Here is a 62,115-nt window from a genome sequence, read left to right as displayed (position 1 = left end):
CCCTGGTGCCGAGGGCAGAGCTAGACCACCAGATCCCACCTCCTGGGCTAGTGGTCGGAGCCAGGCTGGGGAAAGAGGCAGGCAGAGGAGGTCAGAGTGGGGCAGGGCACGGCCAGTCCCCCTTGCTGCCTGGGAGGGGACCCTTTCCCTGCCCCGCAGCTCTGCTTGCCTCAGCTTCTCCGGCTCCCCTCGCAGCTCCTCCTTGTCTCTTGTGCAAAGGGAGAGCAGGGCAGGATCCAGGAGCGCTGCCAGGCGGCTGGTCCTCCTGATGCGACCTCCCAGCTGTGGCCCATCCCTGGAATGATCCTTGGTCCGGAAGGCAGCTGCAGGGAGCAGCTCCACTCCCACGTCCCCGCCGCACACATGCCCCTGCCCTGGCTCTCACGGGAGAGCTCAGCTCTACCCCAAATGCCATCGCCAGCCTCTGGCCCAGCTCTGCAAAGCCCCACTGCAGCCACGCGCTCTGTGCTGTGCTTCAGGGCAGGACCAGCTTGCCATTGCACCCAGGCTCCTGCGGTGCCTCCATCAGGGAGCCTCACCCCACCGAGATGCCCCAGCTTCACACGTGCTTTGCCGTGCTCTGCGAGACAGGAGGGGGAGCACAGCCTGCCACCCTGGCCCCCCTCCCTGCACCATACACACCCCACAGCCCCGTAATCTGCTCCTCGCCACTTGCACACATGTGCCTCACCATTTGCATATGCACTTACGCACTCCTGTGCGGAGGCAGCAGTAATAATTTTTAGCTAGTGGAAATCTCAACAGAATATTCTGTAGTGGGCTGCTTGTGTGTCTGTTTGTGTGCACCTCCAGAACAATATAGTGGTTTAAGTGAACAATGCAGTACAAAACACAAACAGTACAGATATGCATTATTCATATCATAATACTAACAATATTAAGAATACTTAGGTGTTATATGAATATTTAGGTGTTACATGCTGTACAACAGGAAAAAAAATGTTATTATCTGAAAAAAGGACCTTGTAATATTCTCCTTTGTGCCCTTTTTTGCCCTCAGCCCCTTTTGCCACATACCTTGCAAGTTTGCCATAGTCAGCAAAATCTCCACAGAGGGCTACTGTGCAGATGCAAAATGGACAAGAACTTTGTAAGGCATTTAAGTGCTAGTATAAAAAGAAATTATGGAAACTTGTTATGTGTGGTCTCCATTACCCACATGTCACTACTGAGACAGAATGACAACAAAAGTTTTTAGTGAAGTTTATAAAGTTCTAGGGGGGAAAGACCCTCCCATGCCCCAGGTAGGAGCCATCCCTGCCCCCACACCATTCCCAGGCAAGTCAAGCCCCAAGCCCCATTGCCTGCAAGCAAGCAATGCACACACCACGCACTGCGCCTCAGACACAGTCCCGCACTCCCAAGGTCTCTAGCTCACACTCACACTCTCAGAGCATGGGGTCTTATGCAACATCCTTATGCGAGGGCCACAGCAAGCACTGCTCAGCCAGCCCAGCAGACACTGACCAAGAGCAATTGCACATCCTGGGCAAAGGCACCCTCCGGGAGACCTAGAACAAGAGAAGACCAGAGCCCTACAGAGGTCAGTGCCCAAGTCCTCAGCTCCTCTCCTCACAACCCAAGACTCTGGCACAAACACACAACAGCTAAAAGAATGCCTTGTATGCCTACACAGCAAGACATTTTCCCACTATGCCTTGGTATAGGTACAGTTGCAAAGCTAGCCTCATGTTTGACTATGTTTCTCACAGATGCCTCACAGATGTAACCCTTACATCACTGAAGGCTTTGAGGATCCCTGTCCATAGGCATCAAGGCAAGGAACAGCAGGTTCAGTTCCTGTTTAAATCCTATTTGCTTAAATCCATTGCTCCCATCCTGATTTACAGAAGCATCCACAGGCACTCATGGATACCAACCAGTACCTGTGCAGTCAAACCCAGCTCTGGAGTTTTCTGCTTCCTTGACCCAGTTTTGGAAGAGTAGGAGAGTGGCAGACTCTCACGTTTCCAGCAGTTCCCCAAGACATCAGGGACAGGCAAAATTGCAAGCTGAGGCCCAGACACAAGAACACAACCACATAAATCCCATACACAGGACTGTCCAGCACACCCTGAGCCAGAGAACAGCTCATTATCCATGACAGCCTGGAGTAGAGATGACTTACTACACAAATTGTGCTTACATACAGACAACAGAGCACATAGAAAAATGGTGCGCTGAGCATCATGCATAGGTATGTGCAAAGCCCCGAGGGTAGATACACCCAATTATGCACAGATACACAAGGACCACAAACAGATAAGTTACAAAAGCAATGGCACATGCTATAAAAGCAATGCCATGCCTTCACCAGAAGTCCCCCTGCCTGCCTAAATGCTTCTGGACCATACCACAGGTGTCATGGTCCCCATCTTCTGATGCATGCTCTGCCTGCGTGCATGCTACCAAAAAGCAGAGCTCCTGTTCCCCAGCACGTACCCCCAACCACAAACCATGGCCCCTACTTCCCAGCATGTATGTGTTGCTGCAAACCACGGCATCTATCCCCAAGCACATTCAACTCACTGCAAATCTCAGCCCTTATCCCCCAAAACAGACTCCCACTACAGCCACAGCCCCTACTCTCCAGTCCACATGCCCCAAAGCACATCACAGCCCTTACTCCCCAGCACAGGCACCCCACTTCTGACCATAGCTCCTGTCCTGAAGTACCAACATCCCAATGCAAGCCATGGCCCCTCTCCCCCAAGACATCCCACTACAAACCACAGCTACGGCCACCCCACATATACTTCCCCATGCAAGCCACAGCCCTGTTCCCCAAAACACATATCCAGCTGCTCACCACAGCCCCTGACTCCCAGGATGGGCACCCAACCACAAACCACAGCCCAAATTCCCCGGCACAAACGCACCGGACTGCACACCACGGCCCTATGCCCAGCACATACCCCCCACTGCAAACCACAGCCCCTGCCCGGTAGCACCCCAATGCAAACCACAGCCCCTGCTCCCCTGCACACCCCACGGCACCGCGCCCCACGCCCCCACGGCCCAGCGCAGCTACCCCCCGCACCCCACGGCCCCCACCCAGCCGGGCATCCCCTGCGCGGCAGCGCGCAGCCCCCGGCCCCAGCCGGCGCACTGGCCAGCACGCGGGGCTGCTGCAGCCGCCTCTCCCCCGCGCCGTGGCACCAGCCCCCGGCAGCCCCGAGTCCAGCCCGCCGGCGGGCAGAGCCCTCCCGCCTGCGCCCCGGCGAGCCGCCGTCCCTCCGCCCGAGCGCGCACCTGCGCGCCCGGAGCCGGACCCGGAGCCCGACCCCCCGCGGGCGCCCGGGGCGCGATCCCCGGGGCAGCGCAGCCGCCCGCTCCCCCGCGCAGGGCTGACCCCGCCGCCGCGGGCGCCCGGCTCCGCTCCGCGCACCACGCACCGCGCTCCCCGCCCCGGCCCCGCCGCCGTCCCCGCCGCGCGGGGCAGCCCGGCGCCGGCCCTGCCCCGGGGCCGCTCGTTACCTGCGGGGCGGCAGGCGGCAGGGCCCGAGCCACCATAGCCGCGGCGCGGCCGGGGGCAGCGGCAGCCGCCGGCAGCGGGAGAGGCGCGGAGCGGGGCGGCGGGCGGGGGCGGCGGGGCCGGGGCGGGGAGCGGCGCGCGCGGCGGATCCTCCGCGAACTCGGCCCCCGCCGCCGGCAGCGGGTGTTAGTTTAAGGAGTTGTCATGGCAACGGGGAGCCGGTGCGCGCGGGAAGGGGCGGGCGGAGGGAAACTTCAGAGGCGGCTGCTCCGGCTCCGGCCCCGGCACCCGCACCGGCCGCCGCCGCCGGGGGGGTCTCTGCCCCGCGCCCGCAGCCGCCACCGGCACCCCGGGCTCTCCGCTCCCCCGCTGCCCAGCGCCCCTGCGCGCCCCGCGCCCCCGCTGCTCCCCGACTCCCCGGCGCTTCGGCCTCCCGGGCCTCCCCCGCTCCCCGGTGCCCTGCAGCACCGTCCGCCCGCCGCGCCCGCCCCGGCCCGCGGGACGCGCTCGGCCCCGGCTCGGCCCTCCCCCGCCGGCGGCCCCGCCAGCGGCTGCCCCGAGAAGAGCCGCCGGGCGGCGGCCTGCGGGCGGGGGCAGGGGGCAGTGCTGGCCCCCAGCGCACCCCGGCGTGGGGCACCCCACGGCCGCGCAGGCGAGCCCTGCGCTCCCCCGGCCGGGCCGCGCCGGCGGGACGCCCCGAGAGCAGGGCAGGGCTCCTCAGCCTGGGGTCCCGGCACTGCCATGGTCCACGGCCCAGCCGCACGGCCCAACCCCACGGCCCTGCCTCTTGCTGCCCCACGGCCCGGCCCCATGACCCAGCCCCATGCTGCCCCATGGCATAGCCTGAGCTGTCCCACAGCCACAGCAAAGACCCGTGGCCCAGCCCTGTGCTGGCAGTCCAGCCCCACTGAGCCCACAGCAAAGCACTGGGGCCAGCCCACCCCGCTGACCCCAGGGCGAGCTACCGGACCTGCCCCAGCCCTGCTGGCCCCGCCGGCGGTACCGGGCTGCCCTTCCCAGGGCTGTCCCAGCTGCACGGCCCCGGCAGGGAGCAGAGGAGCCCCAGCCCCATGCTGCTCGGGGGCAGCCGGGCTCCCACGGCCCAGCCGCGGTGCTGTTACCTGGCACAGGCCCGCGTGCTCCTGCTGCTCTGGCTCCTGGCGCCCGCAGAGCTGGAGCCTACAGGAAACCCGCGGCGGCCAGCTCAGCCCCTTTCCTGCCAGGAAGGGGACACCCCTGGCCCCCGCCAGGCTACCGCCCCCTCTGCGCCCTGCGTCCTGCCGCAGCCAGGCTGAGGCAGCGGCCCGGGATGCACAGATGTCCTGGGTCAGGGCCTGGCCGCGGCGTCCCGCGTCCACGCACGTGGCTGCATGTGCATGTGTTTGGGGTGCTGCGGGGTGCTGTGCATCATAGCGGGTCTGTGGCATGCACAGCTCTGGGGTCTGTGTGCATCCACAGGGGTCAGGATGTGCCTCCGCACCCTATCTGGGGAGCCAGGAAACACCTTGCCAGAGTAGAGATTCTCCCTTCCTGTGGGAGCATCGCAGGCCGGGAGGAAACCCTGCTGCAAGGCCGAGAGCGGAGCGCCGGCAGCACTGTCCGCAGCAGTGCCGGATGGGCAGACGGACAGACGGACAGACAGACGACGCCCTGGCTTGGGGCGCTTGCTGAGGCACACAGAATCACAGAATCACAGAATCGTATAGGTTGGAAAAGACCTTTAAGATCATAGAGTCCAACCGTAAACCTAACACTACCAAGACCACCACTACACCATGTCCCTAAGCACCTCATCCAAACAGCTTTTAAATACCTCCAGGGATGGGGACTCCACCACTTCCCTGGGCAGCCTGTTCCAATGCTGGACAACCCTTTCAGTGAAGTAAAATTTCCTAATATCCAGTCTAAACCTCCCCTGGCGCAACTTGAGGCCATTTCCTCTCGTTCTATCACTCGTTACCTGGGAGAAGAGACCAACCCCCACCTCTCTACAACCTCCTTTCAGGCAGTTGTAGAGAGCAATAAGGTCTCCCCTGAGCCTCCTTTTCTCCAGGCTGAACAACCTCAGTTCCCTCAGCCGCTCCCCATCAGCCTTGTGCTCCAGACCCTTCCCCAGCTCCGTTGCCCTTCTCTGGACACACTCCAGCCCCTCAATGTCTCTCTTGGAGTGAGGGGCCCAACACTGAACACAGCATTCGAGGTGCGGCCTCACCAGTGCTGAGTACAGGGGCACAATCACCTCCCTAGTCCTGCTGGCCCGGGCTATTTCTGATACAAGCCAAGATGCTATTGGCCTTCTTGGCCACCTGGGCACACTGCTGGCTCATATTCAGCCAGCTGTCAACCAGCACCCCCAGGTCCTTTTCCGCTGGGCAGCTTTCCAGCCACTCTTCCCCAAGCCTGTAGCGTTGCGTGGGGTTGTTGTGACCCAACTGCAGGACCCGGCATGGAGCCTTGTTGAACCTCATACAATTGGCCTCAGACCATTGATCCAGCCTGTCCAGATCCCTCTGTAGAGACTTCCTCCCCTCAAGCAGATCAACACTCCCGCACAACTTGGTGTCGTCTGCAGACTTACTGAGGGTGCATTTGATCCTCTCATCCAGATCATTGATAAAGATATTTAACAGAACTGGCCCCAATACTGAGCCCTGGGGAACACCACTTGTGACAGGGCACCACTGGATTTAACTCCATTCACCACAACTCTTTGGGCCCGGCCATCCAGCCAGTTTTTTACCCAGCGAAGCGTGTGCCCGTCCAAGCCATGAGCAGCCAGTTTCTCCAGGAGAATACTGTGGGAAACGGTGTCAAAGGCTTTACTGAAGTCTAGGTAGACAACATCCACAGCGTTTCCCTCATCCACTAGGTGGGTCACCTTGTCGTAGAAGGAGATCAGGTTGGTTAAGCAGGACCTGCCTTTCCTAAACCCATGCTGGCTGGGCTTGATCACTTGGTTATCCTCTACATGCCATGTGATGGCACTCAGAATGATCTGCTCCATCAGCTTCCCCGGTACCGAGGTCAGGCTGACAGGCCTGTAGTTCCCCGGGTCCTCCTTCTGGCCCTTCTTGTAGATGGGTGTCACATTCGCTAATCTCCAGTCAACTGGGACCTCCCCAGTTAGCCAGGACTGCTGGTAAATGATGGAAAGCAGCTTGGTGAGCACATCTGGCAGTTCCTTCAGTACTCTTGGGTGGATCTCATCAGGATCTCATCAAGTCCCCATAGACTTGTGAATGTCTAAGTGGTGTAGCAGGTCACTAACCATTTCACTGCCCATACAGTCTGCCCTGGCCAGGTGTGTGTAGGATGAGCTTGGGCAGGGCGAGAGCAGCCAAGGCAGGGTGCAGGACTGAGCCAGTGAGCATGGGCCCAGGTCACAGCAGTGCATTACTCCACAGCAGCACCCTTGGCATGGCTGTGGCGGGAAGGAGGGACCCTGCCCTGCCCATCTGCATCTGTGCACCCAGCGGGGACACTCCCTCCCACACCGCTGCCTTCCCTGGCGTACCCCCATAACCCCTCCGCCTGCCCAGCCTGGTGTGCCCCCATACCCGCTCCACCTGTCCTCCCTGGCGTGCCCCCATATCTCCTCTGGCTGCCCAGTCTGGCATGCCCCTGGCCCCCACTCCACTCAGCGGTCTCCATGCGCGCAGCAGGAGCATGCAGCTGTGGTGCAGCATGGGGACGTGTGTGACGTGAGCGGGCTCAGCTGGAAAGAGGTCAGGCGTGCCTTCAACGGCCTGACTGAGCTGCACAGGGACCCACGCCTGGCAGCTGCAGGGCCCCATGTGCCAGCTCTCTTGAATGCCATGTCCCCCTCCAGGAACAGGCTGCTGCCTCATCCCAGGCAGCAGCTCTGTCCCTGCCTGACAATTGTCCCACCTTTGGACAGTGGTAGTCACCCTGCAGCAGTCACACCCAGCTTGGGGGAGCGGCAGGAGGGATAGACCCGTCCAGCCAGCTGCAGGACCTCATGAGGCTCTTCTCCCCATCCATGGGACAGCTTTCCAGCATCCCCTGGGACCTGCGCTGGCCATAGCTCCTACGCATCCCTCCTCCACTCTCCGAGGGGAGCTGCAGCCACCAAGGGAAGTCTTTCTGCTGCTTACCAGGTCAGTGTTGCCACCTCAGAGGCTTGGAAATAGCATCCAGGTTCTGTCTGTGTCTTTGGCCTGGTTTTGATCATGGGATGTTTAGTTGCAATTCTTTAGGTATTTTTTAGCTCATGGAGGCAAACTTCCCGGATTTCCTTCACAAGCTTGGAGAGAACGCACTGTTCTCATAAAGCTGACACGTTACCCCAGTCCCATGACTCCAAGCGTTTTCTGAGTACTGCAGTGCTCACACCAGCAGTTCAGAGCTGGTGCTGTGATAATGTCTGCAGCCCCATGGTGTTAGGAACAAGTTCCAGCTGCACAAGAGGGAAACAGGTCCTGGGGTCATAGGAATGGGACCAGATCCTAGACACAGGGCAGTGGGATGGGTACTGGGCTCACAGCCCTAAGAACCCCTCCTAGGTAAAAACGACATGTGAACAAGCCCTGGTGGAGGTCAAGCAAGAAGATCCTGGCTGCATGGCACAGGGAGCAACTAAACTGCGAGGGATGGGCCTCAGTGGGGTGGGGTGGGGCAGAACCTCTTCCTTTTGGCCAGCAGCCCCCAGGGAGGGCAGAGTGGGGGACCCTTTCCCAGGTCTCCCTGAGCTGTGGTGGGGCAGCCCACTCCTGAGCTCCTTCACATCACAGCCCAGGCACAGGGCAGCTCGATTACGAGCAGCATCTGACATATTGAATGTGGCAGCTCCCCTTGAGACCAACCAAGTGTGAAATAGAGCTGGTATGAGGTGGGAGAAGAGACATCACTCAGGGGAGAACAGCCAAAAGTGTGCTCAGCTTAGGGGATTTCTGCAGCAGTCAGCACGTGTAGTTCGGATAATGAGGAACCCCATGCCAACGTCTGTACATGTAACTGACCCACAACATGCACACAGCCGAAGGAGTTGAGCACCTCCGAGCCAGGACAAGCCCAAGGAATGGGAAGCCATCCCTCCTTCTGCCCCTTAGGGAAGTCCCAGCACAGTCCTGTGGAGTGGACCCATGTTTGTGTCTATGCAGAGATGAGAAGCTTATGAACACAACCCTGAACGACCACGGGTCGTGCTGGTCCTAGCTGAGCATCAGCCTCCGAAGAGATACATAGGTATGACACCATGTGTGCAAGCATGTAAGGCAGGTCAGTCTGTTGGTGTGCAGTCCAGGAGGTTGAACCAGCACACAGACAGGCTCTGGCTCGGTGAAGTGGGAGTCCCAAACGGGGGGCTCTGCAATGGGGCAGGTCAATGGTGGTGCACACACTCCTGGGGGATATGAGCACACCAGCCCCAGGGAACAGGCAGTGGGCTCAACAGGGCTGTGGGGGGTCCCCACCTGGGGCTAGCACAGGGCAGGGACTGCAGACAAGTGCTATGCCTCAGAGCACAGGGCCTCAGTGTGCAGAACGGAGCTCACCGCCTGCGTTGCTTTCTCCAAAGGTCAGAGAACAAGTGCAATGCAAATGTTGGCGAGTGGGAAGCAGCAGGAAGCCGTGTCTCCCAGACAGGAGTGAGGAGCCAGGCGGAGGCAGGGCCCATCTGGTCCCTCCAGTCTGGCAGCCAGGAGGATAGTAGAGACCACGCAGGGGACCCAGGGGAGGCAGGGGAAGGGGGCAGACGTGGAGGGCAGCCGGAGCTGCCCAGCTCCGGCATAGTTTGCTCCCTGGCATGTCAGGGCACCCTACAGTGCAGGGCTGGGAAACCAAGTCCAGCAAAGGAGCCAAGGAGACTCTGCAGGCACTCATCCTCTGGGTGGTGACAACACACCCCACGAGCAAGGAGCTCAGATGATGACCAGGGAAAGGCCAGAGGACCAGAGAGCCAGGCGGAGCTCGGGGGCTGCTGCAGCCAGGATCCAGGTGGCTCAGCTTCCTGCCCACTGGTGAGCAGACACGGCTGCTGTGGCTTCACGTGGGGATGCTACACAATGCCCAAGGTTCAGGTCTCACTGCAGGGAAGCAGAGGCAGGTGGTACCTCTGAATCTCACACTCGGTGCATGAGCTGTGCTGCATCTGGAGCAGGGAACTGCCTTCCCCACGTCCAGACTTCTGTAAGTGCGCTTTGCTGAGATTCTGCAGGGCCTGACAGGGGCAAGTAATGGGGAAGCAGGGCCCAGCATCAGAGGGACAGCTCAGCTCCCCCTCCTCCTTTGAGCCTCCCTACTTCACACTTGCTCTTCCCATCACTAATTGGCCCGAGGCACAGCATGGGATGGCAGGGAGGTGGGAGGCTGGCTGAAGCCCCCTCTGTTGCTGCCCTTTGGAGGGAAGGACATGGCAGCAGAGGCTGCTCCCACGTTCCAGTGCACTGCACAGTGAAAGAGATCTGCACATGAAAGCAGAGGGGCTGGGCTGGAGCCAGCTGGGGTCAGAGCCAGGCTGGCAGTTGCCACAGGGCCAGCAGCGTGCCCAGCACTCCTGGTGGCACAGAGGGCCACCTGGCCATGCCAACTCCTTCAGCCTCCATCCAAGTCCAGTCTCCAGGAAGGCCAGGACATGGGCAGGGAACTTCTTGGGCAGCTCTGGAAGAGGCTTTCACTCTGGCATTGGTTAGAGTGAAAACACAGCTGTGGATGCCCCATCCCTGGAAGTGTTCAAGGTCAGGTTGGACAGGGCTTTGAGCAACCTGATCTAGTGAAAGATGGCCCTGCCCATGGCAGGGAGGTTGGACTAGATGATCTTTAAAGGTCCCTTCCAATCCAAACCATTCTATGACTCTGTGTGCCAGCAAAATGCCTCTCTCACCATATAGTGACACCACTGCTCCCGAGGCACTCTGAGTGCTTAGGGACTGGCTCCAAGGAGAGGAGCAATTGGCTCCAGCTGAGCACAGGCAAGGACAGGGCTAATGCCTTGGGCAGAGTGTGCCACAAGCCTGGACAGCACTGCAGCCGTGGGTTCGCCACTGCTCTCTGCAGCCCGTGGTGAGGGTGATTCCTGCTGAACGAAATGCTCAGAGCTTTGTAAGAGTCATGCTGCTGAAAGCTCTGGCTGGAGATGATGCATCACTCACCACCTGTGATGATACAGAAACAACACAGTGTGGCTCCTCAGCAGCACTGGCTACCTCAAGCAAAGCCTCAGGTCTCTGCAGGGCTCCAAGTCCCACAGACTGGTGAGTCAAGTTCAAGGTCTGGGTCCTTGAACTGCAGGGCACACCACGGCCCCATTCCAGCACAAGGAGCCTGAAGCTCTGGGCTAGGGCCATGACTGACGCATTGCTCCTCAGGCACAGTGACACTGACCCCAGCCAGGGCGAGCCATGTCAGTTCAGGGCCAGCTTGCTGAGAGCTCACCAGGCCCCCCTCCTAGCCTCACTGCTTCCTGCTCCGAGCACTGCCACTCCTCGCTGGGCCACCTCTGTGACCATGGGTATGGAGCAGCCCAGACACCAACAGAAGGCATACAACATTTATCCCTCACATTGCCCTTCCCAAGGCGAGTGCCCAGTGGCTGCATTTGCCCACCAGCACTGCTGGTGTATGCGCAATAGTTGCATTTGGGGTCTGCTTGGACCCAGCATCTCTGGGCTGCGTTCTGCCTCTGCACTGAGTCCTACCTGGCTGCTCATAGAATAAACTGGATGTTTTCCGGGACTCCTTCTCTGTGCCATGTGCCACATGCTGGATCCCATGCTGTCCCCTTCATGGCCATTCCTGGATATTCAGAACAAAGCTGGTGGTCCAAGAACAGCTCTAAAAGGTGGACAAATGCAGGACGAGGTCTTGTGTTTTCCAACTCTTGATGATAGCAGAAGGTGCAGCTGTCTCTTTTCCCTGAGCTCATGGTGTAGGAGCAGCTGCTGTGGGACTCTGAAATGTCAGATCTTCCTAGCTGACACAGATAAGCCTTGGGCTCTGCCAGCAGCAGCCTCTGAGCATGCCGTTAAGGGCACCCCATGCTCAGCCCTCTGCTTCCTGCAGCAGAGGCTTTGATGAGGGCATGTATCCCACTGTGCATCTGCCTGATTCGGGCTGTAATCTACCTGGGCAGACAGCACAAGCATATGGTGAGGGGGAGTGAGGTAGCAGTCCTAGGCCACTGGCTGCAGCCCATCCTTTCTCAAAAACTACGTCATGCAGCACTACTGCGTCACAGTCGCATATAAGGCATCTCGTATCTTACCACATTTCCTGCCCTTGCCGCTTGTGCTGTGCTGGGAGGCAGCTCCAGAACATCACCACCTACAGCCTGTGCACAGCTTTCAGCAGCATTATCCTGCTCTGGAAACCTCCCATGCTGAGGTTTGGACACAGTCTCTGTAGTGCTGCTGCTAAGGAGTCTCTGGCTAACACTTGTCAGTGAAAATGCCTCTTCTGTGCCAATGTCCTGTGTTACCAGCTCCTTCTCTAGACCATCCTGCTGCACAGCAAATACCTTGTCTCTTGGGCACCTGACTGTGTTGCAGTGGGCTGCTCTCAGCACCCACCTGTTGAATATGAAATCTTGGCATGTACCTCAGATAACCCTCAACACAAGACAAACATTATTGCAAGAGTTAAGAATGCTTTTGCTAGGATGCAACCATCAACAATGCTGTGCCTAGGATCAGGCAGGTACGTGACATAAAAAGCTTAACTTACAGCTCCCTGTGCTGTAATGCAGAGTTATCTCTCTCCCTCTAACCAGATCACACCCATCAGGATGCTGATACAGCCTTTGGCCACAGTCCTTACTCCAAACCTCTACCCTAGCTTTTGTTTTCTTATACAGGAACTTGCTTTGGTGCTACAGACACCTTGGTGTACTGAACTCTCCCTTGGCCTCTTTTCAGGTTCACACTTTAACTCTTTCTCTGAATGCCAATCTTTGGGCTTCTCCCAAGAATTGCAGACCACCTTACCTAGTGTGCAGAAATGCTGCAGGCCCCTGAGCACGGCAACGTGCAGCTGTCTTGTGCCCAGAGTTTATGTGGAGCCTCTCAGCTTCCCTGGTGCTTCACAAAGTACAGTTATTCCACCCCACTGAGCACGGCCCAGCCCTTTATTGCTCAGCCTTCTGAGCCTGTTTTTCATATAAACATATTTTCAAAGTATTCTCTCTACCAGCTCACAAAGAACCCCGAATCCAAGTCCTGACCAGCTTTACACCACGAACAACTGCATTTTCTCTGGGGTGGCATCGCCAGCACCAAGGCATACAATTTGTGTACTCCTAGGATTCACAAACAAGCCAAACTCTTGCAGTCCCCACTGGGAAAACAGATGCTGGTCTCCCAGATCATACCAGTGAGCTTCTCTGCCTACAGACTGGGGCCATGTGAAACTGAACCTCATCTCCGCACTGCCCGCAGTTGGCAGCACCCACCGCATCTGGTGCAGACCAGTGAGGCTGGGCTGAGGCAAGGCTCAGCCTGAACGAGGTACAGACACCTGGTACAGGCACGTGGTCCTTCTGCAGGTGGCTCCAAGTCTTCTTGGTTGCTCCTGATCCCGAGGCTGTATGAGCAGCAAGGCACACTGACCTTCTGCAGCCAGGCCACCAGCCAGCCTAAGCACCATCTGCGCTTGATTCTGCATCATATTCGAAAAGTGATGGCGTCAGGCAAAGTCCTCAGTGACTGGAAAAGGGGAAACATCATGCCCATTTTTAAAAAGGGTAAAAAGGAGGACCCTGGGAACTACTGACCAGTCAGCCTCACCTCTGTGCCTGGTAAAATCATGGAGCAGATCCTCCTGGAAGCCATGTTGAAACATATGGAAGACAGGGAGGTGATTAGAGACAGCCAAGATGGTTTCACCAAGGGCAAATCATGCCTGACTAATCTAGTGGCCTTCTATGATGGAGTAACTGCATCAGTGGACAAGGGAAGAGCTATGGATGTCATCTACCTAGACTTCTGTAAGGCCTTTGACATGGTCCCTCACAACATTCTTGCTGCTAGACTGGAGAGAGATGGGTCTGACGGATGGACTGTTAGATGGATCAGGAATTGTCTGGATGGCTATGTCCAAAGAGTTACAGTCAATGGCCAGCAGGTCGAGGGAGGTGATACTCCCTCTCTACTGCGCTCTGGTGAGACCCCCACCTGAAGTACTGCATCCAGCTCTGGGGTCCCCAGTACAATAAAGACATGGATCTGTTTGAAGGAGTGCAGAGGAGGCCACGGAAATGATCATGGGGCTGCAACACCTCTCCCATGAAGAAAGGCTGAGAAAGTTGGGGTTGTTTGGCCTGGAGAAGACAAGGCTCTGGGGAGACCTTATTGCAGCCTTTCAATATATAAAGGGGGCTTGTAAGAAAGATGGAGAAAGACTTTTTACCAAGTGCTGTAGTAACAGGAGAAGGGGCAATGGTTTTAAACTGAAAGAGAGTAGGTTTAGGTTGGACATAAGGAAGAAATGATTTACACTGAGGGTGGTGAGACACTGGAACAGGTTGCCCAGAGAAGTTGTAGATGCCCCATCCCCGGAAGTGTTCAAGGTCAGGTTGGACAGGGCTTTGAGCAACCTGATCTGGTAGAAGATGGCCCTGCCCATGGCAGGGGCGTTGGACCAGATGATCTTTAAAGGTCCCTTCCAACCCAAACCATTCTGTGATTTTATGACCAGCCTCCTCCAGCTCAGCCCAGCTCCAGATGGGCCGGCATGCTCTGCACCCAGCTTGGCTGCCCTGAGGTGGCCAGGAGTTCTATCCAGATGGAGACATGCTGCAGCCCCTCAGTCTAGAAAGTGGACATGACTGCAGGAAGAGGTGTCAGGCTAGCTCAGTGTGATCTTGCTTTGGTAAGCATGCGCCTTGGTTTCTGTACACCTCCATGACCTCCATTTTTTTTCCTACATGGCTTGTCCCAAGGTCTTGCCCTCTGTCACAGTCACTCTAGGAGGTCTGCTGCCTCCTGTAAGCCCTCTCCCCTTGCTGAGGGGTGCAGCAGCACCAGGCCAGCATGGCCCAGGCACTTTGACCTTCGTCCCCTCGCTGCAGGCCCCACTGCGCAGACTGAAATGGCCACAGTCCCTGTGGGGGGTACCCATTCCTGCACATGACCAGGCCACCCTCTGCTGAAGGGTGTTGCTCAGGGGCTGGCATTTGATTGCATCCCCACTTGTGTCCGTAGGCAGGTCCTGGGCAGAGCCTCACTGGAGGTGGCTGTCCTGGCTCTGACAGCTCTGGGGTGGAGGCTGCTGTGTCCTGCCAGATCCCCAGAAGAGCCTATGTCAGCCTTGGGGAAGGGGAAGGGGAAGGGGAAAGGGAAGGGGAAGGGGAAGGGGAACGGGAACAGGAACGGGAACGGGAAGGGGAAGGGAGTGTCGCAGCACCTGGCCACACATGCTGCAGTAGTCTGGCCTTCCCAGATAATTAATTTCTGCAGGGAGCATGTGGCACAGGCCTTTCTGGATGTTTAGTTAACCAGGTCTCACAGGGGCCAGCATCTCTCCTGGATATTGTCTGAGATGCCATTGTGCATGCTTGGCCCTGTTTGAGCACCATTAATTCCCTGGGCTCCTCTCACCGCAGCATCCCCCTGCAGTGCTGCAGGGTGGGTGAGCCATCCTCCACATGCCATGCCATAGTCCCTGTGGGGAGCTACCCTGTCCCCCATGTGCCATGCCATGGGCCTCCTCCAGCCCAACATCACTGAGCCAGCAAATCCTCCTGGGGACAGGCTTGCAAATGGAAACCACCTACTCTTGGAAGGGGGAGCTTGTAGGGAGACAACTGAGCTGGGTAGAGTGAGATGTTCAGGGCAGGACTGGCTTGGGATGGAGTGGGGAGACAAGGAGGCTGGCAGAGGAGGATGGTGTCAGACCTGGATGTGTCGGACACACTCCCTGCCCTGTGACAGGAATGAACGCTTACTGCCTGCGTCCCCAGGGTTCTGCTGGCAGCACCTGCCCCTTCCCGCTGCTTAATCACCATTCTCTATGATAATGAGGCGACAGCTCCTTAAGGGAAACACGCCTGCTAATTAAGCCCTTAATTTGGTGACACTGCACATTTCCAGAGGCTTCTTCTCTGCCTGCCTGCCTGCAAGGGCATCCTGGCCTGGCCTGGCCATGGCACAGCCCTCTGCCCTTGTGCCCTGGCCCTGCTAGAGCCACAGGCCCCCACTGCCCTAGGCTCTTGCCACAGAGCATGGTGAAAAGCAACCATTTCCGCACCCCCCCACTTCAGCCATCATGATGCTGGAGAGCAAGACGAACTGTCTACAGAGCAAGGGCATGCAGGGCCACATGCATGCACGCACAGGGAGGGCTCATCTGGGCTGTGCACACATGCAGGCAGTGCTCACTGGAGGCAGCGCTCACTGCAGGCAGCACTCACCATGGGCCATGCACACGCATGGGCAATGCTCACCGCAGGCAGTACACACAAACACAGATGGTGCTCACTGTCGGCTGTGCACGCACAGAGGCAGTGCTCATCACATGCTACATGCAGTTGTGGACACTGCTCGTTTGGACAGTGTGTCTTTTCACTGTTCACTGTGGTATGTGTGTTGCTGGTTCATGTTAAGTCTTGCTCTCCTTGGCAAGGGCTGGCTGATGTCTCTGGTAACTGTTACATTAGTCTCAGGACTGTGGTGGCTGGGACCAGGTAAGGGAAGAGCTGGCTGGCCAGCAGAGAGTGGATCAGTGCCACAACATACTGTGAGGGCTGCCTGGAAGTGGTGAGAAGAGGCAGCAGCTTTGGACCCACTGCAGCTAGGCCATCACTTTACAGCAGGTCTGTGGGAACGATAGGAGTGCTGAGGTCTATGGGCTGAGCTGGTGGGGGTCTCTGCCCCCTCAGATGGTGGGGTTAACAGATGCAGGCAGTGGTGGTTCATTGCACCCCATGAGGGCTTTGCACAGGCAGCACTCAGCCTGTCCCTCTTGGCTCTCAGGAAGGAGTGTTTTGGATGACACAGGCACAGATCGTGGCAGAGGTTTCCACTCCCAGGTCCTTGCTCTGCCATACTCGGCCATGGCAGAAGGGCCTCCTGCTCCCTTTGGGTCCATGAAACTGAACGCAGTGAGGCTGGGGAGGCACCATCTCTGCCACCTGGTGCTGATGGTACCAGGGGATATTTCTGCAGGGACTGACTTTGGCCAGGATAACCATGGTTTGTCACCTCCATGCTGCACCAAAGCATTCTGCCTCACTAGCACGGGCTGGAAGAGACCAGCAGGTAGACAAGGGGCTGCATGTGAGCCACCAGCTTTGCGAACCAAGGGACCAGGAGCATCTCCCTTGGGTGCCCACCTGCATGTCAGCACAGCACAGCACAGCATGGCATGGCCTGGTGTGTCCATGCTGCACAGGCATCCCACAGCCATCACAGGGGACACTGGGCTCAGGGAATGGTGCCCTGCCACTGTGTCCTCTGTGAGCACACAGGGCCAAGCAGGGCACAGCTGCTGCCCGTAGCACAGGCAGCTGGGGACCTCGTAGCAGAACAGGAGTCCCTGCATGACATGGGACAATTTCCCAGCCACAGCTGGGCTGTGGGGTACGAGAGTCCCCACTGGGGTGGCAGGTCAGGGACTATACGTGTGCTGTCTGGCAGCATGTGCGGAGCCTCTGGAGCAGGGGCAGTTGGTAAATCCACTCATGTCCTGACAGGACGAGGATCGTTGCCCTTCCCCACAGCAGAGCCCTGCCCAAGGAGGGATCAGACCTGCTGCATAAAGCTGACAGCAGCCTCTCCCTTCCCGGCAGCGTGCTAATTAGTGAGGTGCTAAGCCCTGAATATTATTCATTGCTGTGATTACACATTCAGATAAGCACGAGTCGTGCAGTTATTGCCATGTGATTACAGCTCACTCTGGGATTAATCAGGTATCTCTCTCCCTCAAAAACCCTGCAAGTCAGTCACAGCTATCTGCAGGAGTAGCCAGCAGGTGGGGAGGGAGCTGCTGGGATGGAGACAGAGATGGACAGGGGTGGGGATAGGTGTGGGGACCGTGCTGGTGACAGGTATGGGAACAGTGATCAGGATGGGGACAGGGATGGTGCTGGGGTGGGGATGGTGATGGGACTGGGAATGGGTCTTGGGCTGGGATAGACATGATCATTCTGGAAAGGGCAGGTGAGTGGGGTAGGGAGGGAGATAAATCAGGGGAGGCCGAGAACAGTTTGGCTGCAGGGGATGATTTCACAGGGACATATCAACACAGCTGGCTGCTATGAGACCACAGCAGGGTTTGCTCAGCATGCTAGTGCTCAGTTCGGGGCACAGCTCTGCAGCTCTGGGGCTCCCAGAGCAGAGCAGGCACCTTTCCTGGATGTGGCAGAGCCCTTCCAAGCCAGCAGAGAGCGACCCTCCACAGACTGCACCAGAGAGAGCAGTTTTCCCACAACCAAGGGAGGAGCACACGGTGGGTGCTCGGGACATGCTTGGAGGCAGCTGTCTGGAGCAGGGTGGAGGCTGCATCCCACCCATGCGAGCACTGGGGAAGTGACACACCTGGGCACACCAGTGCTGTAGACACAAGAGGCAGGATCCTCAGCACCCCTCCCTGGGGGCCAGAGGACCCTGCCTGCTGGGGTGAGCTGCCAAGGGGCAGCAGGGCACAAGGCAGGCAGCTGGAGAGTGGGCATGGCTTATGCCAGAAGATGAGCAGTTGCCCCAGACCCTGCTGGTGCAAAGGCACTGCCTTATATCTGTAGACCTCTCCAGGGATGATGTAGCTGCTGCAGTCATAAGCCCAGGGCATGAAGTGCCCCAGGAATCAAAGCTCTTCTGGGCTGCAGGGCAAGGGCCACAGCTGTCCTACCTCAGGGTAACAGCCATGGAGAGAATGTGTGCAAAGGAGGTGTTCAGTTTCCCCAAGAAACAGAGACTGCAGAAAAGGGGCAATATGCCACAGCATTGCTGAACATGATGTAACTGCCCAAGATCTGCTTGGACTGAGCTCCAGGGACAGCGTGCGCACCAGTCTCCTGTACATACATCAGATTGCATCTGGGCACAGTATTCCCCTCCTCACCATCTCTGGTGTAGGCACATCCTGGCATGCTCACATGGATATTGAGTACAAAGGAGACGCAGATGGGGCACGCTGCCAAGCCTGCCTGCCCGGATTCCTATCCAGCATTGCTGGGCAATCATACCTCCCCCAGTCTCTGCAACGACTAAAGCTCTACATAGCACCTGCTTCCAGTAAGACATAGGCAGACCCATGGCACCACCAGCCAGAGCAGCCAGTGAGCACAACCCTGTGCCACAGGACCATCCTGGGCACAGGCTGTGGCATATAAACCCATGAAACAATCAATCAGGAACACTATCCTAATGCACAGCACTCACAGATGAAGCAGGACCCTCAGCCCAAGGCACCAGGAGTGCACATGGTGCACTCACACCAGCCCAACCCTGGCATCATGACACAGTGACAATGTTATGATACCCAAAAAGCATGCACTACCACAGCCAGCTCACACCAGTCTTCCTTGCCCCCATCCCCATGAACCAGTTCCTTAGGAACTACTCTGGTAACTTCAAGGTCTCATCCTTGTCTCACATACAATCTGTTACATGGGCCAAAAGCCTGGTTGTGATGACTGTTAACATACTTAACCTTTGGCACCAAGGGCACCTGTTCAGCAATAAAGCTTATAGGCAAGGCTCCCCCAGGGCACTTGTGCCCATTTGTCTGGGAGCTGAGGTCACTTCACACTACATTGCTGCCTGCTCCAGGCACAAACATCTATAAACTGCCTTTTCAGTAATGGCCACGGAAGAGCAGGAACATGAGGAGAAAACCAGATCCTGATAAAGTCACACACTGCTGCACTGCACAGAGAGCCGCTCCCATGGCAGGCACAGGGACACGAGCTACACACCGCAGTCCTGTCACCCAGCTCCTGGCCAGTGGGTCTCAGTCACCACAGAGGGTTGCATGGGACCAGTGCTGAGCGAAGGGAGTGGCTTGGACATGGAAGCTAGCACCCCATGGACTGTGCCCCAGTGAGCCTCACAGGAGCAAGGGACACAGTACAAGCACTTTGAAGCGCACTCCAGCTGCACACTTGCTCTTGCTGTTTTCGTACCTGCTTGTTCCTAAACAATACATAAACAGGCACTTTCTTCTTCTGGCTACCGGTCTTTCACTGAGTGACGGGGTAAATCAGGCTGCAGCCACTGACTGCAGAGATCTGCCTCCGCAGGACACTGACCAGGGTGAAGGGATACGTGCCACTCATCATGGGATGGCAGCCAGCACCCACACGGGAAGCCCCACAGCTAGTACCCATGAGCTGAGCACAGTAAAGCAGCCCTGGTGCCCTGCGGGCCCCATGCCACAGCACACGCCAGTCCCAGCACAAAGGCAGACCACCCCACCACAGCCACCCTCACCCCGCACCGTCCATTGTGGGCATGGCTCAGTGTGTGAGATGCAGCACTTCTGCTGTGGTTGCAGCTATTCCTCACCTGTCCAGAATGGCTGGGCAAGATTAAATTCCCAGCCCTCTGCTTCTGCTCATCGGGGAGCTCTGAGACTGCAGCACTGGGTATGCTGGGCTGCTCCTGCGGGCCTGGGAAAGAACGGGGGAGCAAAGAGGATCCCAGGGCTCGGCAGCAGCAGATGCCTGCAGCTCAGGCTCATGGAGGAAGAGGGACTTTGCACCTCAGAAGGAAAAGACTTGCCTGTGTGGGGCTGGTTCCCATTGCAGTTCAGAGTGCAGATCAGAAATGTGGGTCTTTCACACCCCAGACCCTTCTTGCACGGGGCTGTGTTCTCAGGAACTGAATCATCTGGACAGAACTACTGAAACTGCTCCCAAACAAAGGCCTTGGGGTCTAGCTTTTCTGCAAAAGAGGGCAGAGGCCCCAGGAACCAGAACAAGCCCCATGGGGACGGAAAGCCTTTGCAGCAGAACTAGCTAGCACATGCAAACTCACTGAAGTGCGCACACAAATACAGTGCAGGGAGAGACACATGCACCTAAACTGGGAGAGAAGTGGCTGGAGAGCAGCCCTGCAGAAAGGGATCTGGGGGTGCTGGTTGGCAGCAGGCTCAATAGGAGTCAGCAGTGTGCCCTGGCAGCCAGGAGGGCAAACTGCATCCTGGGGTGCCTCAAACACAGAATAACCAGCCGGTCAAGAGAGGGGATTGTCCCGCTGTATTTAGCGTTGGTGCAACCTCACCTTGAATACTGTGTGCAGTTCTGGGCCCCACCATTTGAGAAGGATGTGAAGGTCCTCGAATGCGTCCAGAGGAGGGCAACAAAGCTGGTGAAGGGCTGGAAGGTATGTCCTATGAGGAGTGGCTGAGGACTCTGGGTTTGTCTCGTTGGGAGAAAAGGAGGCTGAGGAGTGACCTCATCACACTCTACAGCTTCCCGAGGAGGGGATGTGGGGAGGGAGGTGCTGATCTCTTCTCCCTAGGATCCAGGGACAGGACGCCTGGGAATGGTTCAAAGCTGCATCAGGAGAGGTTCAGACTTGACATTAGGAAACATTTATTTACCAAGAGAGTGGCCAAACCCTGAAAGCATGCTTCCTGGAGAGGTGGTTGATGTCTCAAGCCTGTCAGTGTTTAAGAGGCATTTGGACAATGCCCTTAATAACATGCTCTAACTTTTGGTCAGCCCTGAAGTGGTCAGGTAATTGGACTAGATGATTGTTGGAGGTCCCTTCCAACAGAAATATTCTATTCTATTCTATTCTATTCTATTCTATTCTATTCTATTCTATCTGCAGACAGGCCAGCACAGCCACATGGCTCAGGGGGGGAGAAGGCTGCAGGAGAGGGCAGAGGGTGCCAGTTGAAGGCTGTCCTGCTCTGCCTGCCCCTGCTGGGTCTGTGCTCTTCACCAGTCCCCTGTGGCCTGTTCCTGCCGCCCCACAGTTCATCTCCCAGTGCTCTCAGGGATACATGGCTCATGGCGTCGCTCTCCTGGCTCCTCTCTGTGCTGGCTGCAGTCCTTGGGGAGGCAGCGGTGGGGACAGTAGGGACGGAGGCAGGCCCTGCAGTCAGATCTGAGCGTCCAGAGGCCTTGATGCAGCCTCTGTGGTGTGACAGTCATGGTGGAGCTTCCTGGTGAGGAGAGCCAACTGGCGGGTTGCAAACCAGCTCAGCAGCTGTGGGCAGACGCTCAGTGCAGGACAGCATCATGGGCCAAGGACAGAGTGTCACTGCACAGTGAGTGTCGCAGGTTGCCTGGAGTTGCTCCAAGCCCACAGCTCCCCACCCTGCCAGTGCAAGCCCAGCAGCAGGATGCCAGGCCCTCATGCCCAGCCAGCACAGACAAGCTCCAACACCTACTGTACCACTGAGAAGAGTCAGACATCAGAGAGGCAGAAAGAGCTCATGGTGCAGAGATAACCTGCCATCCATGCAAAAGGTGTCATGGAGCAGATCCCCTGGCCTCCCTTGCCCTGTGCTAAATCCTCTTCCACAGCATGCCTCTCCCCATGCCCAGAGTGATGGACCAGCACTCACTGTGATACATGGGATTATTACACTGAACACCGAGGCATTAAATATTAAACAGCAGTTAAATGCTCATTAGATAGATTTAAACATTGAGACCCAAAGAGCCATTAAATATGCAGTGTAGGGTGGGGGGATCTGATGATTGACTGCACACCATCTCCTTTGTGCAGAGCTGCTACGAGCTTCCCAGCCCATTTGAAGTCTCTCTGCTGTACACGTGTCTGCTCCATCTTCTGAAATGTTATCTCACAGCAGCCTCTCACAGCTACAAGAGGTGGGGGAGAGACAAGCTCTGGGAAGCAGCAGGGTGTGGAAAAGCAGCTCAGCACAATGAAGAAAAGAGCATAGCTCCGGCACAGGTGGCCCCAAGCAGAGAGCAATCTCCTGGCATAGGGATGGCCTCACTGCAGACAGCTGTGGTGGCCTCAGCAGCAGTGCTGGAGCTCTGCAGGCAGGTGTGGAGCTGTGCCGTGCCGGAGCCTTCCCCTTGGGCCAGGAAGTCCTGGGGGCACAGCATGACACAGGGCAGGTGGACTTCTGGGCTCCAGGGCACCCTGCAAGTTTTCCTCTCTTGCCACCCCACTTTGCTCTGCCCTTACGAGCACCCTGCCCTCCCCACTCCCAGTGCCCTCCCGCACAATCCTCAGCACCCCAAATGCACTCTGACAGTCATACAAGCTCCGTCCCCACTCCACGGCCACTGCCTCAGCACCCTGGTCCAAGCATCAACTGCCCCAGTCCTGATCTCCAAGGTCACAGGGGCTCCCACAGCCTGTTCCCTGGGAGCCTGCTCCAGGGAGCAATGCAGAGGGCTTTCTGGATGCCCCTGACTGCAGCCCTGGAGCTGCTGGAGGCCTTGCACATCCCCAAACCCACTGCAGGATGCACTGTCTGAGGGCACAGCTCACCCTCCTGCTCCAGGCAGAGCAACAAGCAGCATCAAGCAGTATCCCCAGTCCTACCACCAAGCCTAGAGAGTGGCTAGGAGAGGGCCTTGCATGGCCTGGACAGCTCGGGGGCTGGCTGCAGATGAGGGGGGCATCAGTGGATTTTGGAGAGGGTGGTTAGCAAAGGAGAAAAGCTGGGCTGGCAGAAGCAGTTCCTTCCCCTGTAACACCTTTCCCTGAATGCATTGTCCTTCAGCCTGCTATCTCCAAGGCGTTCTCAGTCTGCCACACTTCTCAAGCCCATTCCTCTCCCCTCAGTCTGTTCTCTCCCCTCCTTGCTGCTTGGATCACCCACCAAGCTTAACCTCAGCCCAGAGGGCCCCAATTGCCTCCTGCAGCACAGAACTGCACTTGGCTCCCATTTGGGAAAAATACCAATTTCCCACGTTACTTTGGCTGGCACTGAGAATATCCTGCTCTGTTCCTGACAGGCCATGGCACAGCATTGGTGCTGTGAGCAGCCAGCATCATCCTGTGGTCTGCTTCCTCCCTCTGCTCGTACTCACTCAGCTGCACTCCCAGTCTGCTTTGCAGGAAAAGTATCTTCTTGCATGACATGCAACCTGCTTTATTTAAAGACCAGTCACAAATTATTTCTGCCAGAGCCCTAGTCCCAGCCCGTGCCTGCACTCTGTGTTCGAAGGCCTGCCTGCAGCACATCTTCCCCATCACCTGGCAATGGGGCCGCTTATTTCAGGGAGCAACTGGCAGCACACAGCTGCATGGGTGCAGGCAGGGCGGCAGGACAGGGTAAGGAGGGATTGTGGGACAGCAGCTGAGCTTGGTTTGCACAACCACAGGAATGCAAATTAGGGAAGTATGAACAAAGTGGGGGGGTTGAGGGGCCTCTTGAGATTGCCAAAGGGTAGTGTCTCTTCAGTGCTGTGAGTTTGCAGGGGAAAGGGGGGCAGGTCTCAGGCAATGGGACTGTTTTACCTGAGGAAGGTGACCAGCTAATCCTGTCCTATCCTGTGGTCCAGGGAAGGGCACCTAGGTGCTCTCTGCTGTGGCACAGCCCTCTAGGAGTGTAGCTACAGCCCATGGCTGAGCTTCCCTGGCCTCTTCTGCCACTCACCTCCTAGCTCCCTGCCAGCAAGGACCATGCAGGGACAAGTGTCTGTCACCCTCCTTGAGGCAGCCCAGAGGGCTGGTGGGTCAGAGCTGATTCCGCAGCACCCAGCGCAGAGGAAACGTCACCTACCTCCCTGTGATCCAGCAGGCAGGCAGGCCAGCTGCAGCCCTGCTTGGTGCCAAGTCACAGTCCAGGCACAGGCCAGACAAACAGATGCTCCAAGCGGCTCTTGGGAGCCCTGCCCAGCAGTGCCCACCCGGATAGCTGTGGTGGGAGGAGGCAGGTACCCACACTCTGGGCCAGGCACTGCTGCTCTGTGTTGGGAAGGGAGAGGCCAGGAATGTGGCCAGACCCTCCTGCTGTTCCCCAGCTCCCGGCCCGCATGTCTGCACTGGTGCAGGGCAGCAGCCTCTGAGGACAGGGGCAGCTGTGAGCCCAGGGAGCACAGCCTGGCCTCTGGCGAGCCCTGGGGCAGCTGGCCTCAGCCTCTGCCTCTCCGCACCTGGCTGGACCCAGCCGCAGTGCCACAGGACCAGCAGCACCTCAGCTTCCCAGCCCACAGCTGGAGGAACAGCAGAGGAAGCAATTCTGAGCAGGGCTCCAAGAGCCATGACAACCCAGGTGGCCTGCTGTGAGCCAGTCCCTGCCACACTCTGTCCTGTACCATCCCCTCAGACTACATGGCCCTGACATGCACGTCCAGGTCAGCATCTGCACAACCTAGGAAGTCTCTGAACGTTCAGGGCGAAACTTGCCCCCAAAGCTGGGACAGCCCAGTGCCTGGTTCTGGGCACCACCCTGCCTGTCCCACAGTGCCGGGCGGATGCTCTCTCTCATCCACACCAGAGGCACGGGCACAGTGTGTGCAGTGAGATGGTACGACAGGCAGCAAAGTGTGAGGCCCTGGGCCATCCGCATGCTCTCTGGGATGGGGAGGTGAGTGCAAGTGTGAAGACGGCAAAGTGGGAGCAGCTAGCCAGCTCTGCATGGGAAGGCAGGGCAGGGAGGCTTGCAGCAGGGGCACAGTGCAGGACCACAGGGCAGCAGGACACTCTGTGGGCAGCGTCCACACACAGCTTGAGGCTGAGACACATGGGTTGACTCGGGCTGGAAGAGGAGCTTTCTCTTGTGCTCAAACAGAACCAGACTGTAAGCTCATTTCACTTTAACCTTCCATTTTCAGGCTGCTGTGTGGGTGAGATGATGACCCAGGCGCTAGTTTTGTGCAGCAAAGTAGACATTCAGCTTCTCTGGGGAGACCTAGCCAGACACAAGGGTGCCAAAGGCTGCATCCATCAGTGTGTGCTTATGGAGGAGGGCAGGGCTGCTCTGTGAAAGCTTTGGGGAAAGAAAACCCTTTCTGCAGGGAGCAAACTGCACCTGCCACCAGGCCCAGCACCAGCCCTGGCTCTAAGGACACCAGATCCTTCTCCAAGTCCCAGCAGCAAGAGGCATCACCCCATTCCCATGCCACAGCCAGCCCCAGGGTTAGGCCCCTCCACAGCTCCAGCACCCTGGTCCTCCTCTCTGCCCAGGTCTGCCCTTTGGACACCACCCAGCGTTGCTGGAGAAGACAGCCCAGCCTAGCAGAGCTTGGGCAGGGTCTGGGCAGGCTGCTACACAGCCGTGCAGGGCTCAGGCTGCCTCCACACGGCATGGCCTGCAGCAGGCCATGCACAGGTGGTGGCAGACCCCTTCACCCTATCATAGCCATCCCCACATTGCTCTGCAGCCCGGGATAACTGCAGCCAGCTGCACCCCGCTTGTCAGCTGTGGCAGGCACCGGCTCCCCTGACACAGCTTATGCACAAACTCAGCCATGAAATGGGTGCAGATGGCAGGGGCGGGTGCCAGGTGGCAGGGCAGGATGGGACAGCATGGGTTTACAAAGGGGAAATTGTGCTTAACCAACCTGGTAGCCTAGTAGGATAAGATGACTGGCTTGGTGGATGAGGGGGGAGCAGTGGATGTTGTTTACCTCAACTTTAGTAATGCTTTTCATACTGTCTCCTGTAACATCCTCATAGGCAAGCTGATAAGCTATGGATTAGGTAAACGAACAGTGAGGTGGACTGAAAATTTGCTGAATGGCCAGCTCCAGAGGGTTGTGACCAGTGGTACAAAGTCCAGATGGAGGCTAGTCACTAGTGGAGTACCCCAGGGGTCGATACTGGGGCCTATATTGTTCAACATCTTCATTAATAACTTGGATGATGGGGCAGAGCACACCATCAGCAAGTTGGCGGATGACTCAAAACTGGGAGGAGTGGCTGATATACCAGATGGGTGTGCTGCCACCCAGAGAGGAGAAATGAGCTAGAATCTCATGAAGTTCAACCAAGGGAATGCAAAGTCCTGCACTTGGGGAAGAAAGACCTCATAGCACCAGTATACGCTGTGTGTTGTCTGGCTGGAAAGCAGCTCTGCCAAGAAGGACCTGGGGGTTCTGGTTGACGCCAAGCTCACCATACGCAAGCAATGTGCCCTTGTGGCAAAGAAAGCCAACAGTATTCCGGGCTGTGTTAGGGGTGTTGCCAGGCAGGAGGTGATCCTTCCTCTCTACTCAGCACTGGTGAGACCACATCTGAAGTGCTGTGTCCAGTTCTGGGCTCCCCTGTACAAGAAAGACATGGACATACTGGAGAGAGTCCACCAAAGGGCCATTCTGATGATTAAGTGACTGGAGTATCCCTCATATGAGGAGAGGCTGAGAGAGCTAGGACTGTTTAGCCTACAAAAGAGAAGGCTCAGGGGGCATCTCATCAATGTGTATCAATACCTGATGGGAGGGAATGAAGAGGGAGCCAGATTCTTCTCAATGCTGTCCAGTGACAGGACAAGAGGCAATGGGCACAAATTTAAAAAGATGAAATGTCACCTGAACACAAGAAAACACTTTTGTTACTGTGAGGGTGATTGAGCACTGGAACAGGCTGCCCAGAGAGGCTGTAGAGTCTCCATCCTTGGAGATATTCGAAATCCGAGGGGTCATGGTCCTGGGCAACCTGCTGTAGCTGACCCTGCTTGAGCAGGGGATTGGACCAGATGACCTCCAGAGGTCCCTTCCAACCTCAGTCACCTTGTGATTCTGTGACAGTTCCTCATAGCACACTTGGCCAGCCCTTCCTTCCTGCACAAGCTGAGCCAGCCACTCCCTGATTCCTGGTGTCTCACATGCCCATGCAGCATCTTCCACCACATAGACCATCTCTGCCATCCCCTGGCACCCGGCCTACAGCCCAAGCATGCAGATGGAAAGAAGCAGACATGGCCTATGGAAAATAATGTCAGGAACAGGATTGGAGAGAGCCCATCAGGAGACTCCAGCTGGCATGTGAGGGGTGCTACTGGGCTGCAGAGGGACATCCCAGATCCATCTGCCACCTGGAAGCTGTGGCATGTCTGCCCAGAACCACCCCCAGCCCAGGAACACCAAGGCCTTCTGCTGGGGGCAATCCCCTGCTGTACCTCCTCACACTGGGATGGCAGAGCCTTGGTCTGGGACCAGGTCTCCCCATGTCAGGAAGCAGCAGTGACTCTGACCCTTCTCCTGGCAGCGAGGCAGACTCTCTCCTGCACTTCAGCCCCATTTCTGTGCCCCCTGCTGATAGCCCCTCCATGCCTGCACCTCCCTGGTGCGATCCTGCATCCCTGCTGCTCAGGCAGCCATTGTCCACATGCCCTGGTCCTGCACACCACGCTATGGCTACATGTGCTGCTGGCACATTGCTCCCTCTCCTGGGGACATCCTAAGCTTCACACTTATCTCCAGGGTCTCGCCCCATGGGGACAGAGACCTTTGCTTGCTTCTAGCTCTGCCTCGTCACTGGGTTGTTGCAGTGCTCTGTATAACCAGCACGCCAAGACAACACATATGAGCTCTCCAAGCACCCAGAGCTAGCCAATGTCCCTGGGACCCCATTTCACAGCACCGACCCCCTGCAAGTTGTAGCACCTTAAACATTACCCCAGCCTACAAACACGCCTGCATCCCATACACCGCCCCACAGCATCCTCTCCTTGCTGCTCTGTCCCACCAGCAAAAGACTCCTAGCCCCACAGTGACAGGCTGCTGCAAGCACAAAGCAGAGACCAGGCTGCTATGCAATAAATTTGATAGTGCTCTCTTGAGAAATGTGTCCCTCCGTGTATTTTACCAAAATGAATAGCTGAGTCCTCTGCTGACCCTGCAGGCTGTCTTACAGGCTCTTGTCCTTGTTTTACTAGCAATTAAAAATACAAATTTGATCCATTTAAAGTTTATTCAAGTGATGTCCTTCCAATTCTGTCCTTACCACGCTGCCCATTTCATCCAGCAAGAACCCGAAAGCTGATTGGAGCAGTACCTAGTCAAAAATTGCAGGATGTCGTGCTGCAAAAAGAGCATAACCTATTATGTGGATTCCCTGATACAGTCAGTAACTGCCTTTGTCTTGCCAATTCAGCCTGCAGGTTTCTGTAGGACTCCTCTGTGCTAAAGTGTCTAAATATACCTGCTGGCAAAATTGTTCACCTTCCTCTGCAGATGATTGGATGATTCCCTCCTCTTAGGAATACCAGCTAGGCATTCATTATTGCTATCATTTGGGTTGTGATCTGTCTCCTGCATCCTGTGAGAGCGCATAACGCATCAACTTTCTGCTCAGCATCAACAAGAGAACACATATGCTTAGGACCACAGTCGCCTCCTGTTCTCTACCAAGTACAGTGTCAGACATGGGCTTCCTTGCTGATATTCATGGTAGAAATCATCGCAGCTATGAATAGGTGTCTGCACCTGAATAAGGTGCCTGGGCTCCCACTGTAGTCTACGGACGTTCATTTGGTTCAGTGGGGTGGTTTAGGGCATGCTTGATCTTACCTAATAAAAGCCTTTTGTATAGGATGTGTCAAGCCAGCCTTGAATCCACTGATTGCACGGACTGTACAGGAAGTCCAAGGCAAATGGACTTGGTGCTGACAGCCATATTGTAGACAGAACCTCTGTGCAGATGAAACCTGCTCTTAGTGTTCTATGTGTGAGTGGACACTGCTCCAAGAGAGTCCTCTGCCTTGCCTTTGTTTGCTGTATTCCTCCCAGACTAGGAAACGATCAGCCCACAGCTCTTAACACAGGCCCAGTCTGCAGAACAGTTGATCCAGCTTCCTGCAAAGAGGTAGGCAGCGGCTGCCTGGGCAGTGCTCACTGGCAAGCATTTGGAGTCTGAACTACTTTAGCTGTTGCTTCTATGAGAAAAGGCAGATCATCTGGAGTCATCCTCCTGTGCTGGCATACAGGCTGTCTATCTATCAAAACTTTGAGCTGTTACTGCTGTGTCAGCACATCCTGTAAATATGCAGTAGATTTGTTCCAAAACTGAAATAAAGCCTCTGGCCTACTGAGGCTGGGGTAGCTGGACCTAACTGCCTGTTAAGTAAAAATATATAACAGTTGAGTCATTTGTACACTGAGCGTGCCCTTGACTCACAGGAATACAGGTAACATGGCATAAGGGAAGTGGGGAGTTCTGGTTAAAAAGGCCAAACTGGAGGGAGAGGCATGACTAGTACTGGCAATGGTGTCCAGGTCATGTGGACACACAGCAAAAATCATAGGGATGTGCCTGGAAAACTTCCATAGTTGCTGCACAGCAAGTGAACTGATATGTTCTAGGCTGCAAAGCATTGTCTATCTCTAGCACATCAGAATCCATCTATGATTTAGTCAAGCACCATGGATAAACCAACAAGAACTCTTTTCTTTTTGTGTCTTCTTGTCAACAGTTTGCTGATGCTGTTGCTTTTAAAACCCTGCAGCTTTTGGGGAGGACTACCCTAGCCTTGTACTACAGTGAGGAGGCCTTGACAGCTAAATCGGGCTCTGGTCTCCATCTGTTCCACCGCTCCTGCAGATGTTGGCATTCAGCCTACAGTGATGTCTTACTGACCACTTCTCCTTTTTTGCCCCCAGCCGATATGAAAGTGACCCAGAAAAGCTTCAACTTTGCCCGGAAGTTCAGTTTGCCCTTCTACTTTGTGTCTGCTGCAGATGGCACCAACGTAGTGAAGGTAAAACATAGCTGTTTGGCTCAGCATCCATGAGACCCCTATACAGTCCGAGGACATGGAGACTGCTGTAGGCACAGAGAGCAGAAAATGGGCTAGTACATCTGTTTGGCTATTGTGACGTCCTGGTAGCTATAGGTAGTTGCAGAGGTTTGGGGTTTTTTTCTTGGGGTGTGGGAACAGTTTCCATATGTTACAGAAACCCAGTGCCCCTTACTTTGAGTGACAAGCATTCTCTTTCTCATCAGCTCTTCAATGATGCTATCAAACTGGCAGTTGCTTACAAACAGAATTCAGGAGATTTCATGGACGAGGTCATGCGAGAACTGGAGGTAAGAAAGGCTCTACTTACTGCACTCCTCCTAAGTGATTAGCAGCTCTGCTCTTTTTTCCCTCGGGGAAAGCAGAGCCTGTGGCAAAGGGTGAAACTTTGCAGGCATGGAAAGATTTGCCTTATGCTGGTGACACCATGGGGTTTGTGTGCTGCTCGTGTCTAGGTTGGAAGGGGTGAGGTGGTGACCCTCTGAAGAGCCCATGCTGCCCTAGACCGAATTTGAAAGAACCACAGCAGAGTGTAGCTGTTGCTGTCATGCTTCTCAGCAGTTCCTTGTCCTGCTCCTTTCCAGAGCTTTGACCTGCAGAAGAAGAGCGAGAATTTGTCGGATAAAGAGGAGAGCTGCCCTGAAGAGAAGGCCCCATCTGCCTAAGCCCCGAACCCTCAGTCTGTTTTTTCCCCTTTGCTCTAGATGTCTGGGGCTAGTTAGAGCTGGCCTTCACAGAGGAAAGTGATTTTTCTCATGCCCTGAGAGCTCTGGTGATGGGCAGCTGGGCCTCTCCCCTTCTTGTGGGAGACTCTCTGGGCATGACCTTCCTTGACTCAGCCCTAGCCACTTCACATCACGGTCAAGGAAAGGGCGAGAGTATCCACATGGTTGCTGGTTACTGCATGCTTCTTCAAGGCAAAGCTTGCCAGGAGAGCGAAGCCACTCTTGGACCTGCACGGAAGGGTCCTGCCCAGATGCTTTAATGGTACCTACTGGAGACAACAAACACTAAAGATTTTTTTTTTATGAAGCTTTGAGCTTGCATCCTTCCTGCACTTCTGTTACAAGGCAGTCCAGGTACTAAACAGTGCAAGTCCAACTGCCAGCCCTCCCCATTGCTTTCACAGCCTAGCCAGTGCTGCCTCCCTGTCCACCCCTGTGATCTCTGCTGCAGAGTTTCTTTGGGTTTCCTTCCCCATTCTGTTACGGAGCAGCCAGATCCAGTAGATGTCTGAACATGGGGGATTTCTCCTTTCAGATCCACTAGAGCTGAATCAGGTGGACTCTCACACCCAGGAGGCTTGTCCTATCCCAGCCTGATGGATGTGGCTGCTGCTGTTCCCGTGTGTGTGTTCAAGAGACTTACACTGCATTCCAAAGAGCCAGATGCACAAACATGCACACAGCCTTACACAGTTAATGTGCATGGCAAAACAGACTGACACAGACAGAGCAATACCTTTACCAGCACCCATGTATACATAACCACCACATACATAAACATGAACACAGACCACTCCTTTTCTGCCTTTCCAGATGATCAGGACTGGATGTTTACTAGTGAAACATAAACACACCTTCACTCCCAAGATTCATAAGCACAGCATGTTCATAGATTCCTCAAATAACAGTATGGAAATTAAGTCCATGTAGTATCTGTGGCTGGATGCCAAGCTCCGTACCCACTCATTGGTGCAAACCCTGGATCTTTCTAGATCCATGTCTCCTGGGTCATGAGAGAGTCCAGTTTCAAGTCCACTGGTGCATTGTACACGCACACAGGAATCCCACTAGTAACCTGCCCAAGACACTTTGTGTTTCCAGCTGCTGTCCCCAAGACCTATAGCCCGCAATGACCTGTGTTCCCTTCTTCCACTGCACCCTCACCCTCCTCTCTGACCAGGCACGGTTTCAGCCCTTTTGAGTGACTCTTTCCCTTTGTGCCCTACTTGACGGCCTGCAGCCTCATTTTGCAGGTGCCGGGCATGGAAGTCCTTGCCTTGCACAGGAGACTGAACTGGACTGAAGCATGGTTAGCTGTGAAAACTGGCAACTTTATTTCAAGAACAAAGTCGACTTCAGCATCTGTGTGCACTCAGAGGAGCGTGGGCAGGACAGAGCAGGCCTTTGACACTGAGGCTGCCTTTGGGTCAGCCGGCATTGCCCTGGAAGGAAACGGTCGTGGTCCACTGCAGCCTGCACTGGATCCTGTTCATCCTGCTGCTCAAGCCTTTTTTCCCCTCAGGACCTGCAGGAGCTCCTGCAGCAGATTAAAGAATTGCACCAGCTTCTGGCGTGGAAATGGGCAGGGTGTAAACCCGCCCGATTGTGTTGGTATTGGCGTTGGCCTCTGAAAGGGGGTTGAGGTGAAGACGGGCTGTGGCGTTGGAGTAGCCGTTACAGCTGGGCGCAGTCTCATCTGTGTCAGGATCCAGTCGTAAAAGTGCTGAGTGGAGGTGTAGACTCCGGGCTGGTTTGGTCTCGCACAGCCTTTCCCCCAGCTGGTCACTCCAACAAGCCAGAAGTAGTCAGCATTATTATCTTTGCACACGAGAGGACCACCGCTGTCACCCTGCAGCGGAGGAGAGAGGATGAAGGCGTGGTTGGGTGGCCACTGTCAACACTATGGCTGGCTCCTTCTCTCTCACAGCACCTGCCAGAGCTGTATTCACTGCACAGAAAGGCTCTGCTGGGGTGCTGGAGCCTACAGAACCTTGTCTGGGAGGGGGTCGTGGGCCTGTAAGGTAGGGCTCTCTCTTTCATCTCTGCACAGTGATCCTGGATGTGTGGAAGACGGATGTTCCAGAGTTGGGATCTGAACCTACGGGCTGCCAAGAGCGCTGGATGGGCTTTCTGGGCAGTGCCCCAGGCCTCTGGGGCAAGAGGGGCACTGGGCAAGGACCTGCAGATGGGGAAGGGGAGGTGAGCCCCAACAGCGGTGGGGACCCGGCCAGGTGGGAGGGTGACTTGCCAGGCAAAGCACGCGCCGGGGTATGTTTGGGCGGTTGCGACAGGGCTGCCTGCGCTGCTGGGGGCTGACTTGTAGCACGCTCCTACCTGGCAGGTGTCGATGCCACCCTGCGGATAGCCAGCACACAAGTTGTGGGTGTGGATGGCCCCGCTATACCACCAGCTGCTGTTACAGAGGTTGACATCAATGAGGCGGACCTTGGCCTCCTGCAGGACATCAGTTGATCCTCCAGCTGTGAGCACAGAAAGGAATTAACACCCAGCAGCTCCTTGCCAGTTCTCCTCCCCTGTCTGGGTGAAGCCCTTCCCTAGGGCTCGGCTTTGCATCTTGAAGGCATTGTACCGGTGTTTCCCTTCTGCCTTGCTTTGGGTAATGCGTCAGGCCCATCTCTCTCTAGGCATACGTCCCCGCAGCCTGACTCTGGCTTTCGCCTCTGCTGTCAGGAAGCCCAACCCGTCTCCCCACCGTGCCAAGCTTGCACTCAGGACACGAGTACTTTTTGGGAACTCACATCTTGCAGCGGTGGAACCCCAACCACTGATGTAGCAGGTTGTCAGCTCTGACACTCTCAGCGAGGCGTCGGGCACGCAGGCAAGCTGTATGTAGTAGCTGCACTGGACAGGCTGGTCCAATTCCAGCAACGCAATGTCGTTCCTCTCCGAGATACTGCTATAGTGTTTGTGAACCAGTAGCCGCTTAATATTGCGCACTTGGGCCTCAGGGCCCAGCTGAGTCAACTGGGTGGCCCCGATCACCACGCGCCACATCGTGATGTGCCTGGAAGGCAGATGGAGAGAGGGCTCAGAGGGAGCGGAGCCCTGTGCTGCAGCCGCCCAGCAGTTCCCTGCCTTCTGCTTCACAAGGGAGAGAGGAAAGCAGCGCTACGGAGGGTGTGACTGCCCTAGCATGCCTTAGGCACAAGGAATGTCGAGCTGGAGGCTGCTAGGATGCAGTGGCACGAGCCCAGCCTTCTCCTGAGCAGTCTCTCAGCTGGGCTCTGGAGTGCCCAGGCACTGGGTGTACTGCAGGGAAGTGGGATGGCAGTGGCACGTGGTGCTGCGGACAGGGCACCTGCTAGTGTTGCGGGGATATCCCCGTTCCCTGGTCCTCCTTACCTGGCCTTGATGAAGCAGTGGGCTGCTGTGAGGACCCACTGTGGGCTGATGAGGGACCCTCCGCATATGTGCCTCGTGCCCATTTCCCAGGGATCCTGGATGCTGACGATCCAGGGCCAGGCCCCTGGCTGGGCATCTCTGCCACCCACGACGCGCGACGTGCCGTAGTGAGAAGCCATGGGCCGGAGCCCGCAGGTCCCTCTGTAACCAGAAACTCATTACTGTACTGCTCGATGGCTTGCTGCTGTTCAGGCTGAAGGTCAGCCGTCTTCCCTCCCCACAAGGTGTTGCATGGACAGCAGGGCCAGGGAACTCGGTGGGGCGTGCATCCCTGTGCCCCCGTTTCTGCTTTAGCCCCATAGACCAGTTGTGCCAGCAGCCTGGGTGCTGGCAAGGAACTGAGGCTCCCACGGGGGGTTCGGGAAGCTGTGGTGTGGCCACAAGAGACGAGCGGGCACCCTCCAGTGAACCACATAAGTGTTGCCCAAGCTCCCTCCCGGAGCCTCGGGCCACTTACCCACAGTTGTCCCATGTGCCGTGCGCAGGCCAGCACAGGGCCAGCAGGACGAGGAGGGAGAGCAAATTCATCGCTGCCAGTGGCACGCGGCAGCTGCAAGAACCGAGGGCTTGTCACCACCAGTGCAGCAGCCGACTGTACTGGTAGTACTCGCGCTTGCGTTGCCCGTGGTGCCCTTGGCCCCGGGACTGATGTCACAGAGTCGCTGGTTCCAGGTGCTGGGCATGGTGGACTCTCGGGGGGGGGATGACACACAACATGGGGGGTTCCTAGGAGGAGGGGAGGCAGAAGCTGGGGTCGGACACCCCAACAGACCCCCACTGCATGCTCTGCTTGCGGGTTGAGGGTGTGCAGGCCCCGTGGCAGGCAGCAGCGCCTGGCTCCGAGCACTGCCTGCTAACACCCAACAGGAAAAAAACAAGTGTGGCATCATAGCCTCTGGGAAGTTCACTGCCACCCTGCTCTCTGCAGCCATTTGCCACCAGCTCCTTCCCAAAAAACATACACCAGAGAACACAACTACTACAGGCAGTATGCACATGTTTGGGTGTTGAAGAGCCAATCTGGTTACAGCCGCGGCACGCAAGCAGTGATGTGCCATCCAAATAAGCCAAGCATCCCCAAGCAGTGTCAACCTTCCTGCAGAAGGCACAGTGAAACGCAAATGCAACACAGTCCACACTGGCTATGTCAGCCACAGCAACACCCTCTGGCAGGCTTCATGTCCTTCCTGTCTATGAGTTATTGTGCTGTTCTGGGCCAACACTGACAAGGGCAGTTGTGGCGCCTGGTTTGCATGGCCAAGGACGTGAAATTTTAAGCTCTAGACAGAGAAGGATGCTCCTGCTCTCAGCCCCACATGCCATCTTCCATGGCTTTGGTAAATCCTGTATCATCCTCACCTCATCAGTGTGCCTTCTACAGCTGTGTGGTGGAGCCTTGCTCACATGCTGGAGTGCAGAGCAGTCATGGCAGAAAAGCAGGAGCCAGCCAAAATGCATTACATTTGCTGAGCAGGGCTAGGTCGCTAGAGAGTAGAGGGCAGCGGCTTGAAGAATGGCAGCCTCAAAGCTCATGAAAGGTGAGGGAGCTTCCTGCTGCCATCCTGGCTTGTGGCGATAGACCTAAGGCACACAGCTGAGTGCACAACCTGGTCCCTAGGATGACAGGGCAGGCTCTGTCTGAAAGCGGACTAGCCGCTCTCAAGGCCCTTGAGGCGTAGCATGGCTTCATAGGCACCAGAACTGGGCCCCAAACAAACTGGACTCAAGGCTGCTTTGTTTTTTTAAAATAGACCTGAAGGTGGTGCCCCATATCTGCTTAGAGCAGACATAAGGCAGCCTCAGAGAAGACAATTTGTCTTCTGTGGATACTCTGCTATTCCAGCACCAGATTTCACAGGTAGTTAAGGGGGATTGATGCAAGAAGTGGCCACACTTCACAGGCAATTGAAGGAAGAGTTGGGGTCATTTTGGGGAGAGGAATCTGGCAGAAATTTGGTAGTGCTCTCTTGAGAAATGTGTCCCTCCGTGGAGCTGCACTGACCTTCACAATGGTGCCACACAGATGCCACTGCTTGGGGTGGAGAATGGTCCAGAGCCTGCCCTTGGTGGAGCAGCTGCCCTGCAGCCACCCTGCAGATGCCCACACTCTCCCTGTGCCCTGCAGCTCTGCCCTGCAGACCCTTGTCCTTGTGGTTTGCAGCCCTCAAACTCCAGGGTAAGCTTTTCCCCCAGAGTCTCAGCCCTTCTCAGCCCTTGGCAGTGGACAGCCCCAGGGGCACGCTCCAGTCCCCTCAGCGCCAAGTGGCATCCTGGAAATGCCACCTGTGCCATCAGTGCAGCCTGGGTGAGACCCAGCTACCACGGGAGCAGCACAGAGCTGGCTCAGAGGCAGTTTTGTGCAGAGGGAGGCACAGGCAGGGAGTGAAACAGCTCTGCAGGGGAGCAGCGGCAGCCTCAGCACAGGCCTGCTCTGGCTGCAGGGCCGAGCTCCCAGCCTTGGCGTGTGGAGGACAAGGGAGATGCAAGAACGCTGCTCCCCGGTGGACAACCCAAGCTCCAGGGTTGTTCCCCTGCACGCATGGAATGGGTGCTCTGCCCTCACCCCACATCGACCCCAAGGTCCTCCTCCCCACTCTTCCATGCCCGCCACCTCCTCCCACTGCGAGCTCCCTCCTTCTCTCCCACCCCTCCTCTGCCTTCTCCTTAGCAGCCACAAATCCTGGGAAGCAGGATTATCGAAACCGGGCTGCCCAGAGCGCCTTTGGTGGTCACGCTGCCCTGGAGAGGTGGGGGAGCGGGCAGGCAGCTCCCGCAGGCAGCCCGTGCCTCTGCCCTGCCCTCAGCCCTGGCCCCCCCGCAGCCCCTGCAGCCCAGCCCAGCCCTGTCCTGCGCAGCCCGACTGAGTTGCCGGCAGGTCCGCGGGCCCGGAGCGCGGTGCAGGCCAAGCGGCGAAACGGCGGCCCGGGACCGCCGCTCGGAACTCGCTACTCCCGCGAGTGCTGCGGTCCTCTCCCGGGACCCCGGGCCGCGGCCAGCCCAGCAATCGCGGCTCGCGTTGGCCGCTCCTCGCCCCGCCCGGACGGCTCCCCGCAGAGCTCCGCACGCCCGGACCGCCGGGGGCGGCCCCAGACCGGCAGCTGGGCAGCCCAGGGACACGCCGCCGCGCTCGGCCGCGAGTGCCGCCTCCCCGCCGGACGGGACCCACCGGGGCACGGGGCGCCCGGGAGGACCCCGCCGGGCCCGGAGCCTGCGGGGGGCCGGGGCTGTGGCCTGGCCCCCCAGCGACGGGCGGCGGCGGCGGGGAACGGCACGGGGCGGGAGCGGACAGGGCTGCACAACAGCACACACTCGCACTGACTGCACACCAACACACACACTGCACACCAACGCGCGCACACGCCCCAACACACTGCACACCAACACGCATACACACACACACACACACACACACACTCTGAACGCACACATACAGTATGACTGCACACCAATGTACTTGCACTGACTGCACACCAACACACTCCCACACACTCTGAGTGCACACCAATACACACACAGACTGACTGTACACAAACACACACACAGACTGCACACCAACATGCACACACACTGAAGGCACACCAATGCGCACATACCCCAACACACTGCACACCAACACGCATGCGCACACAGACACACTGTACACCAACGCACATGCACGCTGAATGCACACAGTCTGCACACTAACACTCACACACACACAGACTGCACACCAACACACTCGCACACACTCTGAGTGCACACCAATACACACACACACACACACACACAGACTGCACACCAACACACATGCACACATGGAATGCACACCAACACACATGCACACATGCTGCACACCAACACATATGCATGCGCACACACAGACTACACACAAACACTGCATGCCAACACACACTCACATACACACACCCCACACACACGCATGAACACACTGAGTAATGCACACAGTGCACATGCACATCATGCACAGAGAGTGGAAGGAATGCACACTCGGCGTGCACACACACACTCACACAAAGTGCATGCACACACAGCCTGCATACACACAAAAGGCCCACACATACTGCACACACTCTACCCTGTGAACGCATACGTATGGTGTGCACGCTCACAGGCTCACCTCTACCACATGGCATGTGTACAGTGTGCATCCACAGTGTGTGTACATAGACGTAGAGAGCACCCAGACACTGAGTGCACCCACACACAGTGCACACATGCTGCATGCGTACACAGAGTGCACCACACAGACCGACGCACCAGCATGTGTGCACCCAGACGCGTGCATACATACAGTGTGCAGCACGTGGGTATGCTGGACTCGTCCCACTTGCACATCACTGCTTGCGTGCCGCGGCTGTAACCAGATTGGCTCTTCAACACCCAAACATGTGCATACTGCCTGTAGTAGTTGTGTTCTCTGGTGTATGTTTTTTGGGAAGGAGCTGGTGGCAAATGGCTGCAGAGAGCAGGGTGGCAGTGAACTTCCCAGAGGCTATGATGCCACACTTGTTTTTTTCCTGTTGGGTGTTAGCAGGCAGTGCTCGGAGCCAGGCGCTGCTGCCTGCCACGGGGCCTGCACACCCTCATCCCGCAAGCAGAGCATGCAGTGGGGGGTCTGTTGGGGGTGTCCGACCCCAGCTTCTGCCTCCCCTCCTGCTTGGAACCCCCCATGTTGTGTGTCATCCCCCCCCCCGAGAGTCCACCATGCCCAGCACCTGGAACCAGCGACTCTGTGACATCAGTCCCGGGGCCAAGGGCACCACGGGCAACGCGAGCGCGCGAGTACTACCAGTACAGTCGGCTGCTGCACTGGTGGTGACAAGCCCTCGGTTCTTGCAGCTGCCGCGTGCCACTGGCAGCGATGAATTTGCTCTCCCTCCTCGTCCTGCTGGCCCTGTGCTGGCCTGCGCACGGCACATGGGACAACTGTGGGTAAGTGGCCCGAGGCTCCGGGAGGGAGCTTGGGCAACACTTATGTGGTTCACTGGAGGGTGCCCGCTCGTCTCTTGTGGCCACACCACAGCTTCCCAAACCCCCCGTGGGAGCCTCAGTTCCTTGCCAGCACCCAGGCTGCTGGCACAACTGGTCTATGGGGCTAAAGCAGAAACGGGGGCACAGGGACGCACGCCCCACCGAGTTCCCTGGCCCTGCTGTCCATGCAACACCTTGTGGGGAGGGAAGACGGCTGACCTTCAGCCTGAACAGCAGCAAGCCATCGAGCAGTACAGTAATGAGTTTCTGGTTACAGAGGGACCTGCGGGCTCCGGCCCATGGCTTCTCACTACGGCACGTCGCGCGTCGTGGGTGGCAGAGATGCCCAGCCAGGGGCCTGGCCCTGGATCGTCAGCATCCAGGATCCCTGGGAAATGGGCACGAGGCACATATGCGGAGGGTCCCTCATCAGCCTACAGTGGGTCCTCACAGCAGCCCACTGCTTCATCAAGGCCAGGTAAGGAGGACCAGGGAACGGGGATATCCCCGCAACACTAGCAGGTGCCCTGTCCGTAGCACCACGTGCCACTGCCATTCCACTTCCCTGCAGTACGCCCAGTGCCTGGGCACTCCAGAGCCCAGCTGAGAGACTGCTCAGGAGAAGGCTGGGCTCGTGCCACTGCATCCTAGCAGCCTCCAGCTCGACATTCCTTGTGCCTAAGGCATGCCAGGGCAGTCACACCCTCCATAGCGCTGCTTTCCTCTCTCCCTTGTGAAGCAGAAGGCAGGGAACTGCTGGGCGGCTGCAGCACAGGGCTCCGCTCCCTCTGAGCCCTCTCTCCATCTGCCTTCCAGGCACATCACGATGTGGCGCGTGGTGATCGGGGCCACCCAGTTGACTCAGCTGGGCCCTGAGGCCCAAGTGCGCAATATTAAGCGGCTACTGGTTCACAAACACTATAGCAGTATCTCGGAGAGGAACGACATTGCGTTGCTGGAATTGGACCAGCCTGTCCAGTGCAGCTACTACATACAGCTTGCCTGCGTGCCCGACGCCTCGCTGAGAGTGTCAGAGCTGACAACCTGCTACATCAGTGGTTGGGGTTCCACCGCTGCAAGATGTGAGTTCCCAAAAAGTACTCGTGTCCTGAGTGCAAGCTTGGCACGGTGGGGAGACGGGTTGGGCTTCCTGACAGCAGAGGCGAAAGCCAGAGTCAGGCTGCGGGGACGTATGCCTAGAGAGAGATGGGCCTGACGCATTACCCAAAGCAAGGCAGAAGGGAAACACCGGTACAATGCCTTCAAGATGCAAAGCCGAGCCCTAGGGAAGGGCTTCACCCAGACAGGGGAGGAGAACTGGCAAGGAGCTGCTGGGTGTTAATTCCTTTCTGTGCTCACAGCTGGAGGATCAACTGATGTCCTGCAGGAGGCCAAGGTCCGCCTCATTGATGTCAACCTCTGTAACAGCAGCTGGTGGTATAGCGGGGCCATCCACACCCACAACTTGTGTGCTGGCTATCCGCAGGGTGGCATCGACACCTGCCAGGTAGGAGCGTGCTACAAGTCAGCCCCCAGCAGCGCAGGCAGCCCTGTCGCAACCGCCCAAACATACCCCGGCGCGTGCTTTGCCTGGCAAGTCACCCTCCCACCTGGCCGGGTCCCCACCGCTGTTGGGGCTCACCTCCCCTTCCCCATCTGCAGGTCCTTGCCCAGTGCCCCTCTTGCCCCAGAGGCCTGGGGCACTGCCCAGAAAGCCCATCCAGCGCTCTTGGCAGCCCGTAGGTTCAGATCCCAACTCTGGAACATCCGTCTTCCACACATCCAGGATCACTGTGCAGAGATGAAAGAGAGAGCCCTACCTTACAGGCCCACGACCCCCTCCCAGACAAGGTTCTGTAGGCTCCAGCACCCCAGCAGAGCCTTTCTGTGCAGTGAATACAGCTCTGGCAGGTGCTGTGAGAGAGAAGGAGCCAGCCATAGTGTTGACAGTGGCCACCCAACCACGCCTTCATCCTCTCTCCTCCGCTGCAGGGTGACAGCGGTGGTCCTCTCGTGTGCAAAGATAATAATGCTGACTACTTCTGGCTTGTTGGAGTGACCAGCTGGGGGAAAGGCTGTGCGAGACCAAACCAGCCCGGAGTCTACACCTCCACTCAGCACTTTTACGACTGGATCCTGACACAGATGAGACTGCGCCCAGCTGTAACGGCTACTCCAACGCCACAGCCCGTCTTCACCTCAACCCCCTTTCAGAGGCCAACGCCAATACCAACACAATCGGGCGGGTTTACACCCTGCCCATTTCCACGCCAGAAGCTGGTGCAATTCTTTAATCTGCTGCAGGAGCTCCTGCAGGTCCTGAGGGGAAAAAAGGCTTGAGCAGCAGGATGAACAGGATCCAGTGCAGGCTGCAGTGGACCACGACCGTTTCCTTCCAGGGCAATGCCAGCTGACCCAAAGGCAGCCTCAGTGTCAAAGGCCTGCTCTGTCCTGCCCACGCTCCTCTGAGTGCACACAGATGCTGAAGTCGACTTTGTTCTTGAAATAAAGTTGCCAGTTTTCACAGCTAACCATGCTTCAGTCCAGTTCAGTCTCCTGTGCAAGGCAAGGACTTCCATGCCCGGCACCTGCAAAATGAGGCTGCAGGCCGTCAAGTAGGGCACAAAGGGAAAGAGTCACTCAAAAGGGCTGAAACCGTGCCTGGTCAGAGAGGAGGGTGCTCAGAGCCACCATGGGATGGAGAAGACTGGCACATTGAGGCTAGAGAGAGGATAGAAAAAAATTATGTGATGTGCAGACAGCTTTGGGGGTATGCATTAAGGGACACAAGCTGATGATTAGGGCCTGGCATAAGCCGTAGTTAGCGGAACAGACCGTGGGAAACTCCCGAGCATGACAAGAGAAATTGCTGACCATAGCAAACAGAGTGAGAAGCTGACAGGAGTTACAGTACCATGAGGAAGAGCCAGACTTCACAGGTAGTTAAGGGGGATTGATGCGAGAAGTGGCCACACTTCACAGGTAATTGAAGGAAGAGTTGGGGTCATTTTGGGGAGAGGAATCTGGCAGGGACAACAGTACCCAGGAAACCGCATCAGTAATGCCATGGAAGTCCAAGATGACGTAGCTAACAGCACCTGAAACACCAAATCCGTTCACAGATGTGGCAAACCTGGGAGGGAGGGGGAAAAAATACCCAGGGGTAGGTCCCTTGTTTGGGAGGAGACAAGGGCGGAGAAAGGGAGGAGTCAAGGAAGATGAGGGGGACGTACAAGCATGGAAAATAGAGAGAGGGGCGGATCAAGGAGCCAGTCACACATAAGCAAACTGCTGGTTGGTTTGCTTGTTTGACTCAGCCCTGCACCTAATCACCGCAGTCCGTCCTACCTTCTTTTTGAGAGCGATTCCAAATCCTTTTCTGTGTGGCCACGCTCTGTGTACCCGGTGGGGGGGGCGGGTCCAGAGGCCTGGCTGCTGGGAAGAAGGGCAGAAGGGAACACAGGTGATAGGGAGCCAGCAGCTGGAAACACCGAGTGTCTAGGGCCAGCGACTGGCAGGAGCGCTGTGTGCGTGTGCAGTTCACTAGTGAACTTGAAGCTGGACTAGCTCACGAGCAAGAGGAGACACAAATCTGGAAACACCCAAGGTCTGTGCCAGTTACTGGGTAAGTAGGTTGACATCCAGCCATGGATTTGAATTGAACTTAATTCCCATGCTAATGCTTAAGGGACCCATTGACATGCTGTACTTGTAAATCTAGGGAGTGATGTGTGTGTATGTTTCACTACTGAACATCAGGCCTGATCAGCTGGAGAGGAAGACAAGGACTGGCTTGTGCTTTTTGTGTTAAGTGGGTGCTGGTAAAGGTACTGCTCTATCTATGTTAATCTCTTTTGCCATTCATGCCAGTGAAGTATGCGTGCATGTTCTTGAATGTGATCTGGCTCTTTGGAAGACAAACTAAGTCTCTTGGACCTGCGCCTGGGAACAGCAGTCACGTCCATTGGACTGAGACGGGAGAAACCTCCTGGGAATGAGAGTCCTCCCAATTCAGCTCCAGCTCTTCTGCAAGGAGACGTTCTCTGGGAGGAACATGGACTGGATACAGCGTGCACAGAGCCCACACACACACATACATGCACACGCACACAGCATGCACAGAGTACACGCACAAAAATGCTGCGTGCACACATACTGCATTCACGCACAGGGTGCATGTGCACACAGGGTGCATGGAGACACACATGGGGTACAAAGAGAAGGTGCAATGTACAACCAGAGTGTGTGCACACCCATACTCCAAAACATACTCTGAACACAGAGAGCAATGTGCGGTGTTCACATACAGAGTGCATGCACACCCATACACACACAAGTGTGCGCACGCACACGCAAAACATACACAGGCACTGCATGCAAACCCTACAGTATGCATGCATGCAGAATGCACCCATCCCCACAGCCCGCATGCATGCACACAATGTGCACCCACCCATCCGCCCACAGGCATGCTCACAGCATACAGCCAGTGATGCATGCACACGTAGAATGCACCTCCCACAGGTGCACATGCAAACTCACTTGTCCATGCATGCACACATGCATGTCCATGCACACATACGCATATGAAGGCATACACCCATGCACACACACAAAGTGTTGCACCCACACAAACATACAGCCCGTTAACACCCCACATGCTCATGAGCCGCTCACATGGACACAGCCTATGACACCCACCCCTTGCCCGTTCCCACCTGTGCCTGGCCCGCACATGTCTTTCAGCGTGTGCTCCCACAGCACTGCAGCAGTCACTTGGGCCTTTCTTTCCACGCCTAGCCGCGTGGACACTGTTCATCCTTGTGTCCTACCTCTGCCTGCTGGCGCCTGTGCGGGTTGAGGCAGTCATGCCATGCCTTGCTCAGTTTCCTGCAGCTGAGTTACCTGCACACAGCGCACATGGTCCCACACCTCCTGCCCTGTTCCTTGTCTGGTCTCTGAAACCCTGTCCCCATGCCGTGCCCCCCCCCAAAGCTCAGAGCCCCAGCTGTTCTCCTCTCAGTGTCCTGACTGCCAGCCCCCAGCACCCTGATCGCTGTGGCCAGGCACTGCCCGGCAAGCACTGCCATGCCCTATGAGCAAAGTGGGCTCCATGAATTATGTAGCAGTTTCACCTCCTGCTGCAGCACCAGCCTCCTCGCTCTGCCTCTTGGCCCTGAATAATTGATGGCAGCGAGCACAGCAGCAGCAGCAGCCCTAGCATCCTTCTTGTGCCAGGGGCTGGGCCGTTAGGAGGCATGGGGCTAGGCACGCAGGAACGCCAGGGGCTACGGGGACAGTCTGAACTATGGAGGACAGGGAACAATGGAAAGCAGAGTTCACTGGCCCATTAGAAAGTGGTTGGAAAAGCGGGATGGGTCTTAAGAAACACTGACTAGTAATAACAGGAAAATCCAGAACAGATGGATCATGCAGGCTGGATGCAAAACACAGGTGCATCTACATGAGACCATCCAGACTAGGACATTAGCCAGCCTTACCCCTGCTTTTTCTTTGGGCTCAGACTCCTCACCTCTGCCTGCTGTGTGGCTAATCCTAGACCACCGCTAGTGTGCCTGTGCTTGTACACCATCTCTAGTCTTGCTTTAATCTCATTTTGGATAAACTGAACAAATGGAGGTCTTCAGGACATTAGACCTCAATACCTTTCTGTGCCTGTCTTCCAAGCTTTCTCTGGTTTCCAAAAGCAGACATAGCAATAGGGTACAGCCTTCCTGGGGTACAGAATCTCCGCTTTTCCTCCTCATTCTCCTTATCACTCCCTGCCACCAGGGAATTGGTGTTGCTCTTTGCACTGTCCCTTCCTCGCTCTGATTACAAGTCCTTGATCTGCAGGGTATGAGCTCCTATGTTCAGGCACAACCAGCAGTCCTTGAGCCTGAACATGAAACTCTGCCATTGCTGTATGAAAACATACTTTGCTTGAAAAGTGCCCAGGCTCCCATAGGGCCCAGCCTGCCCCAAACAATGCCACACTCTCTGCCTGTCCCGGGGGATTTTGCACCCCATGCGCATCTGAAGAAACGCAGCTTCATTTGCTCTTCCAGAAGGTGGGAAGCTGGGAGCAGCGGCCTGGGCCAGCCGGGCCGGCGGCTTGCGCCAGCCACGGGAGGGGGGCAGGGGATGTCCACCCGGGCCACCCAGCCCCAGCGGAGAGGATGTCCACTTGCCGCCACACAGGCTGAGGTGCCCGTCTCCTCCCAGGACAGCCTCATGGTTTCCCAGCCTCAGCCCCAGTGCGGCTGGCAGCAGGGTGGGGTGCCGGCAGCCACGAGGCCTTTTCCCCCAGAGACCAGAGGCTGGACACACGGGCTGAGTCCGAAGCCCCCAAACCTGGGCAATGCTGAGGGCGGTTCTGTAGGAAACCCCTGCTGTTAATAAACCACCCTCGACCGCAGCACCCAGGCGCAGGCCCGGGTCCCAGGAAGCCGCCTGCACCGGGCACGGCGGTCCGGGAGGCAGCTGCGAGGGACCGACACCGCCACGAGGTAGGACCCGGCGCGGCCCCTTTGATTGACGTTCGGCCTCGGGACGGACTACAATTCCCGGCATGCCCCGCGGCGGTGCCGGATCACGTGGCTGCCCGCGCGGGTCAGGTGGTGGCCGACGGCGGCTTGGCGTGGCGCGGCGCGGTTCGGCTCGGCTCTGCCGGTCGTGGAGTTGCCTGCGCTGCCCGGCTGGTGCCGTGACGGGGCTGCGGGTCCTGCGGAGGCGCCGCCGCCGCCGCCGCGCCGGGCTCGCGCCGCGCCCGGGCTGCGCCGTGCCGCACCGCGGGAGGGCAGCGCTGTACCCTGTGCTGAGCGCGCGTATCGGCGGGCCGCGGGGCCTCCCGGGGCGGCAGCGCCATGGGGCCGTGTGGCCGGGGCCTGCCGTGGGCCCTGGTGCTGCTGGCCTTGCGCGGAGCGGCCGGCGGCCCCCCCAGCTTCGTCCTGTTGCTGGCGGACGACTTGGGCTTCGGGGACCTGGGGAGCTACGGGCACCCTTCTTCTGCCACGCCCAACCTGGACCGGATGGCTTCCCGAGGGCTGCGGTTCACGAACTTCTACAGCAGCTCCCCAGTGTGCAGCCCGTCCCGGTACGTCCCCCACTGCTCCCACCCCGCTGGCTGGCGACTGCTGCGGGGCCCCGAGGCGGGGATGGAGGACGCGTAGAGACAAGGCTTGGCATCCAGCTAGGGAGCTGCAGTGCTGGGAGGAACGGGTGTTTGATAAACCTGCCATGTCCCAGGAGGCCCGGAGGTCCGTCTGCTCTGTGAGAGGACCGACTGCATGTCCCAGCAGACAGGGGAGGTGGCAGTGGCAGCTGTGAGACTAGGGAGCCAAGCTGCCAGGTCCCGAGGAATGCTCAACTTCTGCAGAGGGCACCCTCTGCAGAGGCTGAGCATCATGACCTGCACTGCGTCCAGTGTGATGCCGGTCTCCTCTCTCTCTTTCAACTCTCACCTGTAGGGCAGCCCTGCTGACTGGCCGTTTCCAGATGCGCTCTGGGGTTTACCCCGGTGTGTTCAACCCAGACTCACGGGGAGGCCTGCCGCTGTCTGAGGTCACCATTGCAGAGGTGCTGAAGGCTGAGGGCTATGCCACAGCCATGGTTGGCAAGTGGCACCTTGGCCTGGGGATTAATGGCTCCTTCCTGCCCATCTACCAGGGCTTTGACCACTTCTTGGGGGTGCCCTACTCCCATGACCAGGTGAGAGGCCTGTCAAGCCCGGAAGGGTGTCCGGGGGCTGGCTGGGGAGAGTGCCAAATGAAGCTTGCTTGAGAGCACATAGGCTGGGTTAGTGCTTGCCTGGGCAGATGAGCATGGGTGGCTGCAGGCCGGGGAGATGGATGCTGATGGGGAAAGCCCATCTCTGAGGTGCTCGTATGATACAGCAGTTTTGCAGAACGTGGGTGGCCGTTGTGCATGGGGACATACGCCCTCTGTTAAGGGACAGAGGGTCAGCTTCTGGGCTACAAAAAACCATCTGAACTGCTGCCAGGAGAAAATTATGTTGGGGCAGCATGGTCCTTGGACAGTTCTAGAGTGGGTACAGACCCCTGGGCTTCTGGGAGTGGCTGCCCAAAGGGTGCCTGTAGGAGCTGGTGGTGGGACGCTGTGAGACCCTTTACTCCCCTCCCCTCACTGTCCTGCAACGTAGGTAAAAGACAAAGTGTTATTTGTTCTCTCCAGGGCCCCTGCCAGAATCTCACCTGCTTCCCACCTGACATCAAGTGTTTTGGGACTTGTGACCAAGGCTTAGTGCCAGTCCCACTGCTCTGGAACCAGAGCATCATGCAGCAGCCGGTCTCCTTCCCTGATCTGGTGCCGCTCTACAACAAATTCTCCCGGGACTTCATCGCTGACTGTGCCCGACGAGGCCTTCCCTTCCTGCTCTACTATGCCTCCCACGTAGGAGAGGGGGAGGGCTGCTCCGGGCCCAAGGGTGGGGAAGGGAGCCTTTGTCCTGTGGGGAGAGCAGGGAAGCATCTTGGCTCCTGCTGCCCCAGGACTGTGCTGAGCAGTCAGTACCTGCCCCTGGATGACCTGGGGTTGCTGTTCCCACGCCCAGGTCTTGTGGCAGCACCATTCTGATAATGTTCTTGGGCTGCTTCTTTCTGGAGCTCTGCCGGCTTCTCTGGGCCAGGAGTCCACCCGAGAAAACTTCCCACTCTGGGGCTCCACATCCTCTCCTGGGGCTCAGCTCCTTTATGCCAGTTCTGAGAGAAGTGTCTGAAGCTTGGGTACAAGCCTCCTCTCATGGGTATGGTCACATATCTCCATGTCCTAGCTGGGGTGCTCACTGTCCCTGGGTGAACTGGGAACCAGATGCAGCTCTGGGGGAGTTTGTGTAGCAGTCTTCTCTGCCCTTTCTCCAGCATACACACTACCCCCAATTTGCAAGCCAGGAGTATGCAGGGCAGTCACGGCGTGGGCCATTTGGTGATGCACTCTTGGAGTTTGATGGCTCGGTGGGACAGCTGCTGCAGGCACTGCAGGAAAATGGTCTTGCAAACACGACCTTGGTGTTTTTCACCTCTGACAACGGGTGAGTGGGCTCAGCAGGGGGGACTTTGTCACTGACCAGATTGTGCTGCCATGGCATGGGGGAACTGGAATGAGGCATTGGTTGGCTGGGGCAAAAGGGATGTGGAGTGGCATTGCCAGGTGAGACCCCAGTGACCTGAAGTGAGGCAAGAGGTGGACGCTGCTCTGGAGAGGACCCAGTGCATGATCTCCTTCTTGCTGTGACTCAGCTGTGCCCCTCCTCGTGGGCAGAAACCTTACAGGCCTCGGGCCAGGAGCGTGCAGCAGCCCAAATATGCCCCGATTCCCTTCGTGTGTGGGTGACATTGGTCTCTGGTGCCCTGCTTAGGCATCTTGCACACCTTGGCTTCTTCACCTGCCCCATGCCTCCTGCCTCACAAGGCTGAGAAGGGTGGCAGTGTCACTCGCTGGCACCATGTCTCTCTTGTCATGACCCCCTTGGCAGCATCAAGGAAGGGGTACTGTGAACCTGTGAAACTGGTGGTAGGTGGTTCTTCTCTCTCACAGTCCCTCCACCATGCGGATGGCACGTGGAGGCAGCTCTGGCCTTCTGAAGTGTGGGAAGGGCACAACATATGAAGGTGGTATGCGGGAACCAGCAGTGGCTTATTGGCCAGGCCATATCACTCCAGGTGAGACTTGGCATTGCTTGTGCCATTTGTTCCAGACAAGGCAGGGGTGTCATGGCAGCTCGGCTGCCCCAGGACAAGCAGAGGCCAGGAGAGAAGTGAGGATGGCAGGAATGGCAGTGGGATCAGGTGCTTGAACCTTTCCTTGTGCCTTGCTGTGGTGGGTGACAGGAGTGACGCATGAGCTGGCAAGCACGCTGGACATCCTGCCAACCCTGACTACCCTGGCTGGAGCAGCTCTTCCCAAAGTTGCCCTGGATGGCTATGACCTGAGTCCAGTGCTGTTTGGGTCAGGAAAGGTAAGTCCTGTGGGCTGGTTCGGCTGGCGTTGTGCGTGAAGGCTGGGTGTGGGGCTGGAGCTGTGTGCCTGATGAGTAGAACGAGCTGGGGGTCAGGGGAGATCCATGAGCTGGGACCTTTTGTCTGGCCTGGGTCATGCCATGGAGTTCCTGGGCTTCCCCAGGCTGCTCTGCTTTAACACCTGCAACATGTTGTCAAGCCAAACCCCCATGGCTGCAGTGGATGGACAGAGCCCTGGTAGCTTTGAGTAGAGAGCAAACAGGATGCTGCTGCTCGTCAGCTCCCCGCCTCTCTGGCCACTTTCTGGCTGTAGTATTGGGGCTCCTGTGTGACTCTCTGCCTGGTCCTGTTCCAGGCTCTTCTTCAGCCTTGTGGCTGCACAGGTGAGCTTAGCTCTGCTGCTTCCCACAGAGTCCCCGTCAGATGATGTTCTTCTACCCGCCATCCCCCGATCCACTGCACGGCCCTTTCGCTGTCAGGCTTGGGAAGTACAAGGCCCATTACTTCACACAAGGTTAGTGCTGCCTCCGCTCCTCTGCACGGACAGCTGTGTGAAGTCCCGTGCGGTTTTGCTGTCCAAAGCTCAAAGAGAAGAAACTGAGCTACACCAGGGGGTTTCTTTTGCAGGTTCCTTTCACAGTGATACGACTCCAGACCAGGCCTGCCACGGGCTGACCCCGCTGACCCCTCACTTGCCTCCGCTGCTCTTTGACCTGGAGTCAGACCCAGCCGAGAACTATGATCTGCTGCAGAGCTGTGCGGGGCCAGAGGTTCTGCAAGTCCTGAAGGAGATCAAACTGCAGAAAGTGCTTTTTGAACAGCGCATGGAGTTTGGGGAAAGCCAGATCAGGAAGGGCAGGGATCCTGCCCTGCAGCCCTGCTGCGTACCAAACTGCACTCCTAAGCCTTCCTGCTGCCGCTGCTCCTAGCCTCTTGCTGCTCCAGTCCCTTCAGTTGCTCCACACTGGAACCCTATCCTAAACCTACCAGACCCCACCCCAGACCCAACTAACCAAGCTCAGCCTTAGAGCTACCCTGCAGCTTTGGCTCAGTGACACCTCTGACTAATGGAGTACTGGGGTAGCAAACTGTGGGTTTGGGGAGATTGCCAACCCTGCCAGGAGTGCAGGTCAGTGGACCCTGTGCTCTGTGTTGGACATTCAAGCTGAGGCCTCTTGACAGAAACCCTGACTTGTTCAGGGAGGGACCATGATACAGCATAATCTCCAGAGCCAGAACAGCTCCTTTCAAACCATGATAAAGATGAAGCAAAGGGCATGCCCCAGTGTGCAGAGATCTCAACGTGGCTGGAGGCATGCTGTGCACCCCTGGGTGGGAACAGAGCTGGGAGCTGCAGCACCATCACTTGCCAGGGGCCAAGAGCACAGCAAGAGGAGGGTGGGATGGATGGTCCTGGCAGCTTCAGAGGCAGGACCTTCTGTAGCTAGTGCAGAGGGGACATGCCTAGGTGGGAAGCAGCTCAGGGTATGCATGCTCCAGCACCTCCAAGTCCTTTTGTGACTCTAGGAGGTGGAGATGTGGCCGGTGGTTGGCAGGCCTGGTCCACTTGTGAGAGGTCTGTGGATGCTGGGGCTGATCCATCAGGTGGGCTGCAACCACATGCCATCCACGTGACTGAAAGGGTCTCTCTCCTCTTGCTCGTGAGCTAGTCCAGCTTCAAGTTCACTAGTGAACTGCACACGCACACAGCGCTCCTGCCAGTCGCTGGCCCTAGACACTCGGTGTTTCCAACTGCTGGCTCCCTATCACCTGTGTTCCCTTCTGCCCTTCTTCCCAGCAGCCAGGCCTCTGGACCCGCCCCCCCCACCGGGTACACAGAGCGTGGCCACACAGAAAAGGATTTGGAATCGCTCTCAAAAAGAAGGTAGGACGGACTGCGGTGATTAGGTGCAGGGCTGAGTCAAACAAGCAAACCAACCAGCAGTTTGCTTATGTGTGACTGGCTCCTTGATCCGCCCCTCTCTCTATTTTCCATGCTTGTACGTCCCCCTCATCTTCCTTGACTCCTCCCTTTCTCCGCCCTTGTCTCCTCCCAAACAAGGGACCTACCCCTGGGTATTTTTTCCCCCTCCCTCCCAGGTTTGCCACATCTGTGAACGGATTTGGTGTTTCAGGTGCTGTTAGCTACGTCATCTTGGACTTCCATGGCATTACTGATGCGGTTTCCTGGGTACTGTTGTCCCTGCCAGATTCCTCTCCCCAAAATGACCCCAACTCTTCCTTCAATTACCTGTGAAGTGTGGCCACTTCTCGCATCAATCCCCCTTAACTACCTGTGAAGTCTGGCTCTTCCTCATGGTACTGTAACTCCTGTCAGCTTCTCACTCTGTTTGCTATGGTCAGCAATTTCTCTTGTCATGCTCGGGAGTTTCCCACGGTCTGTTCCGCTAACTACGGCTTATGCCAGGCCCTAATCATCAGCTTGTGTCCCTTAATGCATACCCCCAAAGCTGTCTGCACATCACATAATTTTTTTCTATCCTCTCTCTAGCCTCAATGTGCCAGTCTTCTCCATCCCATGGTGGCTGAGCACCCTCCTCTCTGACCAGGCACGGTTTCAGCCCTTTTGAGTGACTCTTTCCCTTTGTGCCCTACTTGACGGCCTGCAGCCTCATTTTGCAGGTGCCGGGCATGGAAGTCCTTGCCTTGCACAGGAGACTGAACTGGACTGAAGCATGGTTAGCTGTGAAAACTGGCAACTTTATTTCAAGAACAAAGTCGACTTCAGCATCTGTGTGCACTCAGAGGAGCGTGGGCAGGACAGAGCAGGCCTTTGACACTGAGGCTGCCTTTGGGTCAGCCGGCATTGCCCTGGAAGGAAACGGTCGTGGTCCACTGCAGCCTGCACTGGATCCTGTTCATCCTGCTGCTCAAGCCTTTTTTCCCCTCAGGACCTGCAGGAGCTCCTGCAGCAGATTAAAGAATTGCACCAGCTTCTGGCGTGGAAATGGGCAGGGTGTAAACCCGCCCGATTGTGTTGGTATTGGCGTTGGCCTCTGAAAGGGGGTTGAGGTGAAGACGGGCTGTGGCGTTGGAGTAGCCGTTACAGCTGGGCGCAGTCTCATCTGTGTCAGGATCCAGTCGTAAAAGTGCTGAGTGGAGGTGTAGACTCCGGGCTGGTTTGGTCTCGCACAGCCTTTCCCCCAGCTGGTCACTCCAACAAGCCAGAAGTAGTCAGCATTATTATCTTTGCACACGAGAGGACCACCGCTGTCACCCTGCAGCGGAGGAGAGAGGATGAAGGCGTGGTTGGGTGGCCACTGTCAACACTATGGCTGGCTCCTTCTCTCTCACAGCACCTGCCAGAGCTGTATTCACTGCACAGAAAGGCTCTGCTGGGGTGCTGGAGCCTACAGAACCTTGTCTGGGAGGGGGTCGTGGGCCTGTAAGGTAGGGCTCTCTCTTTCATCTCTGCACAGTGATCCTGGATGTGTGGAAGACGGATGTTCCAGAGTTGGGATCTGAACCTACGGGCTGCCAAGAGCGCTGGATGGGCTTTCTGGGCAGTGCCCCAGGCCTCTGGGGCAAGAGGGGCACTGGGCAAGGACCTGCAGATGGGGAAGGGGAGGTGAGCCCCAACAGCGGTGGGGACCCGGCCAGGTGGGAGGGTGACTTGCCAGGCAAAGCACGCGCCGGGGTATGTTTGGGCGGTTGCGACAGGGCTGCCTGCGCTGCTGGGGGCTGACTTGTAGCACGCTCCTACCTGGCAGGTGTCGATGCCACCCTGCGGATAGCCAGCACACAAGTTGTGGGTGTGGATGGCCCCGCTATACCACCAGCTGCTGTTACAGAGGTTGACATCAATGAGGCGGACCTTGGCCTCCTGCAGGACATCAGTTGATCCTCCAGCTGTGAGCACAGAAAGGAATTAACACCCAGCAGCTCCTTGCCAGTTCTCCTCCCCTGTCTGGGTGAAGCCCTTCCCTAGGGCTCGGCTTTGCATCTTGAAGGCATTGTACCGGTGTTTCCCTTCTGCCTTGCTTTGGGTAATGCGTCAGGCCCATCTCTCTCTAGGCATACGTCCCCGCAGCCTGACTCTGGCTTTCGCCTCTGCTGTCAGGAAGCCCAACCCGTCTCCCCACCGTGCCAAGCTTGCACTCAGGACACGAGTACTTTTTGGGAACTCACATCTTGCAGCGGTGGAACCCCAACCACTGATGTAGCAGGTTGTCAGCTCTGACACTCTCAGCGAGGCGTCGGGCACGCAGGCAAGCTGTATGTAGTAGCTGCACTGGACAGGCTGGTCCAATTCCAGCAACGCAATGTCGTTCCTCTCCGAGATACTGCTATAGTGTTTGTGAACCAGTAGCCGCTTAATATTGCGCACTTGGGCCTCAGGGCCCAGCTGAGTCAACTGGGTGGCCCCGATCACCACGCGCCACATCGTGATGTGCCTGGAAGGCAGATGGAGAGAGGGCTCAGAGGGAGCGGAGCCCTGTGCTGCAGCCGCCCAGCAGTTCCCTGCCTTCTGCTTCACAAGGGAGAGAGGAAAGCAGCGCTATGGAGGGTGTGACTGCCCTGGCATGCCTTAGGCACAAGGAATGTCGAGCTGGAGGCTGCTAGGATGCAGTGGCACGAGCCCAGCCTTCTCCTGAGCAGTCTCTCAGCTGGGCTCTGGAGTGCCCAGGCACTGGGCGTACTGCAGGGAAGTGGAATGGCAGTGGCACGTGGTGCTACGGACAGGGCACCTGCTAGTGTTGCGGGGATATCCCCGTTCCCTGGTCCTCCTTACCTGGCCTTGATGAAGCAGTGGGCTGCTGTGAGGACCCACTGTAGGCTGATGAGGGACCCTCCGCATATGTGCCTCGTGCCCATTTCCCAGGGATCCTGGATGCTGACGATCCAGGGCCAGGCCCCTGGCTGGGCATCTCTGCCACCCACGACGCGCGACGTGCCGTAGTGAGAAGCCATGGGCCGGAGCCCGCAGGTCCCTCTGTAACCAGAAACTCATTACTGTACTGCTCGATGGCTTGCTGCTGTTCAGGCTGAAGGTCAGCCGTCTTCCCTCCCCACAAGGTGTTGCATGGACAGCAGGGCCAGGGAACTCGGTGGGGCGTGCGTCCCTGTGCCCCCGTTTCTGCTTTAGCCCCATAGACCAGTTGTGCCAGCAGCCTGGGTGCTGGCAAGGAACTGAGGCTCCCACGGGGGGTTTGGGAAGCTGTGGTGTGGCCACAAGAGACGAGCGGGCACCCTCCAGTGAACCACATAAGTGTTGCCCAAGCTCCCTCCCGGAGCCTCGGGCCACTTACCCACAGTTGTCCCATGTGCCGTGCGCAGGCCAGCACAGGGCCAGCAGGACGAGGAGGGGGAGCAAATTCATCGCTGCCAGTGGCACGCGGCAGCTGCAAGAACCGAGGGCTTGTCACCACCAGTGCAGCAGCCGACTGTACTGGTAGTACTCGCGCGCTCGCGTTGCCCGTGGTGCCCTTGGCCCCGGGACTGATGTCACAGAGTCGCTGGTTCCAGGTGCTGGGCATGGTGGACTCTCGGGGGGGGGGATGACACACAACATGGGGGGTTCCAAGCAGGAGGGGAGGCAGAAGCTGGGGTCGGACACCCCCAACAGACCCCCCACTGCATGCTCTGCTTGCGGGATGAGGGTGTGCAGGCCCCGTGGCAGGCAGCAGCGCCTGGCTCCGAGCACTGCCTGCTAACACCCAACAGGAAAAAAACAAGTGTGGCATCATAGCCTCTGGGAAGTTCACTGCCACCCTGCTCTCTGCAGCCATTTGCCACCAGCTCCTTCCCAAAAAACATACACCAGAGAACACAACTACTACAGGCAGTATGCACATGTTTGGGTGTTGAAGAGCCAATCTGGTTACAGCCGCGGCACGCAAGCAGTGATGTGCAAGTGGGACGAGTCCAGCATACCCACGTGCTGCACACTGTATGTATGCACGCGTCTGGGTGCACACATGCTGGTGCGTCGGTCTGTGTGGTGCACTCTGTGTACGCATGCAGCATGTGTGCACTGTGTGTGGGTGCACTCAGTGTCTGGGTGCTCTCTACGTCTATGTACACACACTGTGGATGCACACTGTACACATGCCATGTGGTAGAGGTGAGCTCAGAGCGTGCACACCATACGTATGCGTTCACAGGGTAGAGTGTGTGCAGTATGTGTGGGCCTTTTGTGTGTATGCAGGCTGTGTGTGCATGCACTTTGTGTGAGTGTGTGTGTGCACGCCGAGTGTGCATTCCTTCCACTCTCTGTGCATGACGTGCATGTGCACTGTGTGCATTACTCAGTGTGTTCATGCGTGTGTGTGGGGTGTGTGTATGTGAGTGTGTGTTGGCATGCAGTGTTTGTGTGTAGTCTGTGTGTGCGCATGCATATGTGTTGGTGTGCAGCATGTGTGCATGTGTGTTGGTGTGCATTCCATGTGTGCATGTGTGTTGGTGTGCAGTCTGTGTGTGTGTGTGTGTGTGTGTATTGGTGTGCACTCAGAGTGTGTGCGAGTGTGTTGGTGTGCAGTCTGTGTGTGTGTGAGTGTTAGTGTGCAGACTGTGTGCATTCAGCGTGCATGTGCGTTGGTGTACAGTGTGTCTGTGTGCGCATGCGTGTTGGTGTGCAGTGTGTTGGGGTATGTGCGCATTGGTGTGCCTTCAGTGTGTGTGCATGTTGGTGTGCAGTCTGTGTGTGTGTTTGTGTACAGTCAGTCTGTGTGTGTATTGGTGTGCACTCAGAGTGTGTGGGAGTGTGTTGGTGTGCAGTCAGTGCAAGTACATTGGTGTGCAGTCATACTGTATGTGTGCGTTCAGAGTGTGTGTGTGTGTGTGTGTGTGTGTGTGTGTGTATGCGTGTTGGTGTGCAGTGTGTTGGGGCGTGTGCGCGCGTTGGTGTGCAGTGTGTGTGTTGGTGTGCAGTCAGTGCGAGTGTGTGCTGTTGTGCAGCCCTGTCCGCTCCCGCCCCGTGCCGTTCCCCGCCGCCGCCGCCCGTCGCTGGGGGGCCAGGCCACAGCCCCGGCCCCCCGCAGGCTCCTGGCCCGGCGGGGTCCTCCCGGGCGCCCCGTGCCCCGGTGGGTCCCGTCCGGCGGGGAGGCGGCACTCGCGGCCGAGCGCGGCGGCGTGTCCCTGGGCTGCCCAGCTGCCGGTCTGGGGCCGCCCCCGGCGGTCCGGGCGTGCGGAGCTCTGCGGGGAGCCGTCCGGGCGGGGCGAGGAGCGGCCAACGCGAGCCGCGATTGCTGGGCTGGCCGCGGCCCGGGGTCCCGGGAGAGGCCGCAGCACTCGCGGGAGTAGCGAGTTCCGAGCGGCGGTCCCGGGCCGCCGTTTCGCCGCTTGGCCTGCACCGCGCTCCGGGCCCGCGGACCTGCCGGCAACTCAGTCGGGCTGCGCAGGACAGGGCTGGGCTGGGCTGCAGGGGCTGCGGGGGGGCCAGGGCTGAGGGCAGGGCAGAGGCACGGGCTGCCTGCGGGAGCTGCCTGCCCGCTCCCCCACCTCTCCAGGGCAGCGTGACCACCAAAGGCGCTCTGGGCAGCCCGGTTTCGATAATCCTGCTTCCCAGGATTTGTGGCTGCTAAGGAGAAGGCAGAGGAGGGGTGGGAGAGAAGGAGGGAGCTCGCAGTGGGAGGAGGTGGCGGGCATGGAAAAGTGGGGAGGAGGACCTTGGGGTCGATGTGGGGTGAGGGCAGAGCACCCATTCCATGCGTGCAGGGGAACAACCCTGGAGCTTGGGTTGTCCACCGGGGAGCAGCGTTCTTGCATCTCCCTTGTCCTCCACACGCCAAGGCTGGGAGCTCGGCCCTGCAGCCAGAGCAGGCCTGTGCTGAGGCTGCCGCTGCTCCCCTGCAGAGCTGTTTCACTCCCTGCCTGTGCCTCCCTCTGCACAAAACTGCCTCTGAGCCAGCTCTGTGCTGCTCCCGTGGTAGCTGGGTCTCACCCAGGCTGCACTGATGGCACAGGTGGCATTTCCAGGATGCCACTTGGCGCTGAGGGGACTGGAGCGTGCCCCTGGGGCTGTCCACTGCCAAGGGCTGAGAAGGGCTGAGACTCTGGGGGAAAAGCTTACCCTGGAGTTTGAGGGCTGCAAACCACAAGGACAAGGGTCTGCAGGGCAGAGCTGCAGGGCACAGGGAGAGTGTGGGCATCTGCAGGGTGGCTGCAGGGCAGCTGCTCCACCAAGGGCAGGCTCTGGACCATTCTCCACCCCAAGCAGTGGCATCTGTGTGGCACCATTGTGAAGGTCAGTGCAGCTCCACGGAGGGACACATTTCTCAAGAGAGCACTACCAAATTTCTGCCAGATTCCTCTCCCCAAAATGACCCCAACTCTTCCTTCAATTGCCTGTGAAGTGTGGCCACTTCTTGCATCAATCCCCCTTAACTACCTGTGAAATCTGGTGCTGGAATAGCAGAGTATCCACAGAAGACAAATTGTCTTCTCTGAGGCTGCCTTATGTCTGCTCTAAGCAGATATGGGGCACCACCTTCAGGTCTATTTTAAAAACAAAGCAGCCTTGAGTCCAGTTTGTTTGGGGCCCAGTTCTGGTGCCTATGAAGCCATGCTACGCCTCAAGGGCCTTGAGAGCGGCTAGTCCGCTTTCAGACAGAGCCTGCCCTGTCATCCTAGGGACCAGGTTGTGCACTCAGCTGTGTGCCTTAGGTCTATCGCCACAAGCCAGGATGGCAGCAGGAAGCTCCCTCACCTTTCATGAGCTTTGAGGCTGCCATTCTTCAAGCCGCTGCCCTCTACTCTCTAGCGACCTAGCCCTGCTCAGCAAATGTAATGCATTTTGGCTGGCTCCTGCTTTTCTGCCATGACTGCTCTGCACTCCAGCATGTGAGCAAGGCTCCACCACACAGCTGTAGAAGGCACACTGATGAGGTGAGGATGATACAGGATTTACCAAAGCCATGGAAGATGGCATGTGGGGCTGAGAGCAGGAGCATCCTTCTCTGTCTAGAGCTTAAAATTTCACGTCCTTGGCCATGCAAACCAGGCGCCACAACTGCCCTTGTCAGTGTTGGCCCAGAACAGCACAATAACTCATAGACAGGAAGGACATGAAGCCTGCCAGAGGGTGTTGCTGTGGCTGACATAGCCAGTGTGGACTGTGTTGCATTTGCGTTTCACTGTGCCTTCTGCAGGAAGGTTGACACTGCTTGGGGATGCTTGGCTTATTTGGATGGCACATCACTGCTTGCGTGCCGCGGCTGTAACCAGATTGGCTCTTCAACACCCAAACGTGTGCATACTGCCTGTAGTAGTTGTGTTCTCTGGTGTATGTTTTTTGGGAAGGAGCTGGTGGCAAATGGCTGCAGAGAGCAGGGTGGCAGTGAACTTCCCAGAGGCTATGATGCCACACTTGTTTTTTTCCTGTTGGGTGTTAGCAGGCAGTGCTCGGAGCCAGGCGCTGCTGCCTGCCACGGGGCCTGCACACCCTCATCCCGCAAGCAGAGCATGCAGTGGGGGGTCTGTTGGGGGTGTCCGACCCCAGCTTCTGCCTCCCCTCCTGCTTGGAACCCCCCATGTTGTGTGTCATCCCCCCCCCGAGAGTCCACCATGCCCAGCACCTGGAACCAGCGACTCTGTGACATCAGTCCCGGGGCCAAGGGCACCACGGGCAACGCAAGCGCGCGAGTACTACCAGTACAGTCGGCTGCTGCACTGGTGGTGACAAGCCCTCGGTTCTTGCAGCTGCCGCGTGCCACTGGCAGCGATGAATTTGCTCTCCCTCCTCGTCCTGCTGGCCCTGTGCTGGCCTGCGCACGGCACATGGGACAACTGTGGGTAAGTGGCCCGAGGCTCCGGGAGGGAGCTTGGGCAACACTTATGTGGTTCACTGGAGGGTGCCCGCTCGTCTCTTGTGGCCACACCACAGCTTCCCGAACCCCCCGTGGGAGCCTCAGTTCCTTGCCAGCACCCAGGCTGCTGGCACAACTGGTCTATGGGGCTAAAGCAGAAACGGGGGCACAGGGATGCACGCCCCACCGAGTTCCCTGGCCCTGCTGTCCATGCAACACCTTGTGGGGAGGGAAGACGGCTGACCTTCAGCCTGAACAGCAGCAAGCCATCGAGCAGTACAGTAATGAGTTTCTGGTTACAGAGGGACCTGCGGGCTCCGGCCCATGGCTTCTCACTACGGCACGTCGCGCGTCGTGGGTGGCAGAGATGCCCAGCCAGGGGCCTGGCCCTGGATCGTCAGCATCCAGGATCCCTGGGAAATGGGCACGAGGCACATATGCGGAGGGTCCCTCATCAGCCCACAGTGGGTCCTCACAGCAGCCCACTGCTTCATCAAGGCCAGGTAAGGAGGACCAGGGAACGGGGATATCCCCGCAACACTAGCAGGTGCCCTGTCCGCAGCACCACGTGCCACTGCCATCCCGCTTCCCTGCAGTACGCCCAGTGCCTGGGCACTCCAGAGCCCAGCTGAGAGACTGCTCAGGAGAAGGCTGGGCTCGTGCCACTGCATCCTAGCAGCCTCCAGCTCGACATTCCTTGTGCCTAAGGCATGCTAGGGCAGTCACACCCTCCGTAGCGCTGCTTTCCTCTCTCCCTTGTGAAGCAGAAGGCAGGGAACTGCTGGGCGGCTGCAGCACAGGGCTCCGCTCCCTCTGAGCCCTCTCTCCATCTGCCTTCCAGGCACATCACGATGTGGCGCGTGGTGATCGGGGCCACCCAGTTGACTCAGCTGGGCCCTGAGGCCCAAGTGCGCAATATTAAGCGGCTACTGGTTCACAAACACTATAGCAGTATCTCGGAGAGGAACGACATTGCGTTGCTGGAATTGGACCAGCCTGTCCAGTGCAGCTACTACATACAGCTTGCCTGCGTGCCCGACGCCTCGCTGAGAGTGTCAGAGCTGACAACCTGCTACATCAGTGGTTGGGGTTCCACCACTGCAAGATGTGAGTTCCCAAAAAGTACTCGTGTCCTGAGTGCAAGCTTGGCACGGTGGGGAGACGGGTTGGGCTTCCTGACAGCAGAGGCGAAAGCCAGAGTCAGGCTGCGGGGACGTATGCCTAGAGAGAGATGGGCCTGACGCATTACCCAAAGCAAGGCAGAAGGGAAACACCGGTACAATGCCTTCAAGATGCAAAGCCGAGCCCTAGGGAAGGGCTTCACCCAGACAGGGGAGGAGAACTGGCAAGGAGCTGCTGGGTGTTAATTCCTTTCTGTGCTCACAGCTGGAGGATCAACTGATGTCCTGCAGGAGGCCAAGGTCCGCCTCATTGATGTCAACCTCTGTAACAGCAGCTGGTGGTATAGCGGGGCCATCCACACCCACAACTTGTGTGCTGGCTATCCGCAGGGTGGCATCGACACCTGCCAGGTAGGAGCGTGCTACAAGTCAGCCCCCAGCAGCGCAGGCAGCCCTGTCGCAACCGCCCAAACATACCCCGGCGCGTGCTTTGCCTGGCAAGTCACCCTCCCACCTGGCCGGGTCCCCACCGCTGTTGGGGCTCACCTCCCCTTCCCCATCTGCAGGTCCTTGCCCAGTGCCCCTCTTGCCCCAGAGGCCTGGGGCACTGCCCAGAAAGCCCATCCAGCGCTCTTGGCAGCCCGTAGGTTCAGATCCCAACTCTGGAACATCCGTCTTCCACACATCCAGGATCACTGTGCAGAGATGAAAGAGAGAGCCCTACCTTACAGGCCCACGACCCCTCCCAGACAAGGTTCTGTAGGCTCCAGCACCCCAGCAGAGCCTTTCTGTGCAGTGAATACAGCTCTGGCAGGTGCTGTGAGAGAGAAGGAGCCAGCCATAGTGTTGACAGTGGCCACCCAACCACGCCTTCATCCTCTCTCCTCCGCTGCAGGGTGACAGCGGTGGTCCTCTCGTGTGCAAAGATAATAATGCTGACTACTTCTGGCTTGTTGGAGTGACCAGCTGGGGGAAAGGCTGTGCGAGACCAAACCAGCCCGGAGTCTACACCTCCACTCAGCACTTTTACGACTGGATCCTGACACAGATGAGACTGCGCCCAGCTGTAACGGCTACTCCAACGCCACAGCCCGTCTTCACCTCAACCCCCTTTCAGAGGCCAACGCCAATACCAACACAATCGGGCGGGTTTACACCCTGCCCATTTCCACGCCAGAAGCTGGTGCAATTCTTTAATCTGCTGCAGGAGCTCCTGCAGGTCCTGAGGGGAAAAAGGCTTGAGCAGCAGGATGAACAGGATCCAGTGCAGGCTGCAGTGGACCACGACCGTTTCCTTCCAGGGCAATGCCGGCTGACCCAAAGGCAGCCTCAGTGTCAAAGGCCTGCTCTGTCCTGCCCACGCTCCTCTGAGTGCACACAGATGCTGAAGTCGACTTTGTTCTTGAAATAAAGTTGCCAGTTTTCACAGCTAACCATGCTTCAGTCCAGTTCAGTCTCCTGTGCAAGGCAAGGACTTCCATGCCCGGCACCTGCAAAATGAGGCTGCAGGCCGTCAAGTAGGGCACAAAGGGAAAGAGTCACTCAAAAGGGCTGAAACCGTGCCTGGTCAGAGAGGAGGGTGAGGGTGCAGTGGAAGAAGGGAACACAGGTCATTGCGGGCTATAGGTCTTGGGGACAGCAGCTGGAAACACAAAGTGTCTTGGGCAGGTTACTAGTGGGATTCCTGTGTGCGTGTACAATGCACCAGTGGACTTGAAACTGGACTCTCTCATGACCCAGGAGACATGGATCTAGAAAGATCCAGGGTTTGCACCAATGAGTGGGTACGGAGCTTGGCATCCAGCCACAGATACTACATGGACTTAATTTCCATACTGTTATTTGAGGAATCTATGAACATGCTGTGCTTATGAATCTTGGGAGTGAAGGTGTGTTTATGTTTCACTAGTAAACATCCAGTCCTGATCATCTGGAAAGGCAGAAAAGGAGTGGTCTGTGTTCATGTTTATGTATGTGGTGGTTATGTATACATGGGTGCTGGTAAAGGTATTGCTCTGTCTGTGTCAGTCTGTTTTGCCATGCACATTAACTGTGTAAGGCTGTGTG

General features: G+C 57.3%; 6 protein-coding genes across 9 annotated transcripts; 4 read left to right on the top strand and 2 right to left on the bottom strand.

Annotated features, from left to right (window-relative positions):
- The first annotated feature begins 29,833 nt into the window (after positions 1–29,833).
- Positions 29,834–31,092, top strand: LOC140649214 (rab-like protein 2A). Its single transcript, XM_072856071.1, has 3 exons — positions 29,834–30,025; positions 30,271–30,354; positions 30,649–31,092. The coding sequence occupies exons 1-3, from the start codon at positions 29,933–29,935 to the stop codon at positions 30,727–30,729; spliced, it is 258 nt and encodes an 85-aa protein (XP_072712172.1). The 5' UTR covers positions 29,834–29,932; the 3' UTR covers positions 30,730–31,092.
- A 1,198-nt stretch (positions 31,093–32,290) lies between these two features.
- On the bottom strand, positions 32,291–34,758 carry LOC140649210 (acrosin-like). Its single transcript, XM_072856058.1, has 5 exons — positions 34,670–34,758; positions 34,153–34,353; positions 33,549–33,814; positions 33,124–33,269; positions 32,291–32,638 (listed from the first exon to the last, which is right to left on the bottom strand). Exons 1-5 carry the CDS (start codon positions 34,738–34,740, stop codon positions 32,291–32,293), a joined length of 1,032 nt encoding a protein of 343 aa, XP_072712159.1. The 5' UTR covers positions 34,741–34,758.
- Positions 34,759–39,030: 4,272 nt separating this feature from the next.
- Positions 39,031–41,523, top strand: LOC140651919 (acrosin-like). The gene is made up of 5 exons (XM_072862086.1): positions 39,031–39,144; positions 39,461–39,661; positions 40,000–40,265; positions 40,545–40,690; positions 41,176–41,523. The coding sequence occupies exons 1-5, from the start codon at positions 39,074–39,076 to the stop codon at positions 41,521–41,523; spliced, it is 1,032 nt and encodes a 343-aa protein (XP_072718187.1). The 5' UTR covers positions 39,031–39,073.
- A 4,205-nt stretch (positions 41,524–45,728) lies between these two features.
- Positions 45,729–52,329, top strand: ARSA (arylsulfatase A). 4 transcript variants are annotated; one of them, XR_012041521.1, is made up of 9 exons: positions 45,729–46,279; positions 46,653–46,893; positions 47,377–47,595; positions 48,063–48,232; positions 48,739–48,863; positions 49,032–49,159; positions 49,572–49,674; positions 49,788–51,045; positions 51,673–52,329. XR_012041521.1 is itself a non-coding variant. In XM_072856022.1 (8 exons), the coding sequence occupies exons 1-8, from the start codon at positions 46,050–46,052 to the stop codon at positions 50,087–50,089; spliced, it is 1,518 nt and encodes a 505-aa protein (XP_072712123.1). In that variant the 5' UTR covers positions 45,729–46,049; the 3' UTR covers positions 50,090–51,666. The 4 variants fall into 4 exon arrangements, 1 of the variants encoding a protein (XP_072712123.1); XR_012041520.1 differs by lacking the exon at positions 51,673–52,329 and adding an exon at positions 51,296–51,666; XR_012041522.1 differs by lacking the exon at positions 51,673–52,329 and adding an exon at positions 51,261–51,666.
- Positions 52,052–54,516, bottom strand: LOC140649205 (acrosin-like). Its single transcript, XM_072856045.1, has 5 exons — positions 54,431–54,516; positions 53,914–54,114; positions 53,310–53,575; positions 52,885–53,030; positions 52,052–52,399 (listed from the first exon to the last, which is right to left on the bottom strand). The coding sequence occupies exons 1-5, from the start codon at positions 54,499–54,501 to the stop codon at positions 52,052–52,054; spliced, it is 1,032 nt and encodes a 343-aa protein (XP_072712146.1). The 5' UTR covers positions 54,502–54,516.
- A 4,283-nt stretch (positions 54,517–58,799) lies between these two features.
- LOC140649100 (acrosin-like) lies at positions 58,800–61,459 on the top strand. Its single transcript, XM_072855792.1, has 5 exons — positions 58,800–58,913; positions 59,230–59,430; positions 59,769–60,034; positions 60,314–60,459; positions 60,944–61,459. Exons 1-5 carry the CDS (start codon positions 58,843–58,845, stop codon positions 61,457–61,459), a joined length of 1,200 nt encoding a protein of 399 aa, XP_072711893.1. The 5' UTR covers positions 58,800–58,842.
- The last annotated feature ends 656 nt before the right edge of the window (positions 61,460–62,115 follow it).

This window comes from Ciconia boyciana, chromosome 1, assembly GCF_034638445.1.
Source record: "Ciconia boyciana chromosome 1, ASM3463844v1, whole genome shotgun sequence".
NCBI lineage: Eukaryota > Metazoa > Chordata > Aves > Ciconiiformes > Ciconiidae > Ciconia > Ciconia boyciana.
Note: the sequence above shows the minus strand (reverse complement) of the source record. Positions and strands in the feature narration are given on the sequence as shown.

Excerpts from the sequence above, each read along its gene's own strand:
- LOC140649214 (XM_072856071.1), top strand. The coding sequence starts at position 29,933 with ATGAAAGTGACCCAGAAAAGCTTCAACTTTGCCCGGAAGTTCAGTTTG. Across the intron at positions 30,026-30,270 it reads ATGGCACCAACGTAGTGAAG|CTCTTCAATGATGCTATCAA; the intron begins GTAAAACATAGC and ends CTTTCTCATCAG. Across the intron at positions 30,355-30,648 it reads AGGTCATGCGAGAACTGGAG|AGCTTTGACCTGCAGAAGAA; the intron begins GTAAGAAAGGCT and ends GCTCCTTTCCAG.
- LOC140649210 (XM_072856058.1), bottom strand. The coding sequence starts at position 34,740 with ATGAATTTGCTCTCCCTCCTCGTCCTGCTGGCCCTGTGCTGGCCTGCG. Across the intron at positions 34,354-34,669 it reads GGCACATGGGACAACTGTGG|AGGGACCTGCGGGCTCCGGC; the intron begins GTAAGTGGCCCG and ends TTCTGGTTACAG. Across the intron at positions 33,270-33,548 it reads GGGTTCCACCGCTGCAAGAT|CTGGAGGATCAACTGATGTC; the intron begins GTGAGTTCCCAA and ends CTGTGCTCACAG.
- LOC140651919 (XM_072862086.1), top strand. The coding sequence starts at position 39,074 with ATGAATTTGCTCTCCCTCCTCGTCCTGCTGGCCCTGTGCTGGCCTGCG. Across the intron at positions 40,266-40,544 it reads GGGTTCCACCGCTGCAAGAT|CTGGAGGATCAACTGATGTC; the intron begins GTGAGTTCCCAA and ends CTGTGCTCACAG. Across the intron at positions 40,691-41,175 it reads GTGGCATCGACACCTGCCAG|GGTGACAGCGGTGGTCCTCT; the intron begins GTAGGAGCGTGC and ends CCTCCGCTGCAG.
- ARSA (XM_072856022.1), top strand. The coding sequence starts at position 46,050 with ATGGGGCCGTGTGGCCGGGGCCTGCCGTGGGCCCTGGTGCTGCTGGCC. Across the intron at positions 46,280-46,652 it reads CCAGTGTGCAGCCCGTCCCG|GGCAGCCCTGCTGACTGGCC; the intron begins GTACGTCCCCCA and ends TCTCACCTGTAG. Across the intron at positions 46,894-47,376 it reads TGCCCTACTCCCATGACCAG|GGCCCCTGCCAGAATCTCAC; the intron begins GTGAGAGGCCTG and ends TGTTCTCTCCAG.
- LOC140649205 (XM_072856045.1), bottom strand. The coding sequence starts at position 54,501 with ATGAATTTGCTCCCCCTCCTCGTCCTGCTGGCCCTGTGCTGGCCTGCG. Across the intron at positions 54,115-54,430 it reads GGCACATGGGACAACTGTGG|AGGGACCTGCGGGCTCCGGC; the intron begins GTAAGTGGCCCG and ends TTCTGGTTACAG. Across the intron at positions 52,400-52,884 it reads GTGGCATCGACACCTGCCAG|GGTGACAGCGGTGGTCCTCT; the intron begins GTAGGAGCGTGC and ends CCTCCGCTGCAG.
- LOC140649100 (XM_072855792.1), top strand. The coding sequence starts at position 58,843 with ATGAATTTGCTCTCCCTCCTCGTCCTGCTGGCCCTGTGCTGGCCTGCG. Across the intron at positions 58,914-59,229 it reads GGCACATGGGACAACTGTGG|AGGGACCTGCGGGCTCCGGC; the intron begins GTAAGTGGCCCG and ends TTCTGGTTACAG. Across the intron at positions 60,460-60,943 it reads GTGGCATCGACACCTGCCAG|GGTGACAGCGGTGGTCCTCT; the intron begins GTAGGAGCGTGC and ends CCTCCGCTGCAG.